This window comes from Panicum virgatum, chromosome 4N (genome assembly GCF_016808335.1).
Source record: "Panicum virgatum strain AP13 chromosome 4N, P.virgatum_v5, whole genome shotgun sequence".
NCBI classification, from domain to species: Eukaryota; Viridiplantae; Streptophyta; class Magnoliopsida; order Poales; family Poaceae; genus Panicum; species Panicum virgatum.
The window spans coordinates 16,089,278-16,161,366 of record NC_053148.1 but is presented as its reverse complement, the minus strand read 5'-3'; the positions used below and the strand labels follow the sequence as shown (position 1 = coordinate 16,161,366).

At 44.1% G+C, this 72,089-nt stretch overlaps 3 protein-coding genes and 1 pseudogene across 3 annotated transcripts; 2 read left to right on the top strand and 2 right to left on the bottom strand.

Moving 5' to 3' along the window:
• Nucleotides 1–26,906: 26,906 nt before the first annotated feature.
• Nucleotides 26,907–29,997, top strand: LOC120668770 (annotated as a pseudogene).
• A 560-nt stretch (nucleotides 29,998–30,557) lies between these two features.
• Nucleotides 30,558–40,752, top strand: LOC120670202 (damage-control phosphatase At2g17340-like). The gene is made up of 12 exons (XM_039950265.1): nucleotides 30,558–30,917; nucleotides 31,014–31,079; nucleotides 32,505–32,571; nucleotides 32,654–32,722; nucleotides 32,835–32,975; nucleotides 33,234–33,362; nucleotides 34,364–34,450; nucleotides 39,838–39,912; nucleotides 39,985–40,062; nucleotides 40,153–40,230; nucleotides 40,309–40,371; nucleotides 40,471–40,752. The coding sequence occupies exons 1-12, from the start codon at nucleotides 30,748–30,750 to the stop codon at nucleotides 40,543–40,545; spliced, it is 1,098 nt and encodes a 365-aa protein (XP_039806199.1). The 5' UTR covers nucleotides 30,558–30,747; the 3' UTR covers nucleotides 40,546–40,752.
• A 592-nt stretch (nucleotides 40,753–41,344) lies between these two features.
• On the bottom strand, nucleotides 41,345–47,164 carry LOC120670203 (AT-hook motif nuclear-localized protein 10-like). Its single transcript, XM_039950267.1, has 6 exons — nucleotides 46,764–47,164; nucleotides 46,034–46,661; nucleotides 45,021–45,073; nucleotides 42,421–42,549; nucleotides 42,026–42,187; nucleotides 41,345–41,773 (listed from the first exon to the last, which is right to left on the bottom strand). Exons 2-6 carry the CDS (start codon nucleotides 46,557–46,559, stop codon nucleotides 41,561–41,563), a joined length of 1,083 nt encoding a protein of 360 aa, XP_039806201.1. The 5' UTR covers nucleotides 46,560–46,661; nucleotides 46,764–47,164; the 3' UTR covers nucleotides 41,345–41,560.
• A 13,060-nt stretch (nucleotides 47,165–60,224) lies between these two features.
• Nucleotides 60,225–61,311, bottom strand: LOC120668488. The gene has a single exon (XM_039948210.1). It carries the CDS (start codon nucleotides 61,008–61,010, stop codon nucleotides 60,525–60,527), a length of 486 nt encoding a protein of 161 aa, XP_039804144.1. The 5' UTR covers nucleotides 61,011–61,311; the 3' UTR covers nucleotides 60,225–60,524.
• Nucleotides 61,312–72,089: the final 10,778 nt, after the last annotated feature.

The following is a 72,089-nucleotide window of genomic DNA, read 5'->3' as shown; positions in this document are numbered from 1 at the left end:
AGTCGAGTGATTACTGTCACTCACGAGTTTTAGGATCTTGATTCCTTAGCTATGGCTTTGAAATGAGTTGTTGAGTAAAGAGAAATGGAGACTGGGCGGAGATGAGTTGGATCTGGATATGAAAGGAATGGAAAGTAGCCTCTGCCTGTGTCAATTGAGGACCGTACCGTTGTTGGCTGTGCTGACCAAGTTTGAATAGTTATAACCAAATGCCGGAAGTTGGAGGTAGTCGAAACCGGTAGGCTAATTACCTGATTTGCAATGATACTTTGAATCGCGACCCGGTACTCTGGGAGTGGGATGATGGCGGGTGTTGGAGTGTATGTCGCCTCCGGGTTCTCTGGGAGTTCGCCGTGAGGGGCCCTTCACCCGGGTTTTGGCAGGCGTGATTCGGACGTCGGGGTAAAGAGGGGAACGGTTGACGTGTCTGACCCGACGGGGTTTACACGTGTCGTGTGAGTTAGGTCCACCTTGCAAGGTTAAATCGGATCGATTCGCCGTCTCTCTCGGTTAAGAGAATCTTGCTCACTTTGTCACATCGTAGTAAAGGATGAAATGAGAATGAGTTGAAGATGTTTGAATGGTTTTAATAGAGGTTTAATGTGATCCACCAGGTGTGCTCTAGATGTTCAGGCTAATCTATTTGTTACTTGTCAAACGAAATGTAGCTAAAATATTGAAAGTAAGGATCCAGCATTAGTAGCTTTTCAGCAAAACAAACCCAGAGCCAAAAGCATGCATGTCTAGGAGTCGGCTAAGTATATACCATAGTCAGGTAAGCCTTGCTGAGTATTAGTATACTCAAGGTTGTTGTTGTAACCCTCCTGAGCAGGTTGTATCCCCGCTGACTTCGAGGAGGTCTGGGCGTCCTGGATTGGACAACCGCTTCCTACGGGTTGGACCATCGAGTGGGTCCCGTCTTCTCCGTGAAGTTCGGGCCAGTTGGCAGCACATCGTGGGCAAGATGCGAGGCCCACTTTTAACGTCGTCCGTAGTACTTTATTGTATTTCGAACTCGGTTTTAACTTCCACTGTGTATTTGAACTCTGTCATTTGTTTTCAAACCTTTTATGTAAAACTCGTGTTGTAAATTAAATTAAGAATCTTTGTATGCTTGTATCACCTGTGCTCGTCTTCGTGCGAGTCTTCTAGTGCAATTGTGATCCTGGAGTACAGTAGTTTAATTGGGATTTACCCGACAGACTGCCGGATTACACCATTTTAAGTGCGTGGTAACTTGATTATTCATTAAAATGATAGTTAGCGCACTTAAGCCGGTTTAATTTAGGCGGGTCATCAGAGCTCTAAATTGCACTGGGGTGATTACTGGCGTGCTTAATTAAGTTAAGTAACTCTTACCTTGCAACGATTTCGGGTTTTTCGAAAAGTTGACTCTAGATGCGCTAAGGAATATGATAGATAGTTCGTATGCCCTAATTATGTTACATGAGTTAGGTAGCATCTAAGTATCTATTTTACTTTTTGTTAAACCTTACTTCGGTAATGACGCACCTCCGCTAAGGTAAGCAAGGTAAGCATTCTTGGTAGTCCTTTAGAATAGCCCACGTGTTTCATATGTGCGCGGGTCCCGTATGATGAGCATACGAGGAGGTGATAAGGCTCAATTCAAACGAGCCTGTCGCTATCTGCCGCCTGATATGGAGTGCGGATTTCCTACCGTGTGATTGTGATCACGTCCATCTCGTAAGGTAATGTTACGAGATGTAAACCTGTCATGCGGTTGGCCATGACCGTGACCCTTGGGACACGTCTACCCTTGGATGTCCCGTAAGGCTAATGTACGAGAAGTGAATACGTTATTATGACGTATGCAGCGCTGCCCATTCAGCGTCGAACGTCTGGGTGCCATCTCTATAGTTGATGGTAATGTATGTGTGAATATGTGGGAAACTGCATATGCGTTACCCGTGTGGCATAGGACACATGGGGGCCGTTCGTGAGTGCTGGCACGAAGGGTCCAGAAGTGGTTATATACTCTGTGTTCTTCTGTAGGAAACTAACCACGTTAAGCGTGTTATGAAATCCTTGATCGTAGGAACGACTAGTATATATAGGGAGAGTACGTAATTGTGCCACCGGTTGTCCTCGTATACCATATTTTGGTACTTGTTTGGGTGAGAAACGCTAGAACGTGCATGCATCTTGCATCTCGCATACCCGAGTTGGTTGATCACTTTGTTGCTTACGGTTGCGCTTCATAAAAATTTATTTGGACCGCTATGTTTTTACTATGTGTTCTTGAAAAATTTATTTATGTTGCGTGGCTAAATTTTAAATTTGTTCCTTTTGAAAACTGTGACTTACGTTAGCGTTATGTGTTCTTACAGATGGCTAGCTTCACAAACGTGATCGTGGACGCTGAGGGTTGGACGCACTCCAATGCTCTCCACACCGGTCACTTTCCTCGTCTGTTGTGGATTGGGCGTTTGACTACACTGAGCCCCCACAGTACTCAGGACACGAGTCTAGCTTGCTGGGCACCGAGCGCTGTCAAATGATAGTGAAGATTCCTGCTTGCCCCGCTCGCTTGGAATGGGACTCATGGCTGCTCACGGTCTATGTTAGGAAACTGGCAGACTCCTGGGAGATCGCTGCTAGGAAGGCCATTGAGGAGTTCTCAGAGAAGCATAGTGCTGAGATCATGGATACTCCCTACAGTGTGATTCCTCTGAAGGATGAGACTACTCAGGCATACCAGGATCGGGTGAACCGCAACATGAACTACATGATGCCCGACTACAATGTCAGGACGGCCCTTTCGTTCAGCTACTCCTCTGGGCTGATCAACATGTACGAGCAGCTTCGTGAGGAGAATGCGATATGGAGGAGCAAGGCTCGAGAGGCTCATATCCATGAGCAAAACATGATTGGTGCCCAGAACAAGATCAAGACCCTGAAGGCTAAGTCCAGAGCTAGAAAGATAAGGATTCAGGAGATGCATGAGGAGCTAGAGAACAGGACTCAGATGGTGCAGCACCTTGAGGGGCAGCTTCAGCAGGCCCATGAGTTGATTGAGGACGTCCAGGCTCAGGTGCAGGCAGTAGCAGACATGGAGGCTGAGGCAGCCGAGGAGGAGTCAGAGGAAGAGGAAGAAGAAGAAGACCCGGAGGAGATTGAGGGAGTGTCTGGAGTCGAGTCGGGACCTGGGACTCCATGAGGACGTAGCTGGATAGCATTAATTCTCCCCTTGCAGTGTAGCCTAACTGTAGGATAGTTGGGTAGGATGACCAACATAGTGCTCTAGGCTAACCTTGGGTTGAGAATTCTTTTGTGGCTCGGTAGTTCGAGTCATGTAGGATAACCCTTCACTAGTGTGGTGTGTAGCTGGGTTGTGTTAGACCCCTCTTTTCGTAGTGGTGTGTTGTTCGGGTCGTTTATGAACCCTTCTCTAATGTTAGTTTGTTTTACGCGGCAGGGCTTTGGTAATGTAATGAACCTTGTTCCAGCTCAAGCAGCATGGTTGCATAATGTAAATTGCCTCTGTTAATGATCTTCCTGGCTGTTGCTTTATTTTGTTAATGTCGGTAGTGTGAAACTTTATTCATGAGCTGTGCTTTGGATGTCTTCGAATCTGAAATCTTGTTGAGCGATGTTTAGTATTGTATACGTTAGAGCTACTCTGGATGGAACTTGTTGAGTTGAGGCGGTTTCAACCGAAGCAAGTCATTTTATTTTTCCCTTGGTGAACCATATCGCGAGGGAAATGATTCATGTCGTGTGTTCATAGTATATATGCACATTCTTTAATTGCATGGATTAGTCCTGATAGCGAAATGGCTAACCAGGGGATGGTTATTTTGCAGATGGGTGAGAATCATGACAATGAGAATCACAAAGTACTGCCCCAACCACCTCCCTCTTTGGCTCAGGCTATTGCGGCTCTTATTACCGACCGCAATGAACAGACTGAGTTGATGAGGTAACTGGTGCAAGCCAATGCCGGCAGAGGTCGACACGCTCCCCCGCGACCACCAGCAGAAACTGACTATGTTGGTTTTCTGGCCACCCAACCACCTCTGTTCCATAAGGCCGATGATCCCCTTGTGGCGGATGCTTGGATTCGCACCATTGAGGACAAGTTCAGCATCCTCAATTGCACGGAAATGGACAAAGCCGCCTTTGCAGTACAACAGCTGAGAGGACCTGCCAAGATATGGTGGGTTAATCACAAGGCTCTACTTCCCGCTGGTACGTGTATCACCTGGGATGAGTTTGTGGCAGCCTTCAAAGCCCACCACATCCCTACGAGTTTGATGAGGAGAAAGATGGCAGAATTCCTAGCCCTGAAGCAAGGCAACAACACTGTTCTCCAGTATGCTCAGACCTTCAATCAGTTGGCCCAGTATGGCGGTTTCCATGTGGATACTGATGAAAAGAAGCAAGATTGCTTCAGAAGGGGACTTAATACGAAACTTCAGGACAAGCTAGCTCTCATTACTTGCAACAACTTTACCGAGCTAGTTAATAAGGCCTTCACTCAGGAAGATGCCATGCTAGCGCACAAAGCTGACAAGAAAAGGAAGGCACCAGTGGGATCCTCTAGCAATGCACCCCAGAGGTACAAACTAGTTCATACGGCGAATCAGCAAGTTTCAAACCGCCCTCCGCAGCAGGGCCGTTGGGTCGCTAGACCACCACAGCAACAACAGCAGTGGTCACCCCATTTCCCGACACAGCAGCAGAGGCCTCTAATGCTACAAGCTCCACGCCCCAACAACTACCCTTGTTACAATTGTGGTAATCTGGGGCACTTTGCACGTGACTGCCGTATGCCACCTTGGCAGAATAACTACAAGACTCCTGCGCCGGGTCAAGGTTCCAGCCAGAAGGATCAAAAGAAGAAGATTGTGCCTGCCAAGACTGGTCGTGTGAACTACACCACCCTGGAAGACGTTCCCGAAGGCACTAAAGTAATGGCGGGTATGTTCTCCATTAACCACTGCCCAACTATTGTGCTATTTGATTCGGGAGCATCTCACACATTTATCAGTCAAGCATGCGTAACCCGGCTCAACCTGCACGTATTTCAAATGAAAAGGCCGTATATTATTCATGCACCAGGCACACACTTAAGTACCAGCCAATTAGTTCGGGATGTGCCCCTTGACTTGAGCAGGAAGATTTTTCGGACCACGCCCATTGTCCTTCCAAGTCAGGGGATAGATGTTATTCTTGGAATGAATTGGATGAAGGAACACTGTGCTATCCTCGATACTTCTTCTCGTGTCATCAGGATTAACTCTCCCCCATATGGTTCTATGGATATTCATCTTTCTCAGCATGAAATTCCAACTACTGTCATATACCATCTCGAGGCAAAACCCTTAGAAGAAATTCATGTGGTTTGTGAATACCCCGATGTGTTTCCGGAGGACTTGCCAGGCATGCCCCCCGATCGGGATATTGAATTCGTCATTGAGTTACAACCCGGCATAGCACCCATATCTCGAAGGCCATATAGAATGACTCCGAGTGAGTTAGCTGAATTAAAAGTTCAGTTACAAGAGTTGCAAGACAAAGGTTTTATTCGACCGAGCACCTCACCTTGGGGATGCCCGGCTCTGTTCATAAAGAAGAAAGACCAAGGGTTAAGATTATGTGTGGATTATCGACCTCTGAATGCAGTCACTATCAAAAACAAATACCCACTTCCTCGTATTGATCTTCTTTTTGATCAATTAGCTGGAGCGAAAGTATTCTCAAAAATAGATCTTCGATCTGGCTATCATCAAATCAAAATCAGACCGGCAGATATACCAAAAACAGTTTTCTCTACTCGTTATGGTCTTTACGAGTATTTAGTGATGTCTTTCGGATTAACCAATGCTCCCGCTTACTTCATGTACCTCATGAATTCAGTATCCATGCCGGAGTTAGATAAGTTCATCGTGGTATTCATTGATGATATCTTGATCTACTCCAAGAATGAGGAAGAACATGCTCGTCATCTTCACATAATACTTCAGCGTCTTAGAGAGCATCAGCTTTATGCCAAATTCAGCAAGTGTGACTTCTGGCAGAAGGAAGTTCCATTTCTAGGTCATGTCATATCTGTTGAAGGTATTTCCGTTGATCCCAGTAAAGTACAGGATGTACTAGATTGGGAAGCCCCAACTTCAGTTCCTGAAATCCGTAGTTTCTTGGGCTTAACTGGGTATTATCGTCGGTTCATCCCAGAATTCTCCAAAATTGCGAAACCGATGACTGAACTCCTTAAGAAGGGTGTCAAGTTTTATTGGAGTAATCATTGTGAAGAAGCTTTCCAGAAATTGAAAACGCTCCTTACTTCGGCACCAATCTTGGCCCAGCCTGACACTACAAAACCTTTTAATGTCTACTGTGATGCCTCAGGCATAAGACTTGGCTGTGTCTTGATGCAGGAGAACCGAGTGATTGCTTATGCTTCTCGATCACTCAAGCGTCATGAAGAAAACTATCCCACTCATGATCTTGAATTAGCAGCTGTGGTCCATGCTCTGAAGATCTGGCGACACTATCTTTTAGGTACATTGTGCAGCATCTATACTGATCACAAGAGTCTCAAATATCTTTTAGGTACATTGTGCAACATCTATACTGATCACAAGAGTCTCAAATATCTTTTCACTCAAGCTGATTTGAACATGCGTCAAAGGAGATAGCTTGAGTTGATTAAAGATTATGAGCTCGAAGTGCATTATCATCCGGGAAAGGCAAATGTAGTTGCCGATGCGCTAAGTCGCAAAGCTCACTGTCATTGCATTTCAGCTATACCATTAAGCAAGTCTCTTTGCTTTGAAATGGAAAAATTGAATTTAAGCATTGTACCATATGGCACATTGGCTCATCTAGAGCTTACTCCTACTCTTCGTGATCTCATCATCGCGGCACAAAAGCAAGATAAAGGGGTGAAGGAAATTCAGAGAAGACTATCAGAAGGAGACCCTAAAGTGAATTGCTTCCACCAAGATAGTGAGAATGTGTTATAGTTCAAGAACCGATTAGTGGTGCCTAAGGATTTTGAGCTCAGAAAACAAATTCTTGATGAGGCTCATACCTCTCGACTATCAATCCATCCAGGTAGCAATAAAATGTATCAAGATCTGAAACAACGATTTTGGTGGACTAGGATGAAAAGAGAAATTGCCAAGTATGTGTCCGAATGTGACATCTGTCGAAGGGTTAAAGCCTGTCATCTCATACCAGCAGGGACTCTTCAACCTTTGAGTATTCCTAAATGGAAATGGTAAGACATTAGTATGGACTTTATAGTTGGCCTGCCTCGAACTCAAAAGGGTTATGACTCTATCTGGGTTATAGTAGACCGCCTTACCAAATCAGCTCATTTCCTTCCAGTAAAGACAAGGTACTTGGCCAAGCAGTATGCCGAGTTGTACGTGGATCGCATACTATGTTTACATGGTGTGCCAAAAACCATCATCTCTGATCGAGGGACTCAATTCGTTGCTCGCTTTTGGGAGCAATTACATGCTAGCTTGGGCACCCATCTTATTAGCAGCTCTGCATGTCACCCTCAGATAGACAGCCAAACCGAGAGGACAAATCAAATTTTAGAGGATATTCTCCGCGCCTGCGTCTTAGTCTATCCACTGAAATGGGATCAATGTTTACCGTTAGCTGAATTCTCTTATAACAATAGTTATCAAGAAAGCATCAAAATAGCACCATTTGAAGCATTATATGGTCGTCGATGCCGTACACCTCTCGATTGGTCTGAAACTGGGGAAAGAACTATCTTTGGGCCCGACATGGTTCAATAGGCCGAAGCACAAGTCCGTCTTATCCAAGCAAACTTAAAGATCGCACAGTCTCGGCAGAAGAGCTATGCTGATAAAAGGAGTAGTCCACTCATTTTTTAAGTCGGTGACCACGTCTATCTGAAGGTCTCACCTTGGAAAGGCGTGCAAAGGTTTGAAATAAAAGGGAAGTTAGCTCCCCGCTACATCGGTCCATATCCAATTGTGGAAAGATGTGGTCCTGTGGCTTACCGATTGGATCTTCCAGCGAATCTTTCTGCAATTCATAACATTTTTCATGTATCACAACTCAGAAAGTGCCTTAGAGTTCCGACTGAAGTTGTTGAAAGTGACTCGATTCAATTAGGGTCTGATCTCACTTATCCTAAGCATCCTATCAAGATTATTGATCGCAAGGATCGAATTACTCGTCGCACCACCAACCGAATCTACAAAGTTCAATGGAGTAATCACTCCGAAGATGAAGCTACTTGGGAGAAAGAGGAATTTCTGAAATCCAAATATCCGGACTTTTTAAACGCTCATTCAGGTATTTGACCTTTGAACCTTCTCACCTTATGCGTTCTATTGTGCGTGAATCTCGGGACAAGATTCTTTTAAGGGGGAAGGGCTGTAACACCCCTGTGTTAATCATGCTCGCTAATCACGTGTTTAATCACTAATCATGGCATAAGCGTGTCATTAGCGCTAATCACATTCGCATAGTAAACATCCAATTAGCCGTGTTTGACCCCGTTTTTCTTGATGATCCGAACCTCAAATCAACTTTTGCCCAAAACGAAAGTTGTAGATCTTCTTTTCCTATACAACTTTTATTTTGGCCAAATTTCAAGTTGCTATGTGAAATTATGAGTTTTGGACGGTCAAACGCGAGTCAATTTCGATCAAAATGACTACAGTTCTTCTCCTGTGCACCACTGTGCTACCCCCGACGCCCATACCGGCGCTGTGGCCGCCGGCGAGCTCCTCCACGCGTCGTTCATCCCGACGATCCTCGTTCTCCGTGCGCCGCCCTTATCCTTCGCGGGCACGGGAAGCTTCTCCTCCCTTCCATCCCCTTCTCCTTCCTCGGAGCATGTAGAGCCAACGCGAGCAGAGCTCGTCGCGTCGGCCATCTCCTCGCCGCCCCGCTCGAATCCTTCATGCCAGAGCCTCCCATGCCTCGCCCTTTGCCTCCTCCACCCATTCCCGAGCTCGGCCACGCCCAAACTCGGCCGGAATCGGGCCCGCCGAACCCGGCCGCCATTGCCGCTCACCGGAGCTCCGCCCACGCTCGTCGAACTCCCTCCTCCGGCCATCCTCCACCCGATTCGAGTGCCCAGTTGTAGGATCAAGAACACCGACAAGAGGGGGGGTGAATATGCGGTTTAAAAACTAAAACCAATAACACTAGAGAAATTTAATTAGTAACAAAGGAAAGCCCTATGTTATACTATTACTATCTCTAGATGGGTTTGCAACCTAGGCTGATAAGACACAAATCAAGCTCTAGTAAAGTAAATTGCTCAAAGTAAAGACAAGAATAAAAGTGAGCAAGAGAAGTAACCAAGCTTGACACAAGAATATATCCCGTGGTGTCGATGACTTGCCGGTCACCCCTAATCCACGTTGAGGTGGATTCCAAGAATCAACCGCTCCTCTATCAAGAACCTCTTGATCTTGAGCCGGCTTGAAACAAGGAACCGCTCCACACCTCGATTCCACTAGAGTTGCTCTTCACCACTCCGGTGAGGTGAGCACAAAACCTCTCACAACCAAAATCGGGGCTCCTCAACAATCTCCTTGGAGGTGCTCCACGAAATCCACTTCTCCAAGCCGTCTAGGGAGCGGCAACTCCCAAGAGTAACAAGTTGATGACGCTTGCTTGAAGTTTCCCTAATGCCACAAAGCTCAAACTCTTGATGCAATGCACTAGGAAGCTCTCACACTCTCAAAAAGCAATCTCTAAGCAAGTGTGTGTGAGAGAGGGATGCCTTAGCTCTAATGTGTCAAGAATGCTATCCAAATGGCCAAGAGAACCTCCCAATGGCCGGGCATTGGGTATATATAGACACCCCTCAAAAAACTAGCCATTACACTCTTTTCTGCGAAGTCGTGGACCGTCCGCGTTTCAAAAACCGGACTGTCCGCCGTTATAAACCAGTGAGTCAGAGTGCAATAAATGCATGTCAGAACTAGCCGTTAAGCCCTGGTGGACCGTCCGCGCCCAAGTGGCGGACCGTCCGCAGTTAAGAGTTCCAACCCACCAGAGACTAGCATCGTCTCTGGAACAATTTTGAGATTAGCCTGCGGACCGTCCGCGCCTCAGGAGCGGACCGTCCGCAGTTTAACTTTTGAGCCCAAACCAGAGAAACATCCTCTCTGGTACAAACCTGAGATTAGCCGGCGGACCGTCCGCGCCCCATGGGCGGACTGTCCGCCGTTCAACTTTGAAGCTCACACCAGACAGACACCCTTTCTGGTACATATTTGAAAAACAGTGGCGGACCGTCCGCCCACCTGGGCCGGACCGTCCGCGAGCCCACCAGAGACTCTGCAAGCTCTCTAGAACGGTCGCGGACTGTCCGCCCCTCTGGTGCGGACTGTCCGCCGTTACTCAGTCAGCCTTCAAACTTAGTCTTTTTCAAATCTTTTCAAAACGCCGTTAGCCCTCATGCATGCAACTAGACATTTTGAGCAAAATGGCACTAAAGACCCGTCAAGCATGAGTACACAACCCCTCTTGATAGTACGGCTATCTATCCAACAAATCCGGTCACTTTTCATCCACTAAACGCCTTGTGACCGGTAAAATACAAAAGCCCTATTTTATACCTTTGCCTTGAGCCCGAGCTTTGCTCATCATCTCCAAAACTCCATACGCTCACAATCAAATCTGTTTCATCCGTGGATCAACCTATACTCATTATCTCAACTGAAATCGTTAATCCACAAACCGTTGTCATTAATTACCAAAACTCGAATTAGGGGCCTAGATGCTTTCAATCTCCCCCTTTTTGGTAATTGATGACAACACTTAATTTTGGAGTGATAAAAGTTTTCAAGTCAACTTTATACGCTAGGCATAAAGTGGACTTGAAATTGAACTTTGGAAGAACTTACTCATTTTCATGAAAATTTCAGAATATGGTATGAATAAATTCACCAAGTTCGATGAGTAGAGAGAACTCCCCCTTGATATGTGCATATAAATTTGCATGAATACCAAGTATACATATATATATTTGAAACTTTTGACGGAGTTTTCCCTACAAGTGGAAATCGAGGCATACAAGATACAAGATATATATGATATGAACTTTAGCATGGTTAGCACAACCTCACAACCACAAGATGAACATAAATAGATAAGAGTAGCATAAACTAACATAGTTCATCACACAATACAAACCAAATGTTCAAATCCAAACACAAGTCTCAAATAGAGTTCATGAAAGACACAAATAAAACATGAGAGGCAAGTGGAAGCTGAAAACGAATGATCTCCATAAGAAGTCCATGAGCTCCCCCTAGATCCAAGCACTCCAAAGCTTCCAAAGCTCCTTCTCCCCCTTTGGCATCAATTGCCAAGAACGTCAAACGGCTGGTGGAGGAGGTGGCGGTGGGTAGAACGGCTGGTGCGGGTAGAACTCTGGAGGCGGCACTGGAGCCGGAAATACCGAGTAGAAGTGATCCGAAAATCCAGTGAAGGCTGTGCTGAAGGCATCAAAGCGCTGCTCTAGCTGCTCCTGTCACTGCTCAAACTGCTCAAACTGCTCAGAAGAGGGCAAATCCTCAAAACGTGAGTCAAGAGCTGCTATATCTGAGTGTAAACTCTCATGAAACCCCTGCATCTGAGCCATCATGGGCTGGAGCATCTGCTGCTGCATGTTCTGAAAGTTTAGGTTCATATGATTCTGCATCTGATTAGCCAACCCCGCAATCTGAGAGGACATGCTCTCCTGCATGGATGCAAAGTATGGGTCAAAACAGCCAGCTGGAGGAGCCCACTGCTGCTGTGCTGGAGGGTGCGGTGGTGGCATGGCATGCTGAGCTGCAGCTGCTCCCATGTGAGCATCATCATCACTATCATCATCATTCCCCTGTGCATCAGCATCCATATCATCTCCAGGGAAAGGAGTGAGAGGCCTCAAAAGAAAAGCATTGTCATTCTTAAATGGCCTGAAAGGAGTGTGCTTGCTTTCACATAACCCTCTGAAGCTAGTCTTAACCTTGATGATGGACATAATGTATGGAGCAAAATACAAGTTCATTTCCATGTTTAGCCTCAAATCTGCAAGCTGATCCATAATAAGAACAATGACATTGATTCTATTTCCATTCATGACATGAGATATCACATTCCAATAGTGTCCTCTAATCTTGTCCTTGTTGCCACTCTTAGGCATGAATGTGACTCTAGCAATCTTATTGATCACTGCAGGATGATGCCTCAGACCCTGAGTGCCCCCAAAAGTTCTAACAATTCCAAGATGTGCAGGCTCATAGAACATGGGATAGTCATTCTCATCTAGAGGGTTTTCTAACACAATATTCATACTTTGCTCACTAGTGATGAAATTATAATCCAATTCATTTGCCTCAGCAAACTGTGCAAATGTAGAACCATAGGTTCTTTTCCCAGTTGTCCACCTAAAAGTTTCCTCAACCATGTTGATCTCTAGAGTGGCATAGAACTGGCGTATCACAGTTTCATTCCAATCACACCAATGCTGCAGAAAATTAGCTAACCCCATTTGCTGAAATCTATCTACTAGATCAGTCATGACTTGTTGTTGTCTCATGTAGCCTATGTCAATGGTCTGATGTTTGAATACATTTTTCTTAATTAGATGACCAAAGTAAACATCTTTTTGTACCTCGGTTTTGAAGAAGAGAATGTTGGTGTCACGAGGCAAGCTGAACTGATCCACTGCTCTTGCATTTGCATAGCTTTCTGCAGTCCACTGTCGACTAGGTAGATCCAGCCCCATCAAATCTGTAACATCATTGTCAACCCCCTCAGTATCTTCCTCTGAAGACTCATCACCAACATCTCCCACTGAAGATGCAGCAGCCATCTCACTGACATTTGGAGCATAATCCACATCATCCGAGTCATCACTGTCTCGTTGTCTCTTGGAAGTCATTGCCTTCTTAATTTTTGAAGTAGTGGCCTTGATGATCTTCCGAGGTGGCCTGAGATAAAGATTTAACCATAAGAACAATTACTAAAGTCATAGAATCAACCCTTAATGATATAACTCAATTCAGCACTGATCTAAAAAATCTGATACTAGCGGACCGTCCGCACTTCTGAACGCGGACCGTCCGCGGTTCATGAACTACCACGGCGGACCGTCCGCGTCCAGCAGGCGGACTGTCCGCGACCCATCTGTTCTGCGCAGGAACACAAAATCGCCCTCATCTTTGATTCACCCACATTTTGAGTTTCGATTCAAATCCACCAACCAAAATTAAACTATAGCATCTCCTCATCACTAGAAATAATATCCCCCAAGTATTTTCAAGAATCCATGGTCCAAAAAATAGATCGGAGCATCTAACCCTAACTCTTTCCAATAAAGAAATCCAAGAACAAGAGTTAGGGATTCATCGAAATACCGAGAGGACATGATGCACAATCTTGAGAAGAGTCCGGGGATGTGCTCGGACCGTCCGGGAACCACTCCAAAAAGGCTTGACCTTGTTGTCTCCCCCACGTGCTTGAGAGAGAAAGAGAGAGTCTTTTGGAGGATATGTGCGGTTTGGTGGGGGAGAGTGAGAGGGACATCCAATATAAGTAAGTCTGGCCGACCCCACCTTTCTGTCCAGTCGCGGACTGTCCGCGATATCCTGGCGGACCGTCCGCCGTTGAATTTTTTACACTGCCAACCGACTAAAACTGCCTCTGGTAAAAACTGCCCAGCACAGGCGGACCGTCCGCGGTCCTTTGGCGGACTGTCCGCCCCTTACCCGCGGACTGTCCACAGTACCAAATTTCAGACTGTCCAGAATTGTGCCAATTTTCTCAATTCCAACTCCGATTTGGGATCATTGCTCATATAAAAATCCAAAAATCTCAAATATTGCATAAAAACCTTCAAAAGACTCATATGAGCAAGTTTCAACAAGAATTCAAAAATAAATCGAGTAGAATCATGAAAACTCATAAATGGCTCAAAAATACCTCAAAAATTCAGAAAAAAGAAATAAGGAGAGCATGAAAGAACCATATACCACATGTGCTAGTTTTCAAGCCACATTTGAGAAGTCAATGATATTTAACTCATTTCTCAACTTGCAAAACCGAGATTCATCCAAAGGCTTGGTAAATATATCGGCTAATTGATCATCCGTGCCAATACCATCAATCTTGATATCACCCTTGTTCACATGATCTCTAAGAAAATGATGGCGGATATCAATATGCTTGGTTCTTGAATGTTGAACCGGATTAGAGGTAATCTTCACGGCACTTTCATTATCACACAACAAGAGAATTTCATCAAATTTCACACCATAATCTAGAAGAGTTTGCTTCATCCATAACAATTGTGCACAACAACTTCCGGCCGAGATATATTCCGCTTCGGCGGTTGAAAGAGCCACGGAATTTTGCTTCTTTGATGACCATGATACAAGAGATCTTCCAAGAAATTGACAACCACCGGAGGTGCTTTTCCTATCAACCTTGCACCCCGCATAATCCGAATCCGAGAATCTTACCAAATCAAAATCAGCACCCTTGGGATACCACAAACCAATATTAGGAGAATATTTCAAGTATCTCAAGATCCTTTTGACGGCGGTCAAATGACATTCTCTAGGTGCGGCTTGAAATCGTGCACACATGCAAACACTAAACATGATGTCGGGCCTAGATGCGGTCAAATAAAGCAAACTACCAATCATAGAACGGTAAAGCTTTTGGTCAACCGGGTTACCTCCCTCATCTAGGTCGAGATGCCCATTTGTGGCCATAGGAGTCTTGATTGGTTTTGCATCTTCCATACCAAATTTCTTCAAGATATCCTTCACATATTTTGATTGACACACAAAGGTGCCTTCCTTGAGTTGCTTGATTTGAAGTCCAAGAAAGAAACTCAATTCACCAATCATGGGCATCTCAAATTCCCTAGACATCATTTCACCAAATTCCTCACAAAAACTTGGGTTAGTTGAACCAAAGATAATGTCATCGACATAAATTTGACAAACAAACAAATGTTTACCAATATCTTTAGTGAACAAAGTAGTATCAACCTTACCAATTTTGAAGCCCTTAGAGATAAGAAAATCCCTCAATCTTTCATACCAAGCTCGTGGAGCTTGCTTAAGACCATAAAGAGCTTTAGAGAGCTTGTATACATGATTTGGCTTCTTAGGATCTTCAAAACCGGGAGGTTGCTCAACAAAAACAAGTTCACTAATCTTGCCATTCAAAAAAGCACGTTTCACATCCATTTGAAAAAGTTTAATGTTGTGAGAGCAAGCATAAGCTAATAAAATTCTAATAGCTTCTAATCTAGCAACGGGAGCAAAAGTTTCACCGAAATCCAAACCTTCGACTTGAGTGAAGCCTTGAGCTACCAATCTTGCCTTGTTTCTCACAACCATTCCATCTTCATTTTGCTTGTTTCTAAAAACCCATTTTGTGCCAATAACATTATAATTCTTGGGCCTCTCTACTAAATCCCAAACTTGATTCCGGGTGAAATTATTTAATTCTTCATGCATAGCATTCACCCAATCCGGATCTCTCAATGCTTCATCTACACGGTTAGGTTCAAGAAAAGATACAAAAGAATAATGTTCACAAAATGAAGCAATGCGAGATCGAGTTTGGACACCCTTACTAATATCACCCATGATTTGATCCACCGGATGATCCTTTGCAAGAACATGATGAATTCTTTGAGGAACAATGGGTTCTTGAGTTGATGAAGAAGGTGCACTAGATGAACCAACTTGATCTTGTACTTGAGAATCATCATTACTTGAATCTTGTATAATTTGTTGTGCTTGATCATTTGAGATAGAAGTTGAAGGATTAACTCTAATAGAGATAGAAGGACCAACTTCATCTTCATCTTCATCTCTTGGTCTAACATCACCAATTGACATATTTTTCATTGCATTTCTCAAACCATCACTTCTCACATCATCAAGATTTTCTTGTTCATTATGAGAACCATTGGTTTCATCAAACTCAACATCATATGCTTCTTCAACAATGCCATGAGTTTTGTTGTAGACCCGATAAGCCTTGCTATTAGATGAATATCCAAGAAGAAAACCCTCATCACATTTGCTTTGAAACTTTGATAACCGAGTTCCCTTCTTGAGAATATAGCATTTGCAACCAAACACTCTAAAATATGATATATTTGGCTTCCTTCCAATGAGCAACTCATATGGGGTCTTGTTATGAAATCTATGGCAATACAATCTATTTGAGGCATGACAAAACGTGTTGATTGCTTCGGCCCAAAAACTATCCGAAACATTGTACTCGGAGAGCATTGATCTTGCCATATCAATCAAGGTTCTATTTTTCCTCTCAACAAGACCATTTTGTTCCGGAGTGTACTTGATTGAGAATTCATACTTGATTCCTTTCTCATCACACCATTCCTCAACTCTTGTGTTTCTAAACTCACTTCCATTGTCACTCCTCACTTTCTTCACCTTGAGCTCAAATTCATTTTCGGCCCTTGTAAAGAATTTCTTGAATGTGTCATATGTATCGGCCTTGTTATGAAGAAAGAAAACCCATGTATATCTTGAGTAATCATCCACTACCACAAGACAATAGCAATTTCCACCAATACTTCTATATGTTATAGGACCAAATAAATCCATATGCAATAATTCCAATGGTCTCTCGGTTGACATGACACTCTTAGTGGGATGAGTATTTGCAACTTGCTTTCCGGCTTGACATGCACTACAAAGCTTATCTTTATCAAACTTCACATTCTTCAAGCCAACTACTAAATCATGCTTCAAAAGTCGGTTGAGTTGCTTCATGCCAACATGACCAAGCCTTCTATGTCATAACCAACCCAAAGACGATTGAGTGAATAAGCATGTGGACAAGTTTGCCTCTTTAGTAGCAAAATCCACAAGATATATATCCTCATGTCTAAATCCTGTAAAGATGTGATCTTTTCCATCCAAGCTAGTCAGTACAACATCATCTTTAGTGAAACTACACTTATATCCAAAATCACAAAGTTGAGTGACCGCTAAGAGATTAAACTTGAGAGAATCAACCAACAATACATTTGAAAGAGAATGATTGCTTGAGATAGGAATTGTACCAACTCCTTTGACTTTGCCCCGGCTATTGTCACCAAAGATGATGTCACTATAGCCACCCACATTCTCATCTAGAGAGGAAAACATCATTTGATCTCCGGTCATATGTTGAGTGCATCCACTATCAAGCACCCAATGTCTTCCTCCGGACTTGTAATTCACCTACAAAGAGGAAGTAACTCTTTTAGGTACCCAAACTTTCTTGGGTCCTTGAACGTTAGTGACCACATTAGTGACCAAGACTTTTGGCACCCAAATGGCATTCTTTTTAGCACCATTTATAGGTATCCCAACAAATTTTGCACTAACATTGCCATTTGAATTTTTCATAAGCATGTAACTTGAATCAAAGGATATGACTTTCTTGTTGGTGCAATTCTTCTCAACATGGCCAACCTTCTTGCATTTTTCACAATATGGCTTGCCACTACTCTTCACAAAGGTAGTTTTGGTTTGCACAAAAGCCTTCTTCCCTTTCTTAGGAATATATCCAAACCCTTGCTTGTTCAAGGTGAACTTTTGGCTTGCCCAACAATGATTAAATTTTGCTCTACTATCATAGCATTTTCTCAAATCATTAGTCAAGCAAGTAACCTCTTTCTTTAACAAATCATTTTCCATAATGAGAAATTTATTGCAATATGAGTTATCTATTTTGGTGCACAAAGAACTAGTAGAGCTAGAGCCACAAGATTTATCATCAATTAAATCACAACTAACACCAATGCTCAATGTTGCTTTTCTTTCATGACTAAGCAAGGTATTGTGAGCTTCCTCAAGCTTCTCATGAGTTTCTTTGAGATTCTCATGAGAAGTCTTTAGCTCCTCATAGGAACCTTGAAGAGAAGTAAACTTCAACTTCAAGTCCCTCAACTTAGCCTTTTCCTTTGTCATGAATTCATCGGCATCATTAAGCATTTCAACAAGATCATCATATAAAAGTTCATCAAGTTCACCATCTTGTTGTACCTTTGCACCACCCTTTGCCATAAGACAATGTGGTGTAGAGAAGAGTGATGGACCCTCTTTGATGGCGATCCCGGCAACTCCCTTGGATGGCTTGTCATCATCATCATCATCATCATCGGAGCTTGCATCGGAATCCCATTCAACAAAATATGCTGGCCATTCTTTTTCTTCTTGATGAACTTCTTCTTCTTCTTTTCATCATTTTTCTTGTCCTTTTTCTTGTTTGGACAATTTACAATGATATGACCTACTTCACCACAATTGAAGCAAGTCTTGTCCACAAAAGGATTTTTTCTTGATGATTGACCTCTCTTGCCAAAGTTCTTCTTGCTCATCATTCTATTGAATCTCTTGACAAAGAGAGCCATCTCCTCATCCGATTCTTCTTCTTGGCACCCACTTTCTTCTTCATTTTTGCTATCTTGAGCTTTGAATGCCACACTTTTCTTTTTCACATCAATTTCTCCACCATGAGCTTCATCTTGAGACTTCTTGAACATGTCATGGGTGAGAATTTCTCCCAATATTTGTGTGGGAGTTGCGGTCTTCACATTTGACCTTACAAGTAAGGTCACAATTGTGTCATATCTTTCCGGAAGACATCTAAGAAACTTGTGGTTGAAATCCCCATCCGGTACCTCAAATCCAAGTCCCTTGAGGTCATTCACAATGTCATTTAGCCGGTTGAACATCTCGGCTATACTCTCATCCTTCTTCATGGTGAATTCACTAAAATTCCCTTTGAGCAAATACAACTTGGCCTCCTTTACAGTTGATGTGCCCTCATGAATTTCCATGAGCTTCTTCTATATGTCATTTGCATTTGTGAGGCTCTTGACTCTATTAAATTCATTCACATCAAGAGCACTAAAGAGCACATTAACCCCTTGATCATTTAGTGTCTCATTTTCCTCATCTAGGGGTGTCAAACTCTTTGGGTCCAAAATGACATATCCATCACTTACTACTCTCCATAGCTTTCGACTCATGGCTTTGAGATGAGCCGACATCCTAGTCTTCCAATAATCATAATTATTCCCATCAAAGAACGGTGGCTTCCCAACATGAATCCCATGATCACTAGTCATTGTTCTACTCCAAGATGGTTAAATCCGCAATTAATGGAGTACTTAGCTCTGGTACCACTTGTAGGATCAAGAACACCGACTAGAGGGGGGTGAATAGGCGGTTTAAAAACTAAAACCAATAACACTAGAGAAATTTAATTAGTAACAAAGGAAAGCCCTATGTTATGCTATTACTATCTCTAGATGGGTTTGCAACCTAGGGTGACAAGACACAAATCAAGCTCTAGTAAAGTAAATTGCTCAAAGTAAAGACAAGAATAAAAGTGAGCAAGAGAAGTAACCAAGCTTGACACAAGAATATATCCCGTGGTGTCGATGACTTGCCGGTCACCCCTAATCCACGTTGAGGTGGATTCCAAGAATCAACCGCTCCTCTATCAAGAACCTCTTGATCTTGAGCCGGCTTGAAACAAGGAACCGCTCCAACCTCGATTCCACTAGAGTTGCTCTTCACCACTCCGGTGAGGTGAGCACAAAACCTCTCACAACCGAAATCGGGGCTCCTCAACAATCTCCTTGGAGGTGCTCCACGAAATCCACTTCTCCAAGCCGTCTAGGGAGCGGCAACTCCCAAGAGTAACAAGTTGATGACGCTTGCTTGAAGTTTCCCTAATGCCACAAAGCTCAAACTCTTGATGCAATGCACTAGGAAGCTCTCACACTCTCAAAAAGCAATCTCTAAGCAAGTGTGTGTGAGAGAGGGATGCCTTAGCTCTAATGTGTCAAGAATGCTATCCAAATGGCCAAGAGAACCTCCCAATGGCCGGGCATTGGGTATATATAGACAACCCTCAAAAAACTAGCCGTTACACTCTTTTCTGCGAAGTCGCGGACCGTCCGCGTTTCAAAAACCGGACTGTCCGCCATTATAAACCAGTGAGTCAGAGTGCAATAAATGCATGTCAGAACTAGCCGTTAAGCCCTGGCGGACCGTCCGCACCCCAGTGGCGGACCGTCCGCAGTTAAGAGTTCCAACCCACCAGAGACTAGCATCGTCTCTGGAACAATTTTGAGATTAGCCTGCGGACCGTCCGCAGTTTAACTTTTGAGCCCAAACCAGAGAAACATCCTCTCTGGTACAAACCTGAGATTAGCCGGCGGACCGTCCGCGCCCCATGGGCGGACTGTCCGCCGTTCAACTTTGAAGCTCACACCAGACAGACACCCTTTCTGGTACATATTTGAAAAACAGTGGCGGACCGTCCGCCCACCTGGGCCGGACCGTCCGTGAGCCCACCAGAGACTCTGCAAGCTCTCTGGAACGGTCGCGGACTGTCCGCCCCTCTGGTGCGGACTGTCCGCCGTTACTCAGTCAGCCTTCAAACTTAGTCTTTTTCAAATCTTTTCAAAACACCGTTAGCCCTCATGCATGCAACTAGACATTTTGAGCAAAATGGCACTAAAGACCCGTCAAGCATGATTACACAACCCCTCTTGATAGTACGGCTATCTATCCAACAAATCCGGTCACTTTTCATCCACTAAACGCCTTGTGACCGGTAAAATACAAAAGCCCTATTTTATACCTTTGCCTTGAGCCCGAGCTTTGCTCATCATCTCCAAAACTCCATACGCTCACAATCAAATCTCTTTCATCCGTGGATCAACCTATACTCATTATCTCAACTGAAATCGTTAATCCACAAACCGTTGTCATTAATTACCAAAACTCGAATTAGGGGCCTAGATGCTTTCACCAGTGAGCTTCCCCACGCCCTACTCCTTCTCCCAGTCCCCTTCCCCGCGCGAATCCCCCACCGCCACCGTGGGCGCTCTGCGCGCCGCGCGCACACGCCGCGGGGCCGCCCTGCGCGGGGCCCCACTCCCCCGCCGCGTGCCCCGAGCCCGCCTGCCCGTCCTGGCCGTGGGCCTGCGCCGCAGCGCCGCCGGCCGACCCCGCCGGCGGGGAACGCTGCCGCCGCGGTGCCGCCCGTGGCCATGGCCACGGCCATGGCGTGGAGCAGGGGAGGGCGCTGGGAGCTGGGCTCCCACTGACGTGTGGGGCCCCGGCTGTCAGCCCCCCCTTTTTGTTTTATTTGTTTTCCAGAAATTGTTATTTCGGCTGAAATTTCATAAATGCATAAGAATTCATAAAAAATGCAAACTAAATTTTGTTAGGTTTCAAAAATCAAGATCTTCAGAAGAAAAATACTCATGCATGTGAAATGCACTTTTGCCCCTACTAAAAAATTGGTTTGTGTTTAAGCTTGTTTATTTAATACCAGTTGTTTTGTTGTTCTAAAAATTATAAAAATTATGCAGTGGCTTACTCCTTGCATGTGTAATTCACTGTAAAAATTTCATGTGCTGGTGTTGTGCACTTTTGTGTAAATCTATTTATGTTTAGATTACCTTGCTAGAGTTAAATAAATGCTTTCTATTAGCAATAAATGTTGGAAAAATTAGATGGCATGCTTTATCAATATCACGTTAAGCTGGTAAATTTTTGTTGCTAGATCATGTATGCAAGTTAGGTTTTTGCTTTTAAATTGCCCCTAGCTATGCTCTTTTTTTATAAAGGTTGTTAGTTAATTATTTCATGCATGTGTAACCTCAACAAAACAAGCTCCTATCTTAATCCATGCTACAAGCAAGTTTAGTAGTTGTTGTTTTGAAGGTAACACTTCAGGCCAAAAGGCATCAGAACCAAAGACTGCACCTCAGTTCTAAAATATTTCTGTCGTAACCATAGTTGTGAGTAGGACTGGAAAAATAGCTCGAGGCTCGCGAGCTGGCTCGAGCTCGCTTCGGCTCGGCTCGGAGCGGCTCGCGAGCCTACAATGAGCCGAGCCGAGCCTACTTCTCAGGCTCGTGAAAATGACGAGCCGAGCCGGCTCGCTCTGGCTCGCGAGCCGGCTCGCGAGCTCAGTCCACTGAGGCTCATAATGGTTCATAGGCTATTATGAAACACTCTAACCCTAACATGTGGTGTGACAATATCAATATTAATCTATATTTATGCTTAATATGATTATTATTTATTGATTACTTTCATTTCAACACATGTATGCGCTTTATATATTTATAAGCACTAGTCAATGTCTTATAATGTGTATACTAAATGCATAGTATATATTTTGTGCCGGGCTCGCGAGCCGGCTCGAGCCGGCTCGCGAGCCGGCTTCGAGCCGAGCCGAGCCGAGCCTCCTCAGCGAGCTCGCCAAACTACCGAGCCGAGCCAAGCTCGGCTCGCTCATGCACCGAGCCTCGCCGAGCCGAGCCGAGCCTGGCTCGGCTCGGCTCGTTTCCAGCCCTAGTTGTGAGGTTGCTCCGTAAATACTTTTAGAGTTTGGTCCGCGCCTCTCATTGTATGTATTGCATCTTTTCATGAGTCTCATGCATAGCATATTTTATTCGTGTAGACGCTGAAACCGAGGTCGCCTACGAGCTGATCGCCGAGCGGATCCAGGAGCCGCAAGCGGGAGAGCAGCAGGAGGACGCAGTCGAACCTACTTCCGAAGAAGTCGCTAACCCCGCTGACCTGCAAGGCAAGCCCCGGAGCATAACCCTAATTTAACTATTCAATGTTTATTTAAGTAATTGTGCATTTAAGTTTTATGAATTGTATGAAACCCTAGTATGCATGTTTTCCCTAGGTACCTGTGAGTCCATACTAGTGTGCAGGTATCGTTAGCAATGCTTTGAAATGGCTTTGAAATGAGTTGTTGAGTAAAGAGAAATGGAGACTGGGCGGAGATGAGTTGGATCTGGATATGAAAGTAATGGAAAGTAGCCACCGCCTGTGTCAATTGAGGACCGTACCGTTGTTGTCTGTGCTGACCAAGTGTGAATAGTAATAACTAAATGCCGGAAGTAGGAGGTAGTCGAAACCGGTAAGCTAATTACCTGATTTGCAACGATACTTTGAATCGTGACCCGCTACTTTGGGAGTGGGATGATGGCGGGTGTTGGAGTGTATGTCGCCTCCGGGTTCTCTGGGAGTTCACCCGGGGTTTGGCAGGCGTGATTCAGACGTCGGGGTAAAGAGGGGAACGGTTGACGTGTCTGACCCGACGGGGTTTACACGTGTCGTGTGAGTTAGGTCCACCTTGTAAGGTTAAATCGGATCGATTCGCCGTCTCTCTCGGTTAAGAGAATCTTGGTCACTTTGTCACATCGTAGTAAAGGATGAAATGAGAATGAGTTGAAGATGTTTGAATGGTTTTAATAGAGGTTTAATGTGATCCACCAGGTGTGCTCTAGATGTTCAGGCTAATCTATTTGTTACTTGTCAAACGAAATGTAGCGAAAATATTGAAAGTAAGGATCCAACATTAATAGCTTTTCAGCAAAACAAACCCAGAGTCAAAAGCCTGCATGTCTAGGAGTCGGCTAAGTATATACTATAGTCGAGTAAGCCTTGCTAAGTATTAGTATACTCAAGGTTGTTATTGTAACCCTCCTGAGCAGGTTGTATCCCCGCTGACTTCGATGAGGTCTGTGCGTCCTGGATTGGACAACCGCTTCCTACGGGTTGGACCGTCGAGTGGGTCCCGTCTTCTTCGTGAAGTTCGGGCCAGTTGGCAGCACATCGTGGGCAAGATGCGAGGCCCACTTTTAACGTCGTCCGTAGTAATTTATTGTATTTCGAACTCGGTTTTAACTTCCGCTGTGTATTTGAACTGTGTCGTTTGTTTTCAAACCTTTTATGTAAAACTCGTGTTGTAAATTAAATTAAGAATCTCTGTATGCTTGTATCGCCTGTGCTCGTCTTCATGCGAGTTTTCTAGTGCAATTGTGATCCTGGAGTACAGTAGTTTAATTGGGATTTACCCGACGGACTGCCGGATTACACCATTTTAAGTGCGTGGTAACTTAATTATTCATTAAAATGATAGTTAGCGCACTTAAACCGGTTTAATTTAAGCGGGTCTGCTACATAGATGTGCTACATAGATGGTCGGGGCAAGGCTCGAAGGGGCCCGGCAGTGGACACCGCTGCCATTAAGCCTTAGTTGCTATTGGGTAGGGCGCTCGCGACTTGTGAGACTGGACATGATCACAGGATGAGCAGGGGGCAATGGGGACGCAAGCCACTCGATGTCATAGCTTCCGCCAGTGAGTCCATCATGATATCTTCTTTTTCTCCCCATTGGATTTTGATCCGATCATCAATGGAAGGCACATCATCCAGCGTTTACAGACACTTCCCTAGTGTCAAGAACTGTTGTGTGTGCGTCTACCTTGTCGCTGCCTCTGCCACCCTCCTCGCAGCGTTTATGTGTGTGTGTGGCCGCACGATTGTCTTGCTCCATCAAGCGACGGTCATCCACTGCAACGAGAGGTGAGCTCGATCTTCCCTCCCTCATCTGCTTCTTCTTTTTCTTCTTGTTCTTCCCTCCCTCCCTCACTATGGACAGTGGCAATCTCGCTGATGTCTGTTTGCCTAGGCGTGCAGAGGCATTTACCGAGCGCGCTCGCCTTGCCCCCACAGCGACAACCACCACGGTCACGCTGTCGACGCACGGGCGTGCATATGTGTACACACCTCGCCACGCCACTCATGCATCCTGCCGAGCACTTGCATTGGCGTCCTTTTATCTGTAGTAGCTGAGCTGTGATTCTGCTTCGATTTAATTTGCATCATGTCTAACATCATAATATATCGTTTGCTGATTCTGATTTCTTTCGCGGGTCGGCCATGAGGGTCTTTTACAAGACCAACAAGCAAGTTCTTCAGGAGAACGTCGCCATCCTCACGCGGTTCATCTTCGCCCCGATCGTAGGCCCGCAGCCACGTCACCGCGAGTCTCGGTCCACACATACCCAATCGGTCGGTCACCAGTCAACGCTGAACTAGCGTCCTAAAACGGCACAGTCGCACAGATGCCTGCCCGGAACGGAGCTAGTCACGCCACTAGACCCCCAAGGGCCGGAGCCAGCTGGCATCCACAACACGAGGCCTGTAGGCCCACCACGCCAGGGCCTTGTTTGGATCGTGCATCCCAACGTACACGTTTTCCGAAAAAAGAATTTTACATGTATGGATTACTAAATGAAGTCTATTTGTAAAAAAATTTTAGAGATGTATGTAACTTTTCGCGACGAATCTAATGATGGTAATTAATCGATGATTGACTAAAATGATGCTACAGTAACCATCCTCTAATCACGCAGACAAAGACCTTATTAAATTCTTCAGAGTTCCTAGCGCAGAGATTCTGGAGTTGGTTTTACAAACTGGCTTTGTTTGACATCATAATTAGCGGTCAAAATATTACTATTTCTAGCACAAGAACTAACCAAACAAAGGCTTTGTTTGGTTTTCTTCCACAATCCTTAGCGCACGCAAGCCGAGAAAAGAATCTCGCATGCATGGAGTCCAGAATGAAGTCTATTTGCAAAACTTTTTCAGGGATGAGTGTAACTTTTCGTGACGAATCTAATGACGGTAATTAATTGATTATTGGCTGATTATGCGGTCAAATGGCTCATTAGATTCTTTAGGGTTCCTAGCGCAAGGGTTTTGAAGTTGATTTTGTAAACTAATTTAGTTTGACACCATAATTAACAGTCAAAATGATGATTTCCTAGCATTCTACAAAACCAAACAAGACCAAAGGCATGCAGTAGGGACCAGTCAGCCTCCTTCACTGAAGTCTCTGGCTGCGCTCCCACTGGCCGCCTGCCACACGCAGCCACGTCAGCGCGAGCCTGCTGCCTCTCCCGTTGCGCAGCTGCACGCACCAGTTCCGAGCCTGCACTGTGCTGGCAAAACGGGAATGCTGGCGCAACACAACTCATCAGTCGGCTCCGTTTGGTTGAGCAGCACAACTTGTGCTACAAAAAAAATTTTGTATGCATGAAGTACTAAATAAAATTTATTTATAAAACTTTTTTATATATGGGTGTAATTTTTCGAGACAAATTTAATGAGCCAAATTTCACTATTATTGGCTACAGTAATACTACAATAACTATTTTCTAATCATACGGTCAAAGACCTCATTAGATTCGTCTCGCGAAGTAACGCAAGGATTATAGAATTAGTTTTATAAACTATTTTTATGTAATACTCTTAATTAATGGTTAAAATTGTCTACAGTAGTTTGTGCTACTAAACCAGGCCGAGTTTCCTCTGAACCCCTGGCCGTACAGCCATCGCCTTCCACCTCGCCATATAATATAGGGAACGTATCTGGTGGAAACCATTCGTGAAAACCCGTGCAAACTACAACAAAAATATCATCTAAATACACGAAAAAATCACACATATAGATGATATGATGATACACAACCTTATAAAATATCATGTCCAAACTCGACTTCATTTGTGAGATATAAAAATAATAAATTTCTAACAAATCATTTGGACAGTTTCTTGGCTTCAAATTTGTTATTTTTATATCTTATAAACGAAGTCAAGTTTGAACAAAATATTTTATAAGATTGTGTATCATCATATCATCTACATCTGTGATTTTTTTTGTGAATTTAGATGATTTTTTGTTATGATTTATACGAGTTTTCACGAAAATTTAATTTCCACCAAATATATTCTCCTATAGTCTATTCTCACCTCAAGATAGTTGAGTCAGATAGAGAGGCCGAGGTCGAGTCAGAGCAGCATCTTCCCCGGCATCTCATGAGCGCCGCCGGGCGCCGCGCCATGTCAACGCGCACGGCCGCTTTTGTTTAACCCCCCGCCAACCGCACGCAGCCGTGACCAGTACGGCCGACACCATTGGCTCCATAAAGCAAGTCAAGCATCCATGGAACGCCTGCATTTCTAGCTGCTGCTGCGCAGTCCTCTCCGATCGGCGACGGCATGCCGGCGATCCGGGTGCTGACGGCGCTGGACCAGGCGCGGACGCAGTACTACCACTTCAAGGCCATCGTCATCGCCGGCATGGGCCTCTTCACGGACTCGTACGACCTCTTCTGCATCGCGCCCGTCATGAAGCTCATCGGCCGCGTCTACTACGAGCCCTCGGGCGGCGGCGCCCCAGGGGTCACGCCGCCCGCCGTGGTGTCCGCCACCGTCGGCGTGGCGCTGCTGGGCGCCGTGGCGGGGAACCTGGCCTTCGGCGCGCTGGGCGACCGCGCGGGCCGCCGCCGCGTCTACGGCGCCTCCCTCCTCCTCATGGTCTGCTCCTCCGTCGGCAGCGGCTTCTCCGTGTGCCGCACCCGCGGGTGCGCGCTCGCCAGCCTCTGCCTCTTCCGCTTCCTCCTCGGCGCCGCCATCGGCGGGGACTACCCGCTCTCCGCCACCATCATGTCCGAGTTCGCCAACCGCCGCACCAGGGGCGCCTTCATCGCCGCCGTCTTCTCCATGCAGGGGTTCGGCATCCTCGCCAGCTCCGCGGCCACCATGGCCGTCGCCGCCGCTTTTGACCGCTGCACGGGCCGGCGCGCCCCGCTCGACACGCCCGAGGCCGCCGACATCGCCTGGCGCGTCATACTCGTGCTCGGGGCCCTCCCCGCCGTGGTCACCTTGTACTGGAGGATGGCCATGCCCGAGACCGCCAGGTACGTGCGTTGTTACCAGGGTTTTAAATTTCGGCGAAATTTCGCCGAAATTCGGCGAAAAATTTCGTTTTCGCTACTTACCGGGAAAAAAAATTTCGGTATTTTTCGGAAAATTTCGTTTGAAAATTCAAAATTCAAAAAATTTCGGCCAAAAGTCACCGAAATTCGCCGAAATTTACCGAAATTTCGGAACGAAATTTCGTTTCCGCTAAACACCGGGATTTGCAACGAAAACGAAATGGTTAACCCTGGTTGTTACGCACTGTGAATAACTGTGATTTCATTAAATTAATTAAAACATGCAATTTGATTTAGCCTTTATAGGACAGCTAGCTATTAGTAGTACGTGTTAGTGCTCTCCTTGACTTGGAGCCAAGTACGGAGTAGGACGAGATGGTGAACGGTAGGGGTTGGATGCATTCAAAATTTCAAATAGGTTTGGATGTCGGAAGGGGAGGAGTATACCGAAAGCGGTTGGACTTTTCTAAATATTCTAGTCAAACTAGGACCTTAAAGTACCAAATTAAGTACGGATCACTATAATGAGCAGATAATTGTAACAACCATATTGTTGCTACCTGTGATAAGCAAATGTGGAGTCGAAGAATATACGGGGCGATACCTGGGATCTATCCTGAGAAATGAACCGTTGCTGCAGATCACCCAACAAGTACCGTGTGCCACCTACGCAGGAACCAGGACTGCTTCCTTAGTCGCCGTCAGCTGCTGGTTTCATTTCTGTTCTTTAAGGAATTCGTAGCATTTTTTTTTCAAAATACAGTACAGTCTAGAACTCCACCACAAGAAACCTAGCTTACCAGCACGAACCCATTGCGGAATACTATACCATTTGTTTAAGCTCAAGTGCTTATCTCTCCTAGCTATCCCTGCCCACAAGTAGTCACGATCACAGGATTGGCTATAGTATATTTTTTCAAGCATAGACTATCATCAACTTTCCTCTGAACCACGAGCTTCCAGAACCAATCAAATTAATGAAGCACACAGCTTGATCATAACCTAACAAGTTTTTTTCATATCCTGGATCATATCCGGATCTCTCTCAATAGATTATTGTCAAATTGCTGGTCAAATTTCCACCTTTGTAAACTATACTGATATCTTAAATGACACTTACATCGAACATGATTTAGGTGTATCACTTCTGCTTTATTGTTACTTTTTACGGCGTACCCTGTGGTGTGGCAATCTTACCCACCACCACCCAAAAGTGACTAGCTGATGCCGTGGCTGGACTTGTCCCGGCCTCCCGGGTGCAGGTATACGGCGCTGGTGGACCACGACGTGGTGAAGGCGACCAACGACATCGGCCGCGTCCTCACCGAGCTCAACCTGGGCGCGGTCACCGAGGAGGAGGCCGCCGCGTTCCGCCGCGCCCCGCCGCCGCAGCCCGGGCGCGCTTCTTGTGGCGGCACGGGCGTGACCTCTTCGCGTGCGCGTCGGCGTGGTTCCTCCTGGACATCCCCTACTACAGCAGCACGCTGTTCCAGTCTTAGATCTACCAGCCGTGGTTCCCGCCGGCGGGGCGCGTGAACGCGTTCCAGGAGACGTTCAACGTGGCCAAGTTCCAGGCCATCATCGCCGCGGCCTCCACCATCCCGGGTTACTTCGCCGCCGTCCTGCTCATTGACCGCGTCGGGCGGCGCCGGCTCCAGATGGCGGGATTCCTCCTCATGGCCGTGTTCCTCCTCGCGCTCGCCGGGCCCTACGACCGCTACTGGCGCGGCCACGCCGCCACGGGCGCCGGGTACATCGTGCTCTACGCGCTCACCTTCTTCTCCGCCAACCTCGGGCCCGCCCAACACCACCACCTTCATCCTGCCGGCCGAGCTCTTCCCGGCGCGGTTCCGGTCGACGTGCCACGGGATCTAGCTCCGGCGCGGCGGGGAAGCTCGGCGCGCTCGTCGGCGCCATCGGGTTCCTCTGGGCGTCCCAGGACCGGGACAAGGGGAAGGTGATGGCGGGGTACGAGCCCGGCATCGGCATGAAGTACGCGCTCATCATCCTGTGCGGGATCTGCCTGCTCGGGCTCGCCGTCACCTACGTGTTCACGCCGGAGACCATGGGGCGGTCGTTGGAGGAGAACGAGAGCGAGAACGACGACAGCCGCAGCCACGCCGCCGGCAAAGGCGGTGCCGGCCAGCGCTGCCAGCAGGAACTTGCTGGAAGTGAGCTGCCAAAGAGCCCGGCGTCCGTGGTGAGCTCGCACCTCAGCACGTCACCGATCCATCCGCACCGGTTCTCTGTCTGAAGCCTGCTGCCATGGTGCTCTAGCTACTATTTTGTATACTCGGATGCAAGTTTCATTGGTTTATAGGTATAAAGTAGTTGAAAATTAATCGCGAAAAGTCCTTAGTTTGCCGGTTTCATGGAATATGGATATATTGCACAAAGTTGTATGCGCTCATAGTACAACGCAACTTCGGTCATCACGCAGCAACAAGCAATTTTCATGTGGCTAATTTAAATTTAAATTTAAATCACACCTCTTAATTGCACTTCATACTTCAATCACCTGATAACCCCCCCCCCCCCCCCCCCCCCCCCGTTCCAGTCGGCAATGGCAAATTTGTTTGGGCTAGGTAGCAGTCCAGACTATTTCAGGGTGTGTTTAGTTGTTTGAGTTTTGACATTGTAGCACATTTTATTGTTACTTCATAAATAATGTCCAATCATAGACTAATTAGGTTTCAAAGATTCATCTCGTGATAATCAGTTAAATTGTGCAATTAGTTATTTTATTCAACTGTATTTAATATTTCATGCATGTGTCCGAAGATTCAATATGACAGATACTGTGTGATTTTTTTTAGAAACTAAACGGGATCTTAAAAAAAAGTAGCAGTCCAGAAACTGCAGAATTTGACATCCGGACTAGCCCACATAGGCCCAGCAGCCCACTTCATCCGTGGGGATCACCGCCGCAACAGCATCTGTGGCGGGTGGATGGGCGGCGCTTTCTTCTTCTTCCTCCACTGCTCCTCGCACCAAAAAAATGTTCCAACCCGATCAGAGGCATCAAAAGAATTTCTCAAAAGCATCTTCGCCTCCAGCGGCCGCCGGAGGATCCGAAGGAACCCAAACCGCGGACGAGGGGCGGCGCGACGGCTGTGGGCACCATGGAGAGCTCGTCGCCGTCGGTGCCGTTCCCGCAGCTGCAGGCGCCGGTGGAGAGCACCTACCGCGCCTGCACCATCCCCTACCGGTTCCCCTCCGACAACCCGCGCAAGGCCACGCCCGTCGAGATCCAGTGGATCGACCTCTTCCTCAAATCCGTCCCGTCCTTCAAGTAAGCCCCCCGCGCTCGATTCGATCCGGTCTCCGTCCCCTTTCAGTTGTCGCGGCGGCTCGGGCTCACCACCGTCCCCCCCGATGGCACTTGCAGGCAGCGCGCGGAGAACGACCCCACCGTGCCCGACGCGCCGGCCAAGGCGGAGAAGTTCGCGCAGAGGTGTGTGCGCCGCTTTTGACTTTCCTCTTCTGTGCACTGGATCAGTGATCAGTACGGATTATTGCTCATGCTGCTCCTTTATACCTTTGAGTTGTTTGTTTTGTTTGGCGGGCATGTTAGTGCAGGAAGGTATTGCTAGTTAGTAGCCTGAGAAGTGAGATGCTAGTCGGTGGTGCTTGCGACTTGCGTCTGTGTTTTGGATGCAAGCCGCCATCTCAAGTAGAATTGGCTAGTGTGCTGTTGCTGCATTGTCAACTCATTGCTCCACTTGTAGATGGGATTTGGAAAACGCCCTGCTTTTGCTCTTTCTGCCAAGTGGCTCTCAGTTGCTTCCAAAACATCTGATGCCGCATGGAATTCACATGTGACTGTTTGTGACCAGACAAGTTTTTTCTATGCCAATGCCTTGATCTACCAGCGGTTTCCATGCAGTGTTACTTGGACACAAACACAGATGTCGTCATTCAGTTGTAAGGTTGCATAATTTGTAAGCACTGTGAAAATGTTACATGGGCGTGCGCACGGGTAGCCTACCCCAACTTGCTTGGGAAAAAAGGCTATGTTGTTGTTGTTGTTGTTGTTGCGTGCGCACGGGTGTCAGAATCTAACTTGGATTTGGCTGTCTGATTCTGTATCTTTTTTTTTTACACATGTGGCCATTCAATGGTTTGCATGGTAGCATACTATTCTCTTAAGACAGGATATGAACAAGCATTGTAAATTGTCTCCATAGCCAGCCTTTTGGATGCTACCAAAGTTTCTCTTATTTGAGAAATAAAAAAACCCTGCCAAATTCATTGGATAATGATTATTTGCAAGAGACAGGTCAGACGTTGTGTGGAGAGAGGAGGGTTCATTCCCAGTATTATCGCTTGGAAAACAAGTGTCATGGTTTAGTAACTACAAATGTACCAACTACAGCTAATTTCCGTTAGGAATTGGTTTGGTGTTCCAATAGGGAATGAGTCAATTCTTATATACCAACATGATGGTGCTAGTGAAATATTATTTTAGTATGAGGCAAAGATTGAGACGTGTGGCAAGAGTCATGATATCCACTTGACTTAGAACTTAGAAGGAAGATCAGCCTGCCAATATTAGCAAATATATGATGTACAGTTTTCACAGTTTGCAGCAAAATTTGTCCAAATGTGCTTCCATCAGATTAGCTAGCTGAAAATTTATATGACAGTACAAACACTAAATTCTGTCAGTTGCAACCAAGATTACCATTTTATCAATTGACCGCTAATGGGAGTAGGGGCTATTTGAACAATTTATGGTGTAGAAAAAGATTTCTAGGACTGAAATGCACTGAAATAAAAAAAAAAATCCACAAAAATGGTGCTCCCTCTCCCAGATTATATGGAACTATCCATAACATAGAGGCCTATAATTTAGTTATGGACATGTTGTGTGGTGCAGGTACACAGCAATGCTTGAAGAGATGAAGAAGAATCCAGAGAGCCATGGGGGACCACCAGACTGCATAGTATGTCATCGATAGATGAGTTCTTTGAGAAATAATAGAAATGGGGATTTACCTGTACTTAACTTTTGAAATGTATCTCAAGCTTCTCTGTAGGCTTCGTGAGCTAGTACTTAGAGAGCTGGGGTTTAGGGATATCTTCAAGAAGGTTAAGGTAATCTATGTCACATTCCTGTTGTAGTTCTTACTTTTTTTGGTCAAATTATTCTGATAACTTTTAGGTGATTGTAATTTGCTATGCTCCCTTATTGTTTTATCATAAGTAGGATGAGGAGAATGCCAAGGCTATGTCACTGTTTGAGGGTGTTGTTCAGCGAAATGATGAAATTGAAGATGATGGAAAAAGAGTTGAGAACTTGATCCGGGGAATCTTAGCTGGAAATATTTTTGATCTAGGATCTGCACAGGTGTGTTGAGTTTCTTTTTGGGCTTCACTTATTGTGGAACTTCCACTGTTGGTTCTGTTATTGTTGTTATGTGGAAGCTCAAGCAACATTATGTTGTATCTCATATGTAGAATCAACAAAGCAATCTTGATATTTTTTCTTTCAAGTTCTCTTAAATAGTAACATTTATACTGTTAAACAAATGCTCTTTCTTCTGTATTCCATGAAACTGTTACATGCATGGACTTCTAATAACTCTTTTTTTCTTGTATATTGAAGCTTGCAGAAGTTTTTGCTAAAGATGGCATGTCGTTCTTGGCAAGTTGCCAAAATCTTGTATCTCGACCTTGGGTTATTGATGACCTTGATGCATTTAAGAGCAAATGGGCCAAGAAATCATGGGAAAAGGTATTCTTTTATTGCTGTCTAATTTTATTGCTACGTGTCAACCTAGATGCCACATACAGCTGGATGTCCGCATACAAGAGTCTGTTTTAGAGTCTGTTTTGTTCATGTCATCCATTGTCATGTGTAATTGCCTAATTTGTTATGGTCTCAGCATCACAGTTTATGCACAGATGTACAATATACATGTAAACAGTAAATATTATTGTGCACTGTTTGGCTCCTTTTTAACATACTATCATCTTATGATTCATCTTTACAAAAATATTTGAAGCATGCAACCATATAAGCCACTGCCGTTCTGGTTCCATGGCAATCTTAAGGTTGGTAACTGTTACTGGCCTAGTTATTACTCCCTCCTTTCACTACGTTTGTCTAGACTCTAGAGTACATAATGTGCATTAACCAAGGAAATATCAGTTCAAAAAAAAATGCAAAATAGCCATCCATACCCTATTAGCTAACACAATACAACTAATTCTCTTCTTTGGAAGTATTTAATGAGGGGTAGAATGTGGAAACACTAAAACATCTACACCTGTTATTCTCAATGGACAAACATTATGAAAGATATTCTCCCGATGCCATGGATAAACATAGCAAAGCATGGTGAGTACTGTTTAACAGTTGACCCTCAAGTTATTAAGGTCCATTCTTAGTGAAGAAAAGCTCCCTGATTTGCGAATTGAATTGTTTCCTGTGGAATCTAACATTCAACAGCCTCTAGTAACTAATTTCCCGAATGGGTTTTATTTTTCTGCACATTGCAGAGATGTTAGTGATTTGTAATTCATGTATCGAGTATCGATAGTATTTAGTAGAAACTCTGGATACACATCAACTCCGGGTGAAGCCCATTTGGAGCATAATGTTTCATATATTATTATAATTTTATATTTCTACAATAAAAGTAATTTATAGACTGTACATCATCGTAATAACGATGAAATATTTTACAACATAAGTATATCTGTATCTGAGTCCTTTTCTATGAAATTTTGTAGGCAGTTATCTTTGTCGATAACTCTGGTGCTGATGTTATCTTGGGAATATTACCATTTGCGAGGGAGTTGCTCCGACGTGGTGCAAAGGTTTGTATTAACTCTTTTATTCTGCTTTTGTGGTATTCTTAGAGTAGGACTAATCCCTGGAAGTCCTGATAAGGTTTGGCCTATTACCTTTCAATTTCAATCGGATATTTTCACTTTAGAACACATTACTAACTTTACAAGTTTTAATAATGTTGAAATTAAAATTTGTAAAACAAATCATATTGAACTCTAGCTATGAGCCTATGGCCTCTGAAATATAATGAAAGCACATCACCTTTTATTTTTGAAATTACATTGTGAATCGACTAGTACTGTAGGGCTACTTTTTGTTAGATGTATATGCATCTTATGTACTTAGTCAATAGTATAGGGTGCTCCTTGTATATTGTATATGTGGTTATCAGCCCCATTGGGCAGGGAATACATTTGAGTTGCTCATTTTCTAACATGGTACCACAGCCTAGGGTTAGGGTCCTTGGACCTCCCATCGCCGGCGTGACTCCGGCGAGACACCGGTGAGCCACCACCGCCGGTTGGCGAAGGTAGCTCCACCTCTTGTCCCTCCCTCCACTCCCTTCCTCTGCACACGCCGGCCCACGCCTCGCGCCCACAGCCGTCGGCCCGCGCCTCTGCGGCACGCATCCGCCGCCGGCCGTGCCTTCCGCGGCGCACCGCCGCCGGATCCGCCACTTGCCGGACTTGAATAGTCTGTCCGGAAGTTCCCGTCATCACTGGTGCGCCTTCTGGAAGTTTACTTGCAGGGTTGTTGCGGATAGAGAAAGTACTCATCATCACTAGTGCGCCTTCTGGAAGTTCTGTGAGAGTGGCGAAGTTAACTCGCCCTTGCCGGACTTGAATAGTCTGTCTCTTTCCTTTGTTCTTATTATTTTGATTTGCATTTTGGCTCGGGTTTTGACGCCGGGGCTGCGGGCATTCTCGAGCAAAGTGAGTCGTACTTCCACAATTGAAACAACGATTCCCGTCACTTGGACGGATCGGCTGGGGAGCAGTCGGCCTTGGGCCGGTTTGCTGTGGGACAGGAGGTCGCATGTTGCCTTGCTGCTGCGGAGGTCTAAAAACCCAACGCCCTTGCTGAGGGGCTTTCTGAGCGGCTGGAGGTGGAGCATTTTGCACAATTCTATACCTCTGTGCCGGAGCACCAGAAGGTCCAGTTGGTGCCTTTCTCTTCTTTTCTGCCCGGTGTGCCAAAATACAATCCTCCTGAGTGATTGCCATATTAACAAGTTCATTGTAAGAGTCCACCCGCACTAGGTTCAGACGTTCCTTAAGCTTAGTATTTAGGCCTCTGCAGAAACGATCCTGCTTTTTGGCATTCGTGTAGACGTGATTGCTTAGATTGTAAGGTGATACCTGGGGAGTGTGTTGTCCCTCAACACAAGCTTGTGGTGGCGGACTTTCGTCTTTGGGTACGTGTCCACCGGGACAAATGTGCCAAGATTGCGAGAACAAAGTGGTGGAAGCTTAGAGGGGAAGCGGCACAAGCGTTTAAGGAAAGGATGCTAGGTGAGGAGCCTTTGGAAGAAGGAGAAGACGCAGATGCCATGTGGCTAAAGATGGCAACATGTGTTCGGAAGGTGGCCTCAGAGGTGTTTGGCGTGAGTAGGGGAGGCAAACAGGAGGGGAAAGACACCTGGTGGTGGAACGACGAGGTGCAAAGGGCTATTAAGGAGAAGAAAGAGTGTTTCAAGCGCCTCCACCTTGACAAGAGTGCAGCCAACATCGAGGGCTATAAATTAGCGAAGAGGGTTGCAAAGCGAGCTGTGAGTGTAGCAAAGGGTAAGGCGTATGATGACTTGTATAAGCGGCTAGGCACGAAAGAAGGGGAGAAGGACATTTATAGGATGGCTAGGATCCGCGAGCGGAAGACAAGGGACATCAACCAAATCAAATGCATTAAGGATGTGACAGATCGACTGTTAGTAAAGGATGAGGAGATCATGGATAGATGGAGAGAGTACTTCGACAAGTTGTTTAATGGGGAGAGTGAGAGCCCTACTCTTGAGTTAGATGACTCTTTTGACGATACCAACAGACGTTTTGTGAGGAGAATTCAGGAGGTATTTATCGGGGAGGCTTTGAAGAGAATGAAGAGAGGTAAAGCGATGGGCCCTGATGGTATTCCCATTGAGGTGTGGAGATGCCTAGGAGATAGAGCAATAGTATGATTAACTAAGCTTTTTAATCTCATTTTTCGGTCAAACAAGATGCCGGAAGAATGGAGGAGAAGTATATTAGTACCTATCTTCAAAAACAAGGGCGATGTTCAAAGTTGTACTAACTACCGTGGGATTAATCTGATGAGCCATACGATGAAGCTTTAGGAGAGGGTTATCGAGCATCGCCTAAGAAGAGTGATAAGTGTGACCCAAAACCAATTTGGGTTCATGCCTGGAAGGTCAACCATGGAGGCGATTTTCTTAATACGACAATTGATGGAGAGATATAGGGAGCAGAAGAAGGACTTGCACATGGTCTTCATTGACCTTGAGAAGGCATATGACAAAGTACCGAGAAATGTCATGTGGTGGGCTTTGGAGAAGCACAAAGTCCCAACTAAGTACATTACCCTCATTAAGGATATGTACAAGGATGCGACGACGTTTGTCCGAACATGTGATGGCAACACCACTGACTTTCCTATTAACATAGGCCTACACAAGGGGTCAGCATTGAGCCCTTATTTATTTGCTTTAGTGATGGATGAGGTCACAAGGGATATATAAGGTGAGATCTCTTGGTGTATGCTTTTTGCTGATGATGTGGTGCTAGTTGACGAGAGTAGGGCAGGGGTTAATAGGAAGTTAAAGCTGTGGAGACGCACGTTAGAGTCGAAAGGGTTCAGACTTAGTAGGACCAAGACCGAGTACATGATGTGCGATTTCAGTGCGACTAGGCATGAGGGGGGAGACGTTAGTCTAGATGGGCAAGTGGTGGTCCAGAAAGATACTTTTCGGTATTTAGGATCGGTGCTACAAAAGGATGGCAACATTGATGAAGATGTTAGGCATAGAATTTCAGCTGGCTGGTTGAAATGGCGGCAACCTTCTGGCATCCTTTGTGACAAGAGGGTGCCACAAAAGCTAAAAGCCAAATTCTATAGGACAGCAATTCGTCCGGCGATGTTATACGGTGCTCAATGTTGGCCTACAAAAAGGCGACATGTGCAGCAATTGAGTGTAGCAGAGATGCGGATGTTGCGGTGGTTTTGCGGGCACACAAGGAGGGATAGAGTCCGGAACGAAGTTATTCGGGATAGGGTCGGGGTGGCACCAATTGAGGAGAAACTTACTCAGCATCGGCTGAGATGGTTTGGACATGTCCAACGAAGGCCTCCTGAGGCGCCGGTGCGTAATGGGGTTCTTGAGCGGGTCGATAATGTAAAGAGGGGTAGAGGTAGACCTAAACTGACGTGGGATGAGTTGGTTAAGAGAGACCTTAAGGATTGGAATATCTCTAAAGAGATAGCTTTGGATAGGAGCGTTTGGAGACTAGCTATCAATGTGTCTGAACCTTGAACTTATTTCTTTCGGGTTTCATCTCTAGTCTACCCTAACTTGCTTGGGAAAAAAAGACTATGTTGTTGTTGTTGTTTGTGTCAGCATGAAGTCCCGCGTACTGACATAGATTATTGAAGGCTTGTGCATACTGCATCATGTTGCGAGTCCCCTGTGTGAAGTCCCCTGTTTGAGAGTCAGGAACTAATTTAATTTCCTCTCCATAAGACCCTCAGGAATATGAGGGCTTCTGAAGGCATTCCTGAATTCCTCTCAAGTAACAACATAATTAGCAGGGAGCACGCCATGATAATTATCCCTCCAGAGACGCTCTAAACCGCGAAGTTGTTGCGCGGCATAGCGAGCCTTATTTGCCTCAGAACATGGTAGCAAAAGCAATGAAAACTTGGATTCGATAGTACGAAGCCAAGCATCCGCATCAAGAGGTTCCTCGATCCTGTTGAATAGTGGGGGTTGGGTACCCAAGAAATCCGAGTAACTGGCTCCCTGAGGTTGGTGGACATTGTGCCCACCTCGCTGCTGCTGCTGCCCTTGAACAAGTTGGCGGAGCAACTCAGTTTGTGCGGCCAGCACTTCCGCAAAGTCGGGTGGCGGGGGTGGCGGCTGCTGCGACCCGCTACCACTTGCATAGTCGTAGCCCTTAGGGCAGCCGCGGGTTGATCCCACCATCTGGAATGTTCAAATTAATTTGTTAGCGACATGGTATACAAGCCCAAGGTGCAAGGAATATAATTGCTAAAAATAAAACTCGAACGATTAAGATAACAACTTTGGCAGAAACGCTGTCCGTTACAAGAAAATTCATATCTCGTGTTTTGCTCGTCCAAATGCTCTAAATTTTTTACAGCAGAGAGATAATTTGTTATTCTCCAGTTTTGGTATTCATCACAAGAGCTGATTTCGCGGTTAGGAGGGTCGAAAAATTCATTTACAGCCTCTATGGACTGGCTGTTTTTCAGCAAATAGGACCACAGTAATTTGGCGATAGTTTCGGATACACATGTCCAATGAAGGTAAAAGTTTGCGAGCATTGTTACACAGAGTGCACCAACTCTTGTGCATTTACCATAAGCACATCCAAATTAGAAGAGATTTTGGTGGTATGCGAGTATGCCGATGTTTTTCCGGATGACTTGCCAGGGATGTCACCAGATAGAGACATTGAATTTGTTATTGAATTGCAACCAGGCACTGTACCTATTTCAAAAAGGCCCTATAGAATGCCACCCAAGGAGCTAGCGGAACTAAACTGTTAGACAAGGGTTTCATTCGTCCTAGTGCCTTGCCTTGCCTTGGGGATGTCCGGCCCTATTCGTGAAGAAAAAGGATGACAATTTGAGGTTGTGTGTGGACTACCGACCTCTCAATGCGGTGACAATTAAAAACAAATATCCGCTTCTCCGCATTGATGTTCTTTTTGATCAGTTGGTTGGAGCCAGGGTTTTCTCCAAATTGATCTTCGTTCGGGCTATCATCAAATAAAAATCCGACCAGATGATATTCCTAAGACAACCTTCTCCACACGATATGGACTATATGAATATTTGGTCTCTTTTGGTCCCATGAATGCTCCCGCCTATTTCATGTATCTTATGAATTTGGTATTTATGCCGGAGCTTGAGAAGTTCGTCGTGGTTTTCATTGACGACATTCTCGTTTATTCCAAGAATGAGGCCGACCATGCCAAGCACCTACACACTGTTCTTCAACACCTCCGAGATCATCAATTATACGCTAAATTCTCGTTCCGCAGATTTGCTGCCTCTTTCCTAACAAGTTTCCTTGTCTTATTCTGCATACAACTCTTGGATGCTTAATGGTGCTGTTGTATATATTTGAATATTTTTTCTATTAGTATAATAAATCAATTGCTAACCTTGGTTACTGCAGGTGATACTTGCTGCTAATGACATGCCTTCGATCAATGACGTCACCTATCCAGAACTGATTGAGATTATAAACAAGGTGAGCAGGAGACAGGTTGTAAATAATCTCTGATGCAAGCATCTGACTCTTGTCTTTGCAATTGTTTTTAAGCTCAAGGATGCAGATGGAAAGCTAGCAGGTGTGGATGCATCCAACCTGCTTGTTGCCAACTCTGGTAACGATCTGCCTGTAAGAATCTATCGAACCTTGCTAAACCTTCCATTGTGGTGGCCTCGCTCTGGCATTTTCTTTGATACTAAATAATTACTGTTGATTCAGGTTATTGATTTGTCTAGTGTGTCACCAGAACTTGCCTTCATGGCAAATGATGCTGATCTGGTTGTCCTAGAAGGCATGGTAAGCTATTGACGTCCTTGTGCATTTGAATGTCTTTGTTCAACAGACTCACTGAATTTCTGGCTGTTTGTGTTGTAGGGAAGAGCAATCGAAACTAACCTATATGCACAAATGAAATGTGACTCGATCAAGATTGGAATGGTGCGTTGTTCTCTCCCCCCTGCTGACGTGTTATAGGATTGTGCCAACTAGTTGCAGATTATGATAGGAGTTTGCAAACATTGTTGCCTTACGTTTCAGGTTAAGCATCCTGAAGTCGCCCAATTTTTTGGAGGAAGACTTTATGATTGTGTCTTCAAGTTCAACGAGGCCTGAATGCTGAGATACCTCAGCTAACTCCTGTTGCTGTCGCAATTGCAGTGCTGTAATTTTCCTCGACATCCGAAATGCTTGTTTCTATCTTCAGTAGAGATAGCAAGTGAAATAAATCTGGCTTCATGGAGGTGTCATTACTCAGTTGTATGAATTGTTGCCCAAAATGAAACTTCTGAACTTCAAGACGTATTTGTTCCCGTTGGTCTACAATGATTGTTGGAATTGGTTGGCTACCAGCCAACATTGTGTTTTCTCATGCAAAATCAGTACTAGCTACCAGCTAGCCATCAGTACTTTTTTCTTATAACAAATCAACACCAGCTACCGCCAAACGAACAGAGTATATATATGTACTTTAACTATGCACTTGTACTGTCATAATTTTATAGTTCTTTTTCTTTTTTTAGTATGTGTAGCTGCATATACAATCAAATAATCTATAGTGGTGCACACACGGGCAGAGTTCTTCCATAATTTTCAATTTTTTTTGATTGATACATTCAACGATTTTCACTACTGCTATCAGAAGATGTTGCCCTTAATGATCAATGGAATGGAGGAGGATTGTTGCACTTAATAATGATCAATGGAATGGAGGAGGATTGTTGCCCTTAATAATGATCAATGGAATGGAGGCCCTAGATCCTCTGCATCAAATGAGTTACTATTTTTTCCTATCTAGAGCATGAAAAGTCATGCAAGATACCATTGATAAGAATTCTCACGGCATCAAACTCTCCGACATCGCTGTTTTGAGAATCCAAGTGGGAAAACAGCTATGCCCCTGTAGAACTAGGGAGGTTCCAACCTTTGCAGATTGCTTTTAACTTGACGGAATCTTGAGGATCTCAATCATGTGATAAGCAACAAGGTAAAACTTCATTGTAACCAGTTAGAAGTACCAAAAATAGGATAAGCATAAACCTACCTAACCAAATGGCACATTACAAGACAACAATCTACATAAGTCTAGTCCCCACAGCTGGGGCAGGCGGACAGTAGGATTCAGGTAAGCTCATTTCCATGTAGGGAAGTTAGGAAAGCTTGGTTGGCTGCCCGTATTGAACGAGGCAGCAGGATTCGGTGGGCTTCCATGCCCACCAGAGGATTCAGTACCCCTCGACGATGGACTGCTGGCAGTAGGAAACCCACCGAAAACAGTTTTGTCAGGTGTTGATCCAGGATCAAGCTCCAATTTCCCATCAGATAGAAAGCTCCCAATGACCACCTGAACAGCGCGATAACAAAAGCACAATCCATTAGGAGATTTATAAGGTTCTCAAGGCCAATTCCAAAAGCAGAAAAAGGGAACCATATATGAAACCATTCACATTTTATGATAGTATGCATATTCGTGATAAAGCAGAGCATGACTTTCAAAAAAAAAAAAAGAAGGTTCGGATATATGGGAGATCATGGTATACTTTGTAAAGATCTTAATTAGATCAAAAGCAATGTGCAATCAGAAGAACAGGGGAACCTGAACTGGCGAAGCTGCAGTTAGAGGTCCTGCTACAGCACCACCTAAAACACGCCCATCAGGACCAGAAAGTGAGACACTAAGTCCACCTGTTCGACTGCTCATCCCACTACTTTCTGACAGCAGATATGAGCCAGCCAAAGAGAGGATCTCAAAACTGCCCTGCATATTGGACGCAAGTCTATAAGTTAAATTGGTTCCATAACTGCAAAACAATGCACCCCTTATAGAGATGTGTGGTAATGAAAATAACTTCTATGTTCCATGCATCATATTTTTTCTTTATATCTCAGTATATTATGGTGGTGTAGGTGTAGCTGGGATACAGTTTTAAAGACATACCAGAAAAAGGATATTTAAACTTAACAGAAGCGAAGTTGGAAGAATATACAAACCTCATAAGTTACTGTTCCGCCAGAAGAATCTCCTTGACGCAGGGTCACATTGGATACAGCACCATTGGCTGTGAGGATACAAACTGCCCATCCGTTCCCAGAAAATGACATGGCTCTTGACACTACATCCTGAAATCATGAATCATTCTTTAGAAGGTTACCAGGAAAGCAATATCTGACAAAATGAAAAGAAACAATGGAACAGAAGCTGAGGAACATGTGAGAAATAGCTGTTATGGGCTAGGGTGGAGTTAAGGGTGTAAACAAAATAGTTCTCGGCCACTGCCTACATTCTAAGGTTGTTTTAGATCGGTCTTGTTTCTTGGTCCAGTGATGCGCATGTTCTACACTTTTGTGACATGTGGTGATGTGTTGAATCTATATTTGTTTTCATCTTTTTTTTTTCTGCAATGAAATGATACGCAGCTCTCCTGCATATTCAAGAAAAGAAAAGGAGTAGGAGTTGAGACTGCCAGCAGAGGGCAAGGTCTCTAACAACGTCTCAGATGGTCATGGTGGAGTGCCAAGATGCCCTAATAATTCTTGCCTGCCCAGCTGCCCTTTATTACCTCCTCATAAATAGAGAGCAGTTTAATAATATAAGCAGATAGTACATAGAAACAAATCTCTTCAAAGGATTCTAGCAGGGGCGGGCCCCATTGAATTCAAAGGTATTCAACTGAATACCCATTATTTTTAGACAAAAATTTGCTATATATATAGAGTATACTCTATGTATATGATTCAAAAAAGCAAAAATAACCCAACAAACCAAACTACTAGAGTCTCAATCTCTCTTTCAGCCCAAAAAACTTCAGCAGCCCAACTTCCCTCCTCCATCACCGGCCCACATACCCCAAGGCCCAAAAATAAGTTATCACACTGGTTTCCCCAAGGGCCAATCCCCCTTCCAGTCTCACGACGGAGCTCGATCGCCGGCCCCGTACCAAAGACACAATTACGAGGTCTTAGCACCAAGCATAATTAACAAGTTGCTGACTCCGATTCAATGTTCTAACCGGCAATTCCCATAGCGAGGAGACCGAAGGCAAGATTTTGCTGTTGGAGTCGTGAGCAATGCAAGCCAACCTGGGTGCCTTGTCGATGAGCTCTTGGAAGTAGCTCTCGCCCAAGCAGTGGTAGCTCTCGCCCAAGCAGTGGTGGCTCGCGTCGTAGACGCCGCAGATGACGGGCACCGGCTTGGTCTTGCTAACTGCCGTCATGCGCACAGACCCTGGTACGCGACCCACCTGCGCCGCAGCCTGCTGCGCGCGCGACAGCACCGAGTGGAGCGCCGCCGCCGCCACAGACGCTATCTCCGCCCCCGCCACAGCCAACCATGCGGCCTCGACACCTCTGCCACCGCCGCCATGAGGGGTTGGTAGTGGCTTGGTGCGAGCTGCGCTGCAGCCCGTACAAGAGCCACGTGTCCACCGCCTCCCTAGCCGGTGACGAAGCGCGGGGCATGCACGTTGTCCTCAGTAATGTGTTCGTGGGCGGGTAGAGGCGGCAACCTAGCGCGCGGTGTAGGGCGGCCCGGCGCAGCTGCGTAGGCGGCGCACATCTGCGTAGTGGCATACCAGCATACCGGGTGCCAAAAAAATTTGGCCCTTTAAAAATTTTGAATACCCAGAGCCCAAATCTTGGGCCCGCCCCTGGATTCTAGTTGCTAATGTAACTTCCTTAACTGTTGGTAATTCATCGGCAAGCCTATCTAATGCTGACCCACATAATAGTCGCCAGCAACAAAAAAACATACAGCAGAACTGAGTTCTCATGAAAAAAATACATGTAAAATGAAGATAACAAAAGGAGCTTCAAGCTAGAATAAAAAAAAGAGATTTGCAATGAAGAAACAAATTGTAATAGAAAGTAGAAATAGATTGTTGGACAAAAAACATAAAATAGCAGTAACATGATTGAAACTAAATATTCACCCTTCAAACAAGAGGAATCCGTTATTACACTTCAGAAAAATATTAGCTCAAGTGAATGATGAAGACAAAGCATTTTGCTCCTCAACTTAGTATATTCTAACAGAATAGCAGAAACCTTACAAAAAAAATATCAGCAGTAAAGCTAACTAGAGTATCTCAATAGATCAGGCTAGGACCACAAACTCTATTCTTGTTTGAATAAGTTCTAACAGTTTAATGATTTGCCAGCATGAAACACTCAAGATATAGGTCATACATGCATATATGGTTTCCTGAAGTCCCTGCTATGACACATAACATATGGTGTACGTGGTAACAGAGCACCATGTGCAAGCATAACAAACATTTTTGGAGGCAGGAGTAAATCTTTTCTACAGAGAGCAAGATAGTCACATAATTGCACTAGGTAACTGAACGTAAAAAATAAATGCAAGTTATGGTACCATAATAGCCAGTGAGGAAGATACAAGGGTAACTTTGCTAGGCTAGATTTTATAAGCAGATTAATACTTCGCCTAGCTATAAAACAGACAATAACGCTTGAAATGTGATAAATACTGATGCAAGTAAACATATCCCACACTTCCTGATATGAATGGATGACATCATCCTAAGAGTGCATCAGGACATCTGTATGAGCATCAAAAGCACTTGACAGTGTACCTCTCCAGCTTGGACTGTGAAAACATGAGGTTTCCATCCCGCCCAGCCTGGTCCTGTGAAAAAAAAAATCAGGAACGACTACATTTAATCATAGAGCCACAAACTGAATTAACATGCATAAACCTCAAGAAGTGCCATTACATCAAGTAAATATTAAGCAAAATATCCATAGGAACACTTTTGGAGGGATCTAAACAATAAGACACTAACGACAAACTTATAATAACTGCATGATGAATTAAATTCATGAGATGCTCAAAGTGGAAGGTACAATTACAAACATCAACTATAATTACTAAAGCTCTTAAACGAAACATTTGCCATGGATAAATATTTCTGTACATTCTAACTGAGCAAGCTAATCACAAATAGTGTGTTAATGCTGAACAATATTTCAAATCTGAAATTAGGACGTTGACATCATTACATCAATGCAAGCTAGTAGGAGATTAATCACAGCTAAGAATAGAAAAAGTCAGATATCCACAGGAACCATAATAAGCTAATAATCACATAGTAACAATTACTGCAAAGCAGTTAAAATAGTATTAAAGTAAACTTTCAGACTTGCCAGGACAAATTTTACCAATGACTTGTTCAGTTCAACCCTAAGCAACAATCCTGAAAAAAGTTAATCTAAGTTTCGCTTAAGTAGGGAAGGATTCCAAGCTCATTTAAGTTCGATTCTTGGCATTTCTTTTCTGAAAGAAATCTCTAGCAAGTGCCAAGGCAAGGGCATGAAGGTCATTATCACCAAAGTATACCATTCCCTGCCCACATCTCCACTACCCCTGATTGCCACTGCTGCCAGAGTGCCAGGACGACAGCAAAAAAAATGAATGAATGAATAAATAATAAGCTCTGATGCTCCTTTTGCCCATACTAAAGTACCACTGCCTACTAATATACGTGTATCTGAAGCCTGAATTGAAATATGATCAAACCCAACAGTGCCTCCTTGCCCGATTTGCTACCGCTACTTGCTCCAGCTGAAAAGGCTGGCAAAACATTACCTGGCGCTGCCGCCTGCGGCTGCGGCTTCTTGTTAGTGGAGCCCAGCGGCCGGCCCCTCTTCATGGCAGGTGAAGCATTTGACGCAGGCAGCGGCGCCGCCGCCGGAGATGCTTGGGGACCCACCACACCCCCACCCTGCGGGCTCGGAGAGAAGCCGGGAGGAAGCTTGGGTGACGCGCCAGAGTCGGTGCCAACATCAGCTGGGGCAGGAGCTGTTTGGGACGGGGACACGACAGCCAGCGGCGAGGCGCCGTCCGCGGGTCCATACTTGCGCGGGCGCCCGCGCTTGCGCTTGAGAGGATCGGCGCTGGCGGGGGAGCGGGTGGGCGCCGTCGGCGCAGCGGCATTGCTGGCCGCGGGCTGCTGGTAGAACGGCGGAATGGCGGGTTTCCTGTAGACGGCGACGCTATTGGGGGCGTAAAGGAGCGCGCCGGGGCCGGGCTGCTGCGGCTGGTGCTGCTGCAGCGCCCTCTTCTGCACGCCGCCGCCATACGCCGCTTCGCCCGCCGCCGCCGCCGACGACATGACTCCCCCTCACAAGCACACAGCACGAGCAGAGCAACCAAGAAAAGGCTCCTCCTTTCGATCCCGCCGCGGCCAAGCACCCGCAAGATTCGCCGACCTAGGCTGCAAGCTCGATCGCCATCAGCTCGGAAAATCCAAGCCTCGGTGTCCCGACGAGGAATTCGGCGAGATCAAGAAGCGTACTGGAGACAGGAGTGTACTTACTCGCAAGTGAGCACCAGAAGAACAAGCTCGAGGTACAAAATCCCCCCTTGTTTTCTTGTTTTCGCTTTTCCTTCCTCCTTTCTCTGACAAGATTCCGAATTTCACAGTAGCACGGAAGAAAACCCCAATAAAAAAACGAAATTTCCACAGGGACGAATTTCCTCTACGAAATACGACTGGGGAAAACGAAAACCCCAAGATAAACCCTAAAAAATCTCGCGAATAAAGCGTAAAAGTATCGATCACCGCGGAAGGGACCGCCAAATTCCCCGGATTTTCGCTAACCCTTGCCTCGAATTCCCCCACCTCCTGGGGATTTCTCGACCCAAAATACTAGGGAGGCAAAGAAAAAAACAGAAAAGCTTCTGCAATCTACGGAGGGGAGAAAATGCCCGAAGCCCCGTGATTAATAGAGGGGGATGGGGACTGACCGACTGAGGAGGAGCGCGTGTTTTTTCACGAGGGGCCCTGGAAATACGCGGAATCCGCGGCGGTTACTATCTTTTGCCAATTTTTCAGGCTTTTACTTGAGCTACCGCGAATTTCAGGGTAACCGAGGGGGTTACTGTAAAGCAGTGGGTGAGATATTTACCTTTCCGTCAGCGTTCACATGAACTGACGAGTGGGCTTCTTTTTAATTTTTTTGTCAAGGAAAATCGCTTCTTTTTCCCGTCTCGTTCACATGATGCGGTCATGTCATTTTTTGGAAGCTATTTATTGCTGCGCCTAGCTGTTGGAATTCTCATGGGTACTCTCTTGTACTCTGCCCCAAATTATGCGGCTTTCCGTGGGCCCGCTTGTCAGAGTCCGTCAGGGACAGGCGGCAAATAATGGAACGCCTGAAAGTGAAACGAAGCCTTTGCCTCCGGGCTCGTGTGTGAATTGTGATTATGATTTTTCTTTTTTCCTCTTGCAAGGAACGCTATTACGAAATTTTAAACTATTATATGTTAGTATACTTTGTAAATATAGAGCCATGATTTAGGTGTTCTTCCCTATATTCTTGTCAGTAAAGCCATGATTTAGGTTGTTCGGCTATACAAATTTTGGCTTGTTTCGACTTGTCTCAGCTTATTTTCTAATACTATTCATTCTACCAGCCGAACACTATTTATTTGATCAGCCGAACAGCCTTACCCGCAAGTGCAGTTCTATAAAACTTGAACGCATGTCCAAAAGTTGAAGTACTTGAAATAACAACCCGACAAAAACAACGTTTAACTGATCTTAGTAGAAGTTTGCTGATATTCTCTTTGTTCCAGAACATAGCTGCGATTAAGTTATCCTAAATTAAATGTTATTATTTTATCAACAATATCTCTAAAAATAATTAATTTCAAATATAAAAGTTACATATTATGGCAACTAAATTTCATGATGAATAAGTTAACATTATTCTTATTTACCAATTTTGTAGTTTTCTTTTTATTGATGGTAACATTAAAAGTATTTAATTTCGTGATGTAGCGTAGTGGTTACAAGAGTCTTAGTAGCACTTCATGTCTTGAGTTCGACTTCCTATGGGAACGAATATTTTAGAATTTAACGACGTTGTGCTTTTAGTGGTAGGCAACATTCTTGTTTATAGCGAGACGTTTGTGGTGATTTTATTAATCTCGAGAATTTATCGGCTCAGTCTTCGAATATGCTCGTAAAAGTAAGGTTTGCGATCGTTCATTCATAGGGGTGAGTATGCGTGTTATGAGTTGTTATGAGTATCTGAGTTGTACTGTGTATATTGGAACGGAGGGGAGTACACGGCTAAATCATTGTTACTTCTGCCCATATACAGAAGTGCAGTTATGCACAATTTGAATACACTAGCTTGCTGGAAGGACATGACACAAGTATTTATTTTTTACTAGGCTTCAACTCAAGTTTTGTTTTCACATGGTTATGTGCAACTTGAATATATGTCTAAATATATTGAAGGTAAGGACGATGAAAGGTAACATATACTTATTAGTAAATGCATAGATGTGATGAACTAAAAAAAATCTGTAAAACACATTAGATATTGCCTAGCTCCTCCAATTTTGATTCTCTTTGGACACCACTAAAGTTGAGAATTCCTTATTTGACACTAAAAATTTAGCTTCCCTATTTGATACTGAGTTAAACATTCATTACTTATTTGACACATCCGTGTGTTCGGCCAGCTAACTCAGACTAATAGCAACGTTACAGGGGCGGGCCCCATTGAATTCAAAGGTATTCAACTGAATACCCATTATTTTTAGACAAAAATTTGCTATATATATAGAGTATACTCTATGTATATGATTCAAAAAAGCAAAAATAACCCAACAAACCAAACTACTAGAGTCTCAATCTCTCTTTCAGCCCAAAAAACTTCAGCAGCCCAACTTCCCTCCTCCACCACCGGCCCACATACCCCAAGGCCCAAAAATAAGTTATCACACTGGTTTCCCCAAGGGCCAATCCCCCTTCCAGTCTCACGACGGAGCTCGATCGCCGGCCCCGTACCAAAGACACAATTACGAGGTCTTAGCACCAAGCATAATTAACAAGTTGCTGACTCTGATTCAATGTTCTAACCGGCAATTCCCATAGCGAGGAGACCGAAGGCAAGATTTTGCTGTTGGAGTCGTGAGCAATGCAAGCCAACCTGGGTGCCTTGTCGATGAGCTCTTGGAAGTAGCTCTCGCCCAAGCAGTGGTAGCTCTCGCCCAAGCAGTGGTGGCTCGCGTCGTAGACGCCGCGGATGACGGGCACCGGCTTGGTCTTGCTAACTGCCGTCATGCGCACAGACCCTGGTACGCGACCCACCTGCGCCGCAGCCTGCTGCGTGCGCGACAGCACCGAGTGGAGCGCCGCCGCCGCCACAGACGCTATCTCCGCCCCCGCCACAGCCAACCATGCGGCCTCGACACCTCTGCCACCGCCGCCATGAGGGGTTGGTAGTGGCTTGGTGCGAGCTGCGCTGCAGCCCGTACAAGAGCCACGTGTCCACCGCCTCCCTAGCCGGTGATGAAGCGCGGGGCATGCACGTTGTCCTCAGTAATGTGTTCGTGGGCGGGTAGAGGCGGCAACCTAGCGCGCGGTGTAGGGCGGCCCGGCGCAGCTGCGTAGGCGGCGCACATCTGCGTAGTGGCATACCAGCATACCGGGTGCCAAAAAAATTTGGCCCTTTAAAAATTTTGAATACCCAGAGCCCAAATCTTGGGCCCGCCCCTGGCAACGTATGGGTTCTGCTCTCTATTTTCTAAACTAAAAGAACTATCAAATTACATTCAAAATTCATGAAACTTTTTGAGAATATAAAGGATGGAGAAGAACCCATTTTTGTATAAAAACACATATGTAGAATTTAAGATCTTAAAAAACTACATTCTCCAAAGTGGGCTACTTTCAAAAATTATCCAAATTTTTAGGATAAAAAAATACTAACCATCAATTATGCAAAAATACCTAATATTCATATAGTGGGATAAACTAATTCATAAAATACATTATATCATAAGTGCAAAGAAAATTTGAACCTCTTAAACAAAACAAATTTAAATTTGTTTAACCAAATTTTTTTTGAATAACTTCAAGATTCTCTAAGTAGTGTATGATAAAAAATGCCATTATAGGATTATTATGTATATTTAATAAATTTTTTAAAGTAATGTTGTGCCCTAAAAATGTAGGTAGACTTAAAAAGTAGCATATTTTGGTGATTTTTTAATGTTTAAGATTTTTAATTTTGCATATGTGTTTTTTACGAAATGGATTCGTCTCCATTTTGTTATACCCCTAAAAAATTTCTTGAATTTTTAGGTGATTTAATAATTGTTTCGGCAAAGGAAGAGAGAGGAGAAAGTCCACAAGTTACTGTTTATGTGAGATAACTAACGGAATTGATGGAAGTGTCAAATTGGAAATGAAAGTTCAACTCAGTGTCAAATAGGAAAGTTAAAAATTTCCAGTGTTAAAGCATCAACTTTATTAATGTCAAGTAAGAAATTTGAATACACTAGCTGGAAGGACATGACACAAGTATTTATTTTTTTACTAGGCCTCAACTGAAGTTTTGTCTTCGCATGGTTCATTGCCGCTGTCTTATGGCAAAATACAGAAGTGTAGTTATGTGCAACTTAATATATATCTAGAGATATTTGAGGTAAGTACCATGAAAGGTAACATATACTTATTAGTAACTGCCTAAATGTGATGGACTAAAAAAAATTCTGCAAAACACATTACGTCTTGCCTAGCTCCTCCAATTTTGATTCTATTGAGATAGGCGGGGAGGTATATGAGGTTGGTAAAGTGCAAGTTCCTGGTGGCAGTAGGTGAGTTAATTTGTGTAAATTCAAGAGTCTAATGAAATTAAACCAAACACTTAGAGCCTTAGATGTATGAATAACTGAGCATGTGCAAGGGCCAATCTTTTCCTCGCTCTTATTCAGTTATATTCAGTAAAATTAAGTAGGCATATATATTCCGGTTAAGTTGAATGCTGATTAACTATTGAGCAGTGCCTCATATCATTTTTCAGGATAAATCCAACAAACATCAACCTTACCTTTTCAATTTTTTACATGATATGAATCCTAAATATATTTATATTTTGGATAGGACAAAAGTATGTTACGGCACTATCAAGTTAAACTGTTGTTAATTAGTTCTCTCCATTCTTGTTTGTCTTGTTGACTAATCTTTGAGCCTAATACTTCTCTTGAAAAGGTCTTCATATATTGATATGTAGTACTAACTTTATAATCCACGAAAGATTTGAATGCGCAAACTAATTATGCAACTCAGTGCTCATGTAATCAATCTTTCAAGTTTATCAACTATCAAAAATTTTAACTTATTTTTTTTTAACTTATAGCTGATGTAACGCATCAATAGCAGAGAGTGGCAACTTTCTCGTACAACATTTTGCTTTCTCCATAAATCCATTACAAAAAATCCTAGCCGCCATACCGGCACTAGCTGCTCAACGATGTCCAATCAAGCGCAGATGCGTAGCCAAGCAGAAGAAGGCCGCACTCAATTCCATGAGCAGCTGCAGTTCTAGTGAACCCAGAATTCAAAACTCTGATCCATGCAAAATGAATAGAGCACATGTCCTGTAGCAATTGAACTGTGGTATCAGACAGCAAGATCAAACGCTTTCGGTTCGTACACCAAACCCAATAAAAAAATGGTTTGCATGCAGAGGAAAGAGAGACGGAACTGAACTGACTACTGAGCCTGATAAAAAAAGGGTTATGGTCAAAGCTGCACCTTACTATATTAAAAAAACCTTGCCCGTGTATTCAGAACACCTATATATAGTAACTATATTAAAAACGAAACAAAGGGAGTACTAATATAAAGCAAATTTACATTTTCAATATAACCGTAAAATCTGCTTATATGTACACTTGTTCTGAAAGAAATTGAAAGTGTTAGAAGAATAGTAGAATGGGAAGGATTGATTCTCATTGATGTGTTGTGTACAATATATACCCACCGAACAGCCAGGATGACCCCTTGGAGACACCCCTTCGGAGTGACCCTTGGAGGCATCCTTTCGTGGTGGTGGGATCCCCTTGTTGTAATTATCTGTATTACTATTTACATATAAGGACATCCTAATTGATCACTAATGTAACTGCTTGTTCCATAACACTCCCCCTTGATCAATTAGCTCCTTCTTGTGGTCTTGTAATCAATTGAATGACTTGTAATCAATCTTATAACTCCTTAAAAACCCTATGGGAAAAATTAGGAGATGCGATATAATATATAACTCCCCAAAAACCTTTCAGGAAAAATGTGAGGAGAATCTTTGGAAAACCTTGTGGGAAAAACCAAAGTAATACCGGTATACCAGGCAAAACTCCTTAAAACCCAGTGGGAAAATAAGAAGAAACACCATAATATACAATAACCAATGTCAGTAGACCCTTGAGATAACCCAAAGTCTTAGTCTAATAACACCTTGACCCTATGGTCAATATGCTTCAAATATCATCTTCCAAAAACCCCGGTGGGAAAAACTAGATGAAATAGCATATAACTTTATGTTGACATTGCCTCATCAAAAACTTTATATGAGAAACCTCAAAAAAAAACTCACATAAAGAAAAGAGTACAATGTGTCATATGTCCCAATATCATCCACCAAAAACCCCTTTGGTAAAAATGGATGATATGACATAGTCTTGTGTCGATATTGCCTCATTAAAAACTTTATATGAGAAACCCAAAGAGAAAAACTCATACAAAGAAAAGAGTGCAATATGATATTTTCAACAAGTTATTAATCAGAGAGACGAGAGACTCCCCCCCTGAAACTTGCAAACTTTTCGTACCAATGTATTCTACACATATGAGATGTGGAGTATAGTAGACCTTTGTGAATATCTCTTCGAGATTATCACAAGTACTTAGTTTGCAAATATTCATATGACCATATGACCTATAGAACAAAACCATCTTAATGCAAAATATTGCATTAAGTATAACTTGTATCCATCTACACAACACAAGCTGCATTACCTTTATAGATAATGACATTTGATTCAATAAAATCGATACCACATATCTTCAGTATGTGATATATCATTCTGTCAAGCTATACACATTCATGTATAGCCTTGTACAAAACAATATCAGAATGATTAGTGGAACTAACCATTAAATGTCTACTTAAAGACTATTACAGAATGGTCTTTCCATATTACTGTAAAGCTTATTTTAATGATCTGGAATTTTTGGGATCTTATGGATAACCAGAATCATAATATCCATGTAATCGGATCATGGATTATACCAAGTCCATTTGTGCTATTTTAAGATATCAAAGATATTCTTTAACTTCAATCTACCAACCTTAGGTAGAATAGCGCTGCTATTAGATAGCAAATTATTGCAAAGACAATATCCGGCCGGGAACTTTTGCAATATATGTATTAGCGCATAAATAGCACAGAGATAATGGACCACATGTCCCATTATCTTAATTCAATCACTATAGCATAAAACAATCTCCTCTTATATGTTTCTCTATCATGATGTAGAACCACCATAGGATTCCCTTTCATATTAATTGATTCAATATGATGTGGATATAGATAGCTTTACTATAAAAACCTGGGAGAAGATACTTGGATTCTAAACACAAAATAAAATTTTGGTTTAGACTGTTATCTTCTATCTGTAACCTCCGTCTTTAGATTACAACGTGTTCTTGACAAGTGTTCATTACCAATGATGTCAAGATTATTGATGATCATATAATACTAGAAAATCCAATTAAGGATTCTGAAATGAACACCACGTGTAATCAATCATTGATCCCTTCAATTTAAGAAATACATAAAAAGTCGATTGTACCAAATTTGACTTAACTTCTTTAAGTCATATATCGACTTAAGAAATGCACTGTATATGTTGCGATTTTATATATAAGTAACTATTGGTATGTGAACTCCTTCCCGGAAGTTTCACAATATACTGAATCAAGTGATCATATGTAATCACTACATCTATCAACTATCAACTGTAAAGATAGATGTCTTTGTACTGCCAGTCAAAAGTTAGTATCGGAAATTTATAATTTACTATGGGGAATAACCTGTATTGAAAATCAATGCTCCGGGCTTTGCGTAAACCCCTTGTGCTACTAGTCTTGCTTTAATCTCATCACCTCATTGTTCTCAATCCATTCTAGGATGAAAACACTTTTGTACCCATAGTAAAGGTACATCTAGGTGTTGGCTTTGCTACCAAAAACACCTCTCTTCTGGTGAGCAAGACTATCTCTGTATGTATAACTTTACTCAACAAGCTCCAGTAAGAGTGACAAAGCACTCTGCCATGGTCTTATTAACTGGATAAATTTGAATAATGTATACAATTTATTCAGAGAAGTTTGTATCGATACATGTAGTCTTTACATGAAATAATTCTCCGGTTATCAAAACCTAAAAATGAACCCTAAATGACTCATCGTGACTTCCTTAAACGAGAGTCAGGGCTTTCCGATATCCCAGCATTAGTATTTTGGTGCACCTCTGAGCTGGGTTGTGGATTATAAATATCCACAAGACATAAAATGTCCTCTAAGTTTCTTTCAACCAAAGTTGAGTTGCATTTACTACTTTAGAAGAAAAGTCTTCTATTGCTAGCATGAATAATCCTTCTTTATGGCCATACTTCTCCCCCTCTTATTTACAATTGGGAGTTGAGTGGTTTTACTTAGTACCACTACTCTTTCTGGCACATACTTGTATCAGATTAATGATTAGTAAATGCATGTGGCAGTTTATTTGCAATACTATGCAAATCAATAATTCTTTGAACTCAAAGTTCAGTTAATTTAGTACGTGATCCTGAGCTTGAAATGTTTCATGCATTCAAATATTTTCCGGGCATTATATATGGTACTTCTAATATCCCCCTAATGCCTGGAAAAGCTCATTTATACTAAAATCCAGCATACCAGTTGTAAATAGATCCTCTCTAAGAGATCTAGATATTGAACAATCGACGGAGATTTGAAATCTTAGATTGATCCCCAGTTTCCTGTGTGAACCCATCAATGTATGCTGCAGTGGTGAGAGTGGTACGTATACAACGTAACTCAATCTTACGCAAATAGAAAATCTTCATAGATCTCTACATACTAAATGCATATGGGGGATATGCAGTTAATCATAAGTCAGGGGTGTGTAAGTCCACCTGACTCCAATACGAAGTTGGCAATAGTAATTTACTAATAATGGTCCTACTATGACTTAATGCCATACTTCTAGATTCTAATTTATCCTTTTGAATATGTAACTAAAATTTTGTTATACCAAACAATCGTCATTGTAGATATAAAAGCTCAGTAGTATTCGGGATAATGCTCATAACAAGAGGCATTATCTACCAAATGCATGGCTGAGTGTGTAAACTTTACACACTCTAGATCATCTCATAGATGTATCTATACAACCATGAAATGCCTGAACTGTCCATACAATCTTTGTATCGGACTCATACATATTCTTTTGGATATGATCAAGGAATCTAAGAAGGTTAATCTAATTTTAAGATAAGACGGTCTTAAAATTTGTGTCCCTTTGGTACTTACCGTATCCATACTGTGGGAAAATTATGACCAAAAAAATTGCTATTAATTTTTCATGCATCCCTTTGGATGGGCAAGTTGATCCTTCCAAATCATGAATGGATCAACAATGTGAAAAATTCTAATACGCAACATATTGTACGGGATGGTTGTATGCATAATACAACCAAAATGAGATCCATCTCATTACTTATATGCCATATCCAAAGTTATCTTTTTGTGTTTCCCTAAAAACACATATGGATATCTCTATACTTTAGTAAAATATGAGTTGAATTAGGACATAATTAAATGTTCTCAATTGTTTACTCATATCCTTAGGAAGAATGATAGTGGAGAAGAGTCGACCAAACTATCATTGCATCCATCAGCGATAGCCAAAATTATTCCCTCTTCTTGTCATAAGAACAAGAAATATTTTGTTACCGTAATTATATAGTTTGTGGTACAAATTTCCACTAGGCATATATCATTCCACATTGGAATGATTTCCGTATAATCTATATATGACAAGAAATTAATGAAATTCTTGTCAAATATATAGAAATCCATAAATATTGTCGAGTATCAAATCTGATACTCACGATAGTTATGCATTGACAACAAGTGTTACAACATATTTCGATGGACCATGAGATTATTCTAAATCTCGAATCAAGTCATTCAAATTATAATCGATGATCTTGTTGTCCATGAATTTTAGGTTCTCTTATGAGAAAAATAGAATTGTTTGTTATGCGATCTTATAAGATCCAGTAAAAACAATCAATTTTCTAGAGAGCTTCAAGTGTAGGATTAAAAACCCTGTATGTCGTAGCTCCTGTTTTATCCCTTATTGATGCTTTATATAGATCAAGTTTTCCTTCCATAAGATATTTTTATCAATAATCTTTATGGATATTGTGTATTAATAACAATAAGGCACAATTTTCTTTGATCTATAATAAACGACCCCTAATTGAGGGTCATTAATTTTTTTATTAGTCTATGAGATAAAACTAATTAATGTCCATTGTCCATGTGGGATATTGATGCCATCAAGAGCGAGTTCAATAGACTCCTCAGAAGTCAATATCCAAAACATGTGACAAATCATTGATTTAATGAATTTACACCTAAGGTAAACTCAAATCACTATGGTGATATTGTAATATCAAATGCAATATTTTATAATTGTATATCTTATTATAGTTTTGGATCATTGTAGGTAACCATATAAATGTGTAGACCATACAACGAATCATCATAAATTTTGTTGATACACAAGACAAATAATCTCTATGTCAGAAACATGGAGTAGATCTTTATAGTAGGCAATGTAAATTGATGCCTAAGTGAAACGAACATGGCACCATTTATGCCATTTCGAGTGATTTTGGTGATCGAATGACAACGCAATCAATGGGACTAATATGATTTTGAAGAGACCGTGAAGAAATCCAAGTCGAAGAAATCAAGACAGAGATACTTTAGTAGCACCGGAAGAACCGATGCTATAGGCATCGGTGCATCCAATGGTTGTCGGATGATCCGATGGCCTGGCTTTTGATGCAAGTCTGTGAGGCACCGGTTGAACCGACGGATCCACGAAAGGCATCGGTGCATTGGGCATACTATGTTCCAGAGACGATGGCAAGCGCCCAGGAGAAGATTCTTCAGCACCGGTTGAACCGGTGAAGCATCGGTGCATACCATCGGTGTAATGATGTCAGCAGAAGAGTTGAGAGCTGTGAGTGACCGGATTAACCGACGGCTAAGCATCGGTTGAACCGGTGGTCACTGTGTCAGCTGTTAGGAGTTCAACGGCTACTTCGGGTCTTATGAGTGACCGGATGAATCGACGCTACCCAGACAGAGGCATTGGTTCATCCGATGGTACGCAGAATTTTGCTGACCGTTGGAGCAACGGCTCCACGACTTGGAGGCCTATATATATGGCATCCCCCAGCCATTTGAAGTTTGCTGGAGTTACTGGACATCCCACACACACCCAAGAACATCTCCAAGCCATACAAGAGCATCAAGATCATATCCTTAGCCCTTAGCACACTTTGAGAGTGTTGTGTAAAGGATTAGCTCTTAGTGAGTGAGATTGCAAGGCCTTGAGCCTTTGTGCTGTGGTTCTCTAGTGAACCAAAACAAGAGCTTGGTGCGCCGGTACCTTGGAGCTTTGAAGCTTGCCGGCAACGTCATCGACCCTCCGACTTGGTGTGGAACTGCGACGACATCTTTGTGCGGGGGACGCGGAGACCCCCATCCTTTGTGGAGAAGCTCCTTAGTGGAACCCGGGGCCAAGGTGACCGTGATTGTGTTCACGGAAGAGACTTGGTGGCCGAGTAGCAATACTCTTAGTGAGTGCTACAACAACGTGGATGTAGGTGTGCCTTTGTGGCTAACCGAACCACGGGATAAACACCCGCGTCAAGAGTTTGCTATCTCCTATCCCGCTCTTTAAGCTTCCGCATTTCATACTAGCAATTTGTGTGCCTTTACTTTCATAGAATAGTTTCTTGATAGGAAAGGCTATAGGTTGCTAAACTCTTTTGGGATAGGGGTTTCACACTAGAACAACCTAGTTGCACATCTAGATAGCATGTTTTAGTTTAAGTTTTGTGCAAACTAGTTGGAGCCATAGGTCTAAGTTTTTATTAGTGCCTAATTCACCCCCTCCCCCTCTTAGGCTAGAGCACCCGATCACTTTCACTAAGCAAGGTCTCTGGGCAGAACAATTCACAAAGAATTAAACTCAGCCTTTTCTTAGGACTCTACTACCTTGTGTAATAATAAAACAATATGATGACAAAGAGCAATCCAAAACCTTTATTTTGATTAAAAACACATAGTAGGTAATCATCAAGTTTAAGAGAAACAAGATGTAGACATCTCAGTAACAGGTGAATAGATCACTGCTATGGCACGGTCTCAAGGCAGGATAATTCATAAGGAATTAAACACAGCCAATGCCATTGTCTCCATTACCTTGTGTTAATTAATCAAAATAATCAAGATATGTATATTGCAAATTTTAATGATATTCATGACTTAGTTAAATTGCAACTAAGTCACTAGCAAATTTAACTTGTATGTGGTGCAAAAGTGTGGTTTGGGTGCACCAACATACCACGATTCTATTATATAATTACAAATGTAACCTATGTGTTGGTGCAAAAATAGGGGGTTTGGGTGCACCAACATAGCCAAAAAAATATTTATTGAAGTCACAAATGTAATACGTATGTGGTGCAAAGGGGGATTGGGTGCACCACATATTTCAAAAATATAATAGAATCAAGATAACATTGTAATATAATATAATATAATATAATCAAACTATAAATATATTACAATGACAATATCCAAATAGTAACAAAGCACAAAGTGCTATACTTGGGCAGTGGCATAATTTATGCAAAATCCCGTAGGTCTAAAGCAAAAATCCACTTCCTATGTTAGCCTTACTAGTAAAAATGGTTTTCCTACCATATTGCCTTTTTCGATTAGGCTCATATGAACCTAAAACAATCCATGCTTAAGTAACTATCAATTAATTAAGAGGATCTAGTTTTGTTGCAATTTAAAATTAATTTCTAAACAATAAATTGACAAACTATGTATATATAGACATGAATAAATTTCTGATCTTAGAAACAAACCATGTATAGGAGTAAAAACTCTATCATACTGATAAAATCTATGACTAAAGTAGAGAGTCATAGACACGGAAAAAATATGTCTAAAAATATTAACATAGTGAAACAACTACAATATATTATATTATGATGCAATTTATAAAGACTAGTAGGTCTTAAAAATTCATCTATTTGCACTAGGCAAATAATTTGCATCAAAAGGCATTTAAACACAAAGTTTAAAACAAGCATTTATAGCATCAATTATAAATGCAATATATTGCAGTGTTTTATCTAGTCTAGGAGTTAAAACAGAATAATCTAACACCTCTAATATAAATAAGTAGAACTGAATATTTTTTAAACATATAAATATATAAATATCGAGAGGTCTAATTGCAAAATTACTGGAGATAGAGAGGGACTCGGCTAAGCCTGTTGGCCTGCTTGGGCCTGCTAGGTCCGCGCGCGAACGCCGTTCGCCGCTGCAGAGGGCCGTCGTGAAGGAGCGCCCGTGTGTTGCCGTTCTTGGCACTGCACCGCCCCTGTGGAGGAGGGACGGGCACCGAGAACCCCGCGGGTGCCTCCGCTGCCGCCGTCGTCGATGGCCGCTGTATGCCGAGGGCCCCAGGCCTCTCTCTATTCTTCTCGTTGAGTTCTTAAACCACAGCACCAACCACTACTCCAGGGAATAGTGCGTCGGCCTTTCTTCTCAGCGAAAGCAACGCGTCCGATAACGTGTTAGAAGAAGAGTAGAATGGGAAGGATTGATTCTCATTGATGTGTATAATATATACCCACCGAACAGACAGGATGACCCCTTGGAGACACCCCTTCGGAGTGACCCGTTGGAGGCATCCTTTCGGGGTGGTGGGATCCCCTTGTTGTAATTATCTGTAATTACAATTTACATATAAGGACATCCTAATTAATCACTAATGTAACTGCTTGTTCCATAACAGAAAGAATAGAATGGAGAAGCAGATATCTGAATGCGGAGCTGATGGAAGTTCATTGTGTGCGACAGGGACAATCCCATCGTCCCTGCGCTAACTAGTCCCCCTTCACGTCCTCGCCCTCGAGGTGGTGCGTCCAATCGACGACCCCCTTGGCCATGTCCGTGAGGTAGAGGACGGCGAGGACCACCAGCACCGGGAGCACCACGGAGGCCTTCACCGTCACCCCCACGGTGATCCGCGGCCGCCTCCGAAGCGACTCGAGGTCCACCATGCCCAGCACCTCCAGGCACTCCGACCGGAACAGCGTGTGGCTGTAGTCCTTGCACAACGGGAGCAACCCCGCCGGCGCCGCCATGGTGTCCGTCGTCGCCAGCGCCGTCAACCTCAGGCTCTCCGGCCCCGACGACGAGCCCTGCGCCGGCTCTGCGCCGCCGGCGGTGGCATCGTCGTCACGCCGCGCGGCGGCGTGTGCCGCCGTGGAGAGGAGCCGCCTGCCGCCGCGGTAGCCCGGACCCGGTCCCGGGGGCCGGACGGGAAGGTGGTGAAGGACGTGATGAGCGGTGGGAGCTCCGAGGATCATTGAGGGGAGATTAGTTCTCTATCTGTCTGAGCCAGTTACTGATGTGTGTGCTTGAATATTGTAATGCACCTTGGAGCTGCTACTTATTTGTGCATTGCATATGGATTATTAACTTATTATTATTATTATTGAGGATGGCTAGATTTGGGTTTCGTCACGGAGGAGATGATAGGTTGCAGGGAGGGAAGCTCTTACCCAACAAGGCAAGCAACAGCAGTTGGAACACCAAGCAACCGAGCAAGAGAGCGACGTCTGCCTTCAATGCCAGTCAAAATCGGGGATAGATATTTTCGCGTGCATAAAACAGTTCACTACAGTATGAAATTTTCTTGTGTCGCATATTAATCGGTAAATTCAAAGATAATTTGTTGAACGGTGATGCAAGTTATTAAGATAATTCCCATGCTTCATGTCAGTCATGACAGCATGCTGAAATATGCACTCAATTATACCTTGAACGGTCATGCTTCATGTCAAGTCATGACAGCATGCTTCTTGCGTTATGGTCTCGATCGTCCATTTACAGTCCACCAGTTTACGTGGACGATGATCATTCCTATAGAATACCTATCATACGTCCGATCCAACACTACTTTACCCATGCTTCATGCCAGTCACGGTATCTTGCATGTAAAGACTTTTCATTATTCGAAATAATGACTACTACAAAAAGAAGATTTGCAAGGACATCCCACTTTTCTAGGAGAAGCTAAAAAAATAACCTTCTCCTACGAATGGAGTGAGGTTACTGTAGCAATTCACCTACCTCTAAAAAAGCATTTTAAGGACAGATCATGGCATCACCCATCCTTGGAAATGATCCCCCATTTTCAGGGGCAGGTGATGCGATCAAGAACGCAGCCTGGTGAAAGTGTTGCCAAGGTCTTTCATTTTTCCTGTTGGGGTCTTTACTTTTAAGAAACACTACAGAACAGTGATTCTCACTGATTTTGTAAATCCATCGGGGTTGGCCGACCCCCGCAGCAACACGCCCCTGATGCCATTACCCACCCTTGGAAATAGTCGTTGTTTTTAGAGGTGGGTGATAGCCAAGCCTGGAAATAGTAGCCATGTCCAGAGGCTGGTGATGGCATGACCCACCCCTAGAAATGCATTTCTAGGATGTGATGACATGATCCACCTTAGAAATAGTCTCACACAAAAAAAATATTAACTTTTTACATGATCTCAGATGAAGTAGAACTTTATACCAAAATTGCAGAGATTGACCAGACCTAAAATTTTATAGTTGATAACCCTTTCATTCAAATTCATATAATAGTCCAAAAAAGTATTATAAGTTCTCTAAATTAAAATCTAGAAGTTTTAATTTTTCTTCAAACAACCTCGTATGTAGAGTAGTTCCATATCAAAGTTGTAGTGGTAAGATCTAAAATTTATAGTTTACAATTATATGAGAAATTTTACAATGATTGAAAAAAATAGGAGCCGTCCATCTGATAAAATTCTACGGTGGTGAAGGTAGACAGTATCTATGATAAAGTAACTGATACTTTCAAAATGTGGGAACAAGTACCAAAAGTGGGATCGAGTACCAATTTAATTTAATTTTTATAAATACTTTTCATAGATCAATGGCTAGAAAAAAGTTCAAGGTAAAAGTACGTGAAAGTATCAATCGGTACTTTACAATCATTGTTAAAGAGCTCTTATTATACATTTAAGACCGTTTAGGATCACAAGATCATTTAATAGTCGTGCCCTATACATGATTATGAGCCTATGACCATATAGTATTTCATACAACTCAGGTCATACTTTAAGATTTTACAATCCTAATCTTTATATACACTGAAATATACTTGGTATATATTTTTCTATCTATAGTTTACAATAATCATAGTTTAGAAGTTTTACTTTTTTATTTATTCTACTATATATAAAGATTTAAATGAATTTTTGAAATAAATAAATAAAAATTTAGATGCTGGTTATTGCATCACCCACCCCTGAAAATGGATTGCCATCAACGGCTCCTACCAATTAATTGCAGAGTTAATAAAAAATATCATACGTCATAGAATCATAAGTGACTTTGTAGTAGTGTGGTGGAGAGGATGGAGATAAGTGGTTTGAACCTTGTTTACGCAAGTGTACATATTCTATTGAAAAAATTGTACATCGATAATAGAGTGGTTTGTGGTGGTGGCCGGTTGGCTAGGATATTTCTTATTTTCTTATTTTTTGAGTTTTTTTCTATTTTTTATTTTTGAAAAATATTTGTAGGAGCGGATCATGGTCTAGCCGGCCCCTATAAATTGATTTTTAGGGCGTGTAGACCATGACGATCCACCCTTACAAATACATTTGCAGAGGTGGACACACATTACCCGCTCATGCAAACATCTATTTCTAGTTGTGAAAAGGAGCGGGTACCACACCCACTCCCTACAAATGCCTTTTCAACCACCTCTACAAACTCTTTTTTAATAGTGGATGAACCATTTTGATGCCACGGTACCCAAAAATAACTATCTATCTCGGGCTTCTAGACTCAAAGATCATGTCTAGTTGTTGCAAGTTAGACTAGTCTCAGTGAGAATTTCATGAGGAGTTGTGCAATTGTACCACTGTGCATTGAGACTTGCCTTACGAGTCACGTATTTTTTAGTCAATGGGTATTGAAAGAACGACAATTTATCACGTCTCCTATAATTAATTGCATTAGGAATAGCCCTGCTAATGGGTTGGAACCCGCACCATACCCAACCCCACCCAAAATTAACATATATAGATACCCAACCCAACCCAACCCAACCCAATTAGTTAATTTCTCAACTCTAACCAACCCGCCCCATTATAAGCGGGTAACCCATAAAAACCCATGGGTTCTACTATGCAGAGAAATTTAGTGGTTCTACACTTAATGTGGGGACCACATATATGTCTAGCCACACTATTTTGCACAGAGTATCTGTCAGTCATATTGACTCATCTCTAAAAATTTCAGTCAATTTCGATAAAATTTTATAGTGTGAACGCAAGGTTTTAATTCCAGGGTCCGGCTCTTGATGTGGAGCCCACGTGTAGTTCTAGCCACGCAACTTTGCACAGAGTAGCTGCCAGTTATACTGAGTCATCTCCAACAAATTTCAGTCAATTTCGATAAAATTTTATAGTGTGAACGCGAGATTTTAATTGTAGGGTCCGGCTCTTGATGTGGAGCCCACGTGTACTTCTAGCCACGCTGCTTTGCACAGAGTAGCTGCCAGTCGTACTGAGTCATCTCCAACAAATTTCAGTCAATTTCGATAAAATTTTATAGTGTGAACCATGGTTAACCTTACCGTTGGGAACCGGTCCGGTTTGACCGGTAACCGGTCAAACCGGTCCGGACCGGTTCCGGTTCGGACCGGTTCCCAACCGGTCCAAATTCAAATTTTGAATTTGAATTCAAAAAAATGAAAAATTCCCAAAAAATTCCTAAAAATATTTCAAGGTGTGATGAATCTAATGGTGTAAAATTTTCTCAAAAATTCGTTCATTTAGTATGGTTTGCGGAATTTATAAGTTAAATCAAAAAAGAAAAAGAAAAAAAACGACGGCCCATTAAGGCCCATCGCGCGGCACATCGTATTTAACCTATCCCCAACCGTCCCGCAGCCTCAGCAACCCCTCGTCCGCTCCTCTCGCCCCCTAGGAACCCCTGTCCGCCGCCAGCACCCTCCGTCCGCCGCCCTGACCCGGCCAGCCGGCTCCTGAGAGCGGCTAACCGGCCCCAGCACCGGTAAGCCGGGCCGCCACCGGATCCACCGGTTAGCCGCCCGTGGAGGCCGGTTTACCGGCCCGGCTAGGCGGTAAACCGCCACGAGCGACGGTAAGCCGCCGGCAGGTGAGGTTTTTTCCCTAGATGATTTTAGATGATTTTTTTTAGGATTTAGGTGTATGACTTAGGTATATTTAGAATGTAGGTAATATTTAGGATTTAGGATGTTTTAGGATTTAGAATGTTTTAGGATTTAGGTGTATTTAGATGATTTTAGACACTATGACTTAGGAGTTAGAATATTAGATGATATATTTTTGTTGTCCATGTATGCAGATAGACAATGGCAAGCAGAGATGTTGTATGGGAACACGGGGAAAATCTTTATCCCGGATGGCGATGCAACTATTGTCGTACGCAGAAAGGAGGAGGTGGTGCGACTAGATTGAAACAACATTTGGCTGGGCGCGGGGCGGAGGTGGTCCATTGCAGGAATGTGCCACCTGATGTGCGGGACTTCTTTCAGCGTGAGTTGGATAGGGCAAAGAAGGCAACTGCTGACCGGGCTCGAGAGAGGTTGAGACGGGAGAAGGCTGCAGCGGAGGGAAACTATCCCGGTGATGAAGAAGATGAGGAAGCTCAGGTGCAGCGTGCCATGGATCTATCAAGAGCGGAAGCAGAGTTCCGACGGGGGGTGGAACAGAGAGGAGGTGCATATGAGCGTGGAGGAGGTAGTGGTTCGACGAGGGGGAATGTTATGCAGAGGATGTTTCGAAGGTCCACTTCGCAGAGGGAAAGTCCTGTGGTGGAGGACTATAACTTGGCAGCTGGTGGGAGAAGAGGAATGATGCAACCAAGGATTGATACAGGCTCCTGGACGCAGAAGGGTAAGAACGCAAAGGAAGCTATTGGTAAAGCTTGGTCAAAGTTTTTCCATATTGCAGGAGTTCCTGGAAGACAGGCTGACAGTCCATACTTTATCAGTGCGGTCAGGGAGACACAAAAGTGGGGTAAGTTTTCTTTCATTGCAATGATACCTATGAGCGTACATCCTTATATCTCATGATTTTCATATGGTTTGCAGGTGAAGGTATCGCATCACCCACTGGACGGGATATTGATGGCAAGTACCTTGATCAGAACGAGCAAGACTTGAAGACAAGGTACGTAAAGTTTCAGAAAGACTGGCCCTTATTTGGCGTCACGTTGATGTGTGATTCATGGACTGGTCCGACGAGGATGAGTGTCATCAACTTTTTGATATATTGCAATGGGGTCATGTGGTTCCATAAGTCTATTGATGCGACCGGAAGAACTCAAGATGCTGCATATTTGTTCAAGGTAGTCCCTAAACATGTTTCATTCGCATGGTGTATGTTTTGACATGTTACTAAACAATCTGTCTTCCATTGCAGGAGATTCAAAAGGTGGTGGAAGAGATTGGACCGGAGAATGTCGTGCATGTAGTCACCGACAACGGCTCGAATTACAAAAAAGCATGCAACGAACTACTAAGTGACGTGTATGACCACATAGTTTGGACACCGTGTCTAGCACACACCGTCAATTTGATGTTGAAGGATATAGCTCGAAGGCCTGAACATGGTGTTATCATCAAGCAGTGCAAGCGAATTTCAAATTGGTTACACAATCATGGTCAGTTGAATACAATGATGAGGAACGCAATCGGTGGTGAGTTGGTCAAGTGGTAGATCTAACCGGGCTCCAGTTCTGGACGAGGATGATGATGACGGCGACATCCCTCTCCCGTCCCATATTGTCAGAGATCAAATAAACGAGTCAGATCTACGTGAGGCTACGGGGAATGATTCCATCAGCGATTGGGCACGTACAAATATAGGTGACACTCACCTAGGGAAGAGAAAGTTGCAGAAAGGACCTAAGAAGGGTGACCCGAAGCGTCGAAAAGGCAAAGGAACAGCAAAACCAGTGAGCAGCGACACCGAGACTGATGATGGCAAAAGTGAGCATAGTCCTCCATATCAGGAGTCCGAGGATAGCAGCTCGGCCGATGATGGTGATGATGGTGATGATGGTGACGGTGCTGGGCCTGATGCTGGTGGTGGTGGTAGTGGTGCTGATGCTGCTGCTGGTGGTAGTGGTCGTGCTCGTAGTGTTCGTTTCACAGGTATACATTGCACATACAAATAGACACATATTTCTGACTATTGACTACTAATTATGAAATATGGTTGATTGCAGGGGAGACTCAGTTCACACATGCTACTCAGGACACCGACCATGGAGCACCGCAATCGCAGAGGAGAACAGGTGGACCAACGGACTATACGGACTATGATAGTCCACAGCACTCTTCTTCCTCCTACAGCGATTCGAGGCACTCTTTTCACTATCCCATTCCTGACATCAGCATGCAGCCACCGACGAGATGGGTGTACGAATGGGAAGACCCCCATTTTTACACTATGTTAGTTCAGGAATGGCAGACAACATCGGCGTGGACGGGCCAAACTTGGCAACACTACAAGGCTGAGCTGCTTAGAGTGCGAGGTATCGCTTTGATGTCCAACGCCGAATACCAAACCGCGTCCCAAATGGGGGTCTTCCCATTTCTACGTTGAACTTTCGTTTCATGTGTCTAGGTGTATGACTCTGTATTTGTATGCACGCTTATTACTATTGTATTTGTATGTATGATTATAACTTGTTGCTTTGGTATGGTCATTTACATTAAAATGTGCATAGCTCATGCCGAAATTTTCTTTTATTTTACACCGGGATCTATTTTTGAAGCGCTGGAAAATGAACCGGTATACCGGTCCAACCGGCCGGTTTACCGGTATAACCGTCCGGTATACCGGTATAACCGACCGGTTTACCGGTTCGGGCTACCCCTCCCACATGACCGGTATACCGGACCGTCCGGCCGGTAAACCGGCCCGTCCGGCCGGTATACCGGTCCGTACCGTTTGACCTCCGAGATTTGAATTCAAACGAATTCAAATTTCCTTTTGTCCGGTTCCGACCGGTTTCCGGCCTAACCGGACCGGTAAACCGGTACCGGAGCCCGGCGGTTAGGCCGGTCCGGTCGGGATTGGAAACCCTGGTGTGAACGCGAGGTTTTAATTCTAGGGTCCGGCTCTTAATGTGGTGCCCGCGTGTAGTTCTAGCCACGCTGCTTTGCACAGAGTAGCTGCCAGTCGTACTGAGTCATCTCCAACAAATTTCAGTCAATTTCGATAAAATTTTATAGTGTGAACGCGATGTTTTAATTCCAGGGTCCGGCTCTTCATGTGGGGCCCACAGGTAGTTCTAGCCACACTGCTTTGCACAAAATAGCTGCCAGTCGTACTGAGTCATCTCCAACAAAATTCAGTCAATTTCGATAAAATTTCCTGATATAAACACGTGATTTTAATTTCAGAGTCCAGCTCTCACGTGGGACCCACATTTATATATAGTTATACTATTTTTTTAAAAAATATCCATTTCAACCCACCCCAACCTGCCTCAACCCGCATTTATATAGAACGCGCCCCGACCCACCCCATTAACTAATACAATCTATTTTAAATCATCCAAACACACTCCATTTCAAAACCCACCCCATAAAACACATTTCAACCCAACCCATTAGCAGACCTAATTAGGAATAGCTCTGATGCACTTTCTGGCAAGCCTTTCCGTTATCCTCGCCATGGTACGAACTGGTGTGGCCATTTGACTTGGTAACACACCTTGTTTCCCTAATTTTAATCGAAGACCAAATGTTCGGAACTAAGCCACCTCAGCTCTTAAAATAAAAAAAATATAGCAGCTTCTGCCATGTCACATAGATGCCTGGTGGCTAGCGTTGTCGTCCGCTGACAAGGATTCGATCGGATCTCGTCCGATATTCTAGCGATGGAAGAAAACTAGAAAAGCCTTCACTTGAATTGATGACGGGTGGCTGTAGGCTCTTACTGGACTAAGGATGATGACGGGTAATAAACTTACAATAAAGAGTAAGGAGAGAAGTTATATTTTTTTTCTTTCTCCATCTCAGCAGGCGACGTGGCTGGTCTTACTCCAACCAAAGCTTAGTTTTGTAGCCTGGCAGTCCAAGCCTGTTTAAACCGGCCATGTGCATTTGTATTGGTTGGGCTGCTAGATGGAGCTAGCCCAATTAAGATGTTGTTTGATTCCTGTACGAGAAAGAGACGGTGGGCCGGCGTTTGGTTTGCACTGAATATGTTGTTGGGCCCACCGCTCGGTCCACTCGGTCTGCATAAAACACTCCAACGAAATTCTAGTGCGGTGAACACTTGACAGGTGTATGTATCGTAGGTTCCTTCCATCAGGCCCTCACCTGGAGGAGACTGTTGGAGACGCCACCTTCGCCCGTCGCCGAAGGCTTTCGACTGCGAGTAAGGAAGCGGAACGGAATGGCGAAGCATCCTCGAAGGCGAAGAGGGTGCGCCCGAAGCCCCGAAGGCGAAGGAGGAAGAACACAGACGAATTCCGCCGAAGGGAAACGAAGAGGGGGAACGCCGCAACGAAGAGGCGGTCGACGAAGAAGCCCCGAGAGCTCATTCGGCGAGTCAACGAAGACATTAATCGCAAAGGGGCGCGGAGTGAGGCAGGTCCACTGTCAGGAATTTGTCCGGAGTGTTGGTGCCTGTAATTCCACTACATTGTGTCGATCCTTGTAACATTACGGGAATACCCTAGGAATATTCCTAGATACTGGCAGTTAGGGGATAGTTAAGGGTTTTCAGCCCGAGAGTGGGTGAGCCGTCGGGCTATAAATACCCCCTTGTAATTCTGTGATGGGGCATTGAATACAGAGCAAAAACTCCCTTGCTTTGATTTTCGTGCTATTACGCTGGTCGTGATTGTCTTCTTGAGGCTTCGCCCTCAACGAATCGAGCTATTGTGACACCTCTTCATTCCGAAGGGAGTCCTACACCAACAGTTTTGGCGCCCACCTGTGGTTCGTTCAGACACGACCACATGGCAGCGAAGAAGAAACCCAACACTGGCGCTTCGGAGGCCAATGCCTCGACCGAAGCCCCGCCTTCGACAAACGACGCCCTCATCGCGACGAACAACGACAACAACAACGAAGACCAAGGCAAAGACTTCGAGGTCGAAGACCTCGCCGATGGGGACTTCGAGGTCAACCTCCACGACCTTGGCATCTCCGCCGAAGACATCCAAGTCATGAAGAGAATTGACGCACGTCTCACCGAGCGTCTTCGTCACGCGCAACAAGCTCAGGCCGGCACGTCAAACACGCCGGTGGCAACAAGAGCGAAGGGCAAAGGGCACGAGCTCACTGCGCAAGAGCTATAAGAGCAACTTAACAAGCTAAGAGAAGAAGAGCTTCGTTGCAAGGCAATGCGGCAATCCATCCATGATCGTTTGACGATGATGAAGCCCCCTTGCCAAGCCCCAAAGCCCGTGCAGCAGGCACCTCAGCCCCAAAGGCTTCGCCAGCAGCCCGTCCTCATCGAAGAAGAAGAACAATACTCGGACGAAGAGGAAGGAGAATACGTGATGCCACATCAAGATCGACCACAACAAGGTCTCACCACGCCCCTCTCGGCAGAGTTCGAAGAGCTCCCGTGGCCTCCATGTTTCAATCCAACTATTCTCCCACAGTTCGATGGAGAATATGACCCAAAAGATTTTCTCCTCAAATACGAAGCAGCCATTGAAGCATCCGGAGGCGGACCAGCTTGCAAAGTCAAATCATTCGTCCTTTCGTTGAAGGGCCTCACTCAACACTGGTACTCCAACCTCCCAAATGGTCACATCCACACTTGGGACCAGCTCTGAAGGGAGCTCACTGCTGCTTTCCGAGCGCCGAAGCCTGAAGAAGTCAACTCTTGTGACTTCCACAACTTGAAGCAAGAAGGGTCCACCCTGCAAGAGTACATGAACCGTCTCGTCTGGCTCCGCGCAAGAGCTCCACATGTAGTAGAGAAGACAATCATCGACGCCACAGTCGCGGGTCTCAGCCTCGGCCCGTGTGGGGAGTACCTCGAGCGTCGCAAGCCGAAGATCCAGGATAGGCTCTTCGAGATTATGCAAGAGTATTGCATCTCAGACAAGGGTAAGAGTCGAAGGATTGAAGAAATGAATGAGAAGAGATCGCGCAAATCGCGATCAACCGAAGCCACAACAGGCAGAACAAGCGAAGACTCCAAAAGCCGTGAACACGGTCTCCAGTGACGTAGCCCGCGACTCCCGGCCTCAAAACAACAGAGGAGGGAGGAGCAAACGAAGCAACTCCAACCGCGGTTGGAGGGAAAACTCCAGTCGAAGACAGAAAGTACCCTATTGCTGTATACATGGCAGAGACAAGGGTCACTGGACAAGTGATTGCCCCCTCGTCAAGGAGAAGAAAGAAGAGTTTGATCGAAGCACAAACACCGAACAACCGCCGAAACCCGTCAATTACACAACAACCAGCCGTGAGGCCCGCCACCACAACTCCAGTGGCAGCCTCCGTAACAACCTCACTGGACTTTGGCATATCCCACTCTATCCCCATCATTCCCAACCTTCCATTACAACCCCACATACACCCCACCTTCCCTTCCTGCCCCTTCGGCACCCCAACTCCCGCAAATTCAAACCCCTTCGGTGCCACATCAAGGGTGGCACCCACAACACCAACCACAAGCTCCCGCCTATCTCCCCCCGCCACCAAAGCTGAAACCTGGCACAATCCCAGAAAGAGCCAATGATCCCATCAGAGGCACGGTGAATGTCATCAATGCCATCTCCGGCGGGACAAACGAGCCTGTACACGAGACAAAGCGTCAGAGGAAAGAATACCTCTGCACCGTCTCACATGTGTGCGATGGCAAGCATTTCCGCACTCCCTGGTCCCACGTCCTAATTACTTTCTCCGAAGCTGACCTCAGGCTTCAGGACTACCCACACAACGATGTAGGATTAAGAACATCGACTAGAGGGGGGGGGGTGAATAGGCAGTTTAAAACTAAAAGCACCAACACTAGAGAAATTTAATTAGTAACAAAAGAAAGCCCTATGTCATGCCACTACTATCTCTAATTTGGTTTTGCAACCTAGGGTGACAAGATACAATTCAAGCTCTAGTAAAGTAAATAGCTCAAAGGTAAATACAAGAATTGAAATGAGCAAAAGAAATAACCGAGCTTGACACACGATTTTATCCCGTGGTGTCGATGACTTGCCGGTCACCCCTAATCCACTTTGAGGTGGATTCCAAGAATCAACCGCTCCTCTATCAAGAACCTCTTGATCTTGAGCCGGCTTGAATCAAGGAACCGCTCCACACCTCTATTCCACTAGAGTTGCTCTTCACCACTCCGGTGAGGTAAGCACAAGACCTCTCA

Excerpts from the sequence above, each read along its gene's own strand:
- LOC120668488 (XM_039948210.1), bottom strand. The coding sequence starts at position 61,010 with ATGATCCTCGGAGCTCCCACCGCTCATCACGTCCTTCACCACCTTCCC.
- LOC120670202 (XM_039950265.1), top strand. The coding sequence starts at position 30,748 with ATGGAGAGCTCGTCGCCGTCGGTGCCGTTCCCGCAGCTGCAGGCGCCG. Across the intron at positions 31,080-32,504 it reads GCGGAGAAGTTCGCGCAGAG|GTACACAGCAATGCTTGAAG; the intron begins GTGTGTGCGCCG and ends TGTGTGGTGCAG. Across the intron at positions 40,231-40,308 it reads TGGTTGTCCTAGAAGGCATG|GGAAGAGCAATCGAAACTAA; the intron begins GTAAGCTATTGA and ends TTTGTGTTGTAG.
- LOC120670203 (XM_039950267.1), bottom strand. The coding sequence starts at position 46,559 with ATGTCGTCGGCGGCGGCGGCGGGCGAAGCGGCGTATGGCGGCGGCGTG. Across the intron at positions 45,074-46,033 it reads GCCGCAGGCGGCAGCGCCAG|GACCAGGCTGGGCGGGATGG; the intron begins GTAATGTTTTGC and ends TTTTTTTCACAG. Across the intron at positions 42,188-42,420 it reads GCGGAACAGTAACTTATGAG|GGCAGTTTTGAGATCCTCTC; the intron begins GTTTGTATATTC and ends TCCAATATGCAG.